The sequence below is a fragment of the Lytechinus pictus genome, chromosome 1 (genome assembly GCF_037042905.1).
Source record: "Lytechinus pictus isolate F3 Inbred chromosome 1, Lp3.0, whole genome shotgun sequence".
NCBI lineage: Eukaryota > Metazoa > Echinodermata > Echinoidea > Temnopleuroida > Toxopneustidae > Lytechinus > Lytechinus pictus.
Genome location: NC_087245.1, coordinates 32,963,262 through 33,035,350, shown reverse-complemented (window position 1 = coordinate 33,035,350; position 72,089 = coordinate 32,963,262). Strand labels below are relative to the sequence as shown.

Here is a 72,089-nt window from a genome sequence, read left to right as displayed (position 1 = left end):
CCCTCGTATATCCTGACAAACATTTTTGTAGCATTCATATCATGGTTGAAAGCGCCCTCATGTACAGATCTCCCCCAAGATTGTATTACTTTGCATTGTGGCTGCACCTGTTATGTAACCCAAGCTACATGGACAGAGTTGCCAAAAAGTAACTTTTTTATGCTCTGTATGTTCTCACTATATCATGCATTATTAAACTGGCATTGCCGGTACTACTATTTAATATTGTTATGAAATTAAATGTTTTTTTTTGTTCTCTCTCTCTCTCTCTTTGTTTGACTTTGCAGAAGATGGACGAATCAGATGTAGTGGTAGATCAGGGTAACTATCACAGTCTGAGGGAAGCTGATGAAAGTGAAATATCAGGTAAGATCTTTGTCTTTTTAAATCACCTAAACTAAAATAAACAAACTTGAAAGTTTCATCAAATTTTCTTATTTTACATAGTTAAGAATAATGGGTCCATTATTTAAATACCGTGCAGCTCCAACTGCGCTTAATACGTGGACTTGTATCATAGTATTACCTTGGTTGTAGCAGAGCCGCCGTGCAGTAGGCGCTGAAGATGAAAGATGATTTTAAGATAATAATAATAATAATAATAGCCAATTTTTATAAAGCGCTTTTCCCTGAATGGCTCAAAGCACGTTACAGCATATCATTACCCCGGTCATTGGATTCATTTCTTCTGTTCTATGCTTGTTTAATTTTTCTCTAGATTCATTCAAAGCAAATTTCTGGGTATGCTAAAGGAAAGCTAAAGATAACCCAGAAAGTGTGTCCCAGTAATAGTGCTTATTAATTATGCAAGGTTCTGACTCTCGCCTTTCAAATAGAAGGTTGTGGGTTCGAATCCTAACCATGGCATGTTTTCCTTCAGCAAGAAATTTATCTGCACTGCTGCACTCGACCCAGGTGAGGTTAATGGGTACCGGCAGGAAGTAATTCCTCAAAAAGCTGTGAGCACCAGAATCGGCAGACTAGCTTAGCCAGGGTAATATAGGAATGCCTTAAGCACCTAGCAAGGTGGATACGTGCGCTATACAAATCCTATATTATTTATTTATGTTCAACTATTTGTATGACTGTTTCATAAAGAAAGTCTAGGACCAAGGCTAGTTGGGAGGAAATTCGTTTGCCTAAAATATCCAAGCCAAGGGTTGAGGCCAATACACTCCTCAATGCTCCTATCCAATCATTGTCTTAAGGGATCTAGGGTTTGATCTACTCCTTAGTATAAATTGTCTTTGAGGTCAAAGGAATTAATGCACCTCCATGGGTTCTCACATGTGAGTTTTGTCTATCCAGACTCTACAGTCACTGCGGTATGTCCCCCCCCCCCCCCCTATCGGAATTGAATCATACACCTTGGCAAGGCATATGGAGAGCCCCCTATTCAAATCTATTTTCACCTCATTATAGCCATTGTCTTTATTTCACATGTGATAAAAAGAAACATTTTGGGAGCCTACAATGATTGATGATTCAGAAAGCTAATGATTATTCTCGAACAGAATATTTACAGAGCAGCATTTCCTGGTGATTATTATTATTAATTTTGTTTCTTCATGATAACGAATGGTGTTTTACTTGTTATCAGCTGTGGAAGAAATATTGCTTGAATCCGATTTGTATCTTTATGATGAGCAATTTAGTATTTTATTTATAAGTAACGAATGCTTTAGGAAATTAGTGTATAAAGATGCTTAACTGGAATGTAGACCTATAGAGCTAGAGGAAATGGGGGGGGGGGTAGAAAAAAGAGAAATGTATGAGTTTAGGAATGAAAGATGCTGTCTTAATGTGACATAAATAGGTTATTTCTCTTAGGAATGGGATTTATGTCCTAATTTTTGAACCAGGGAATATGTGAAAGTTGACGGCTACGCAGGAAATTAGAGATTTTACGAAGCACCAACTAGGTTAGTTAATATTTCCTGAGCTGAAGCGTAGATCTGTGAGTGTACGGAGTGTGAACAGCTGGGCTTGATGTGAACGGGCTTCCACCTTCGGACGACTCTCGTAGTGCAGACAACAATAGAAATGAGAATAAAAGGAGTTTACATATGTACCTCAAAGTTTATTAAAGAGATTCCTCACCCTGTTTGGCTATATATGCATGTTGATGACGTGACTGAAATCTGGTTCAATAACACGATGGTTAGCGATTAATCGTACGCTTGATTTCAACGAATAATTGTACATTTTAGTCGGTGCAATCAATCATAAAAAATATTTAATGGCCTCTGTTATAGAGGTTATTACAGGGGTGTGAGAGTTCAGATTTTTATCTGATTTCAGATTTTTTTGTTTTGATTTTCAGCTTAATTTCAGCTTATTTTTGGCCTTCCTCTGTACAAAAAGTATGGGAGATCTTTTTATTTCAGACTTTTTCAACACTCTTCAGCTTTTTTCAGATCTTTTTTCAGATCACCCCTGTTATTATTTGAAACGTTTTTTTAATAGAAGATAGGTGTAGTGTATCTCTTATCTGGGAACGGCGAAGGCAGACATGTAAGCGTGAATTCTCACTACTTATTACAGAAGGCAGATATTCAATCAACTTGATCATTATATGCCCCATATCGAATAGAGATTTGTTAAAGATAAGTCCGGTATGGTAGGTATCCCTCATTGACTAATAGGCCTACTGACTTCTAGAGCTCAATTCTCCAGATTTGATTGAATGCTTAAAGGTGAAGTTCACCCTGACAAAAAGTTTGTTATAAAAATATTAGAAAAAAATAATAAAAATATATTGCTGAAGGTTTGAGAAAAATCCATCAAAGAATAAAGAAGTTATCAAAATTTCAATTATTTGATTTGTGACGTCAGATTTGAGTAACTTCCCTACATATCATATGGTGAAAAATCATTGAAATGTCATTTTGTCAGAAAATTGAAAATGGTTTTTACTCTACCTTCAGTATATTATTAGAAAACTCTTTTAACACCCGTTCCTAAAAAGAAAACAAAAATAAGTCACCATGAACCATTAAAAAAATGAAATTTATGCAATTTATATTACATCACATATGGGCCAGCTGCTTGTTTCTGATATCACAATTTTATCCAAAATGTAAAATTCTAATAACTTAATCTTTAATGGATTTTCCTCAAACCTCCCCCAATATTTTTTTCTGGTATTTTCCCTTTAAGAACATATAGACTTTAAAAAAAAACTCTGCTACAGGTGTATAGCACCATACAATATGAATCAAGCTATCAGTTTAGTCTGAATACAAAATGATATTATCTGGCTTGTATTCCTGCTCTTACTTGCAGACTAATATGACAGCTCTGGCCTCATTTTGTGAAAAGGTCAGTTGATTGTTAGGAAAAGACACGTCTAATCCTTTGATAAGTGCAATGGAGGTGATAAGTAGGCTTACTTTAATATGATGACTAGGTCAATTTTTTTTTCAAGAAAGAAAGAAGGATATAGCAATGTTTATATTCAGAAAAATAACTGGAAATACATTTAGATGGGTGGGGAGGGGGGGGGGGGGGGTTGTAGAATTATTCAATGTATGAAGTATCCAAGTGCTTTTGAATATAATCTTGTTCATATACAATCAATTCTGCCTTACATCCAATGTATGCTCATTATCCACTCCCTGGGGAGCATTCCTTTCACATAATACACTTGAGAAGGAAATAGCATAGCAAGGGCCTTTGTAGGCCTATATGCCTTATATATCATTCTCTGAAAGAAATATACTCCATGCTACCTGCATGAGTTTGTTATCAAATTTGATTATTATCCTTAGCTGTGCGATGGTTGATTTGCATCAATTGCATGTACGTGTAATTTACCCAGGGATACAGAATAACGTTTGCACACAGGAGATGGAATAAACGCAGAAATGAGAAATCCCCAAGGCAGCGCGGTAATGGATATTAACAATTCTGAATGGATGAGATCAGGGCAAGGGGAGATTCAAAATATCTAACAATTTATTCAGACTGAAATTCTCATTGCATATCTGTACGTCCATATTTCAGGTATGAATGTTTCATTTTTCAATCACAATATTTGTAGTGACACAATGTCGGGGTCTGATTGGTTATAGTCTGATAATTTGTGTAAGTTCTCCATCAGTCCATCTACATGGAGCTAGGGCCCTGTATAAACATAAAGCTTAGCAATCGATTTTGTTGCTGATTTCTGTGATAAATGAATTAGCCAAAACCAGAAAATGAAATACACAAATGTGTGACGGGCAACTTCACCCTCACAACATCCAACATCCAACATTAGGAAAAGGTGTTCGGGTGACACATGTTTTATCAGTGCTTGGGAGAAAATTACATTAATTAGCCAAGGTCCAAATATAAGTTAATATTCTTAAATTCAATTTGGCTGGGTTTAAGATGAGGGTATTATTCACTGGCCATCTGTTGACCTCCTAAGTAATGGTTTCTTCTTAGTCATCATCTAATGTTTTTCATTGTCTGTGCCTTCTTTTTAGCTACAAGTACATATCTACAATTGTATCTCTCTTATAACAAGATTAATAGGTGACGTAACTCTTAAGAAATTTTTTTTTTAATGTAGAAAACCTACCTGTTCTATTTGTAGGCCTACATGAAAACGATAAGATTTTTATCTTAGGAATTATATTTTTAAAATAACTTATTTCTCCTGGATTGTAAGTTTAGTCAATGACTTCCTAAACACTTGTGTCATTTATACGTGTTCATGGGTTGTCTGTATGCTCTTTCCTTTAATGAAAATGGTATAATTATGTTACTTGAATTTTAGTGTGAATAGGGCATTTCTAGGAATTGAGATGAGGGCTGTTGACGAGATAACACGGTTTATTCATACAGATTGTGACAGAATAACCAGAGGCATCCTGGGTTTCAAGATTCATTTGCGTAATGTGTTATTTTTTCTGTTGTTTTCGTAAGAAATGTAATTCTATCCAGAAAAGAATTGAAGACCGAAGAGGACATGGAGAGAAATAAGCCTTCGCATTTGATAATTTACGAGTAGTAGGAGGTCTAATATAACGTGGCGAGTGAATCCTACCATTCCAAAATAAAAAGGAATTTGGGGCTAAGCTTTCAGGGGTAATCCTGCTCACTGAATGTATCTATATTTTGTTGTCAAGGACCCCCGTCTTACGAAGAGTTCTAACTTATCCGATAAACCACAACTGAAGAAAGCCAGCAACCCCAACGTGCAAAATACAATAAATATTGTCTGTTAAAATGATTTGGAAATGTGTATTAGGACTGATATTTATGCACAAATCATTGTTTTGACTTGCCAATTCAGTGTGCTTCTCTGTATTTTTACAAAAGTGCATTGTGCCACTTTCCTTAATGAAAAAAACGTGACATGGATGGATTTCCATAGTTGTGGAGGTTGATCAGATCAATCATAATGCCATGAGTGCAGTGCTTATGAATAGCATGACAGAGAGAGAGCAATGAACCTGTTAGAAGCGCAAAGAAAAGTGTCTAGAACCCCAAATAAATTTTCAGAAAAAAAGAACAAGTAACACAGTATCTCTTACTGCAAGACCCCATTTCTAACCTGGAAATGGAGTGCCAAAATCAAATAAATGCCTTGTCCAAATGTTGCAGTAGTCTGTACACCAGAGTAACATTAATGTATTTACTTGGAATTGAAATGACTTCCTGCCTATTAGTAAGAATATCTCTGAAGAAGGAGAGGCACATGATGTTTTTGCTATTTTTTGTTGTTATTGATATTTGCCTCTTTTGTGAAAAAATATATTTCTTACCTCATTAGTTTTGATGCCTTTTCCATGAGGCGGCACCAGAATTTTTAAAGTGGGGGGGGGGGGGGGCAAATTGCAGGCTTAAGAAAATATTGGAGGGGCAAGGGCAGACAGGTTACTCTACTTTTTTTTTTTCATATTCCAAAATTTTTGGAAGGGAATGTCTTAATGCCCCCCCCCCCTTGGTGCCACTACTAAAACTACTATAACACTATTGTTAGCTCTATTTCACTGTGTTTGAACAAACCTCAAAATTGGCAAAAATTGACATTTCCATAGCTTGCTTTCCTCAGCTTGATTTCCTTTCTGCTTTGCTGCATGTACCAGGCAAATATTTTCATCCTATGCCAAACAAGATACCCCATCCTTGGATTCTTGATTGATGAGTTCTCATCGATAAATTATGCTTCACAGGTTAAGAAATCATGCATTATTGAATGAGTAAATCCAGTTTGATGATCTTTGATCATTCATGCCTTGTGATAGATATCTTCATTCATAATTTTAGCTGGGTGCAAGAACTGGTTTGTGAGAGCATCAAGTGTATGTATGTGGTGTGTCATTAAGAGTTTTTACTCCAGAATTATGGTAAAATTAGATATCTAAACAGTAAAAATTTAATCAAAATCAGACAAAAATTGGGATTTTTTTTCATTGTTTCAGTGCAACAGCTCTTCATGTATGCATGCTGTCACGGTGATATGACCATGGTGAAAATATCATGCCCTATCAAAATGCTTGTATATTGCATAATACCCCCCCCCCCCCCCCAAAAAAAAAAGACCCCTCACAATGCAGTGTCCAGGGCATTGTCTTGTTATGCAGAAAATCCAGAAAGATCATGTGAATTAAACAATTTGACTTTGCTTCAACAGCATAGTATATTTAGATCATTATGCCCCATGGATGGATTATAGCATGCTATATGTATGTCTTTAATGTGATGATTTCCAAAGTTATTGTCATCATTTTTTTTATTGGTGGAAGTCGATGTAGTTATTATTATTGCTTTTATAATAAACTAAATTGAAAGGAAAATTATTTACCTTTTATCTGTGCATTGTATGAGGAACACCATTTCATCCATGATTATTTGAGGAATATTTTCAGCAATCTTGAAACATGAAAAACTGGGGCCCGTCTTACAAAGTGTTGTGATTGATCCGATCAATTGCAACTATGGAAAGCCAGCAAAGTCAACATATAAAATGCATGTTTGTTTAAAAAAAATTGTAGTTATGAATGTATATCCATAAATTCATTGATTTCTTGACAATTTGGTGTGTTCTCCTTTGTTTGAAAAGGACATTTTGCAAATTTCCTGTAGAAAAAATTAAGACACTGATGGATTTCCATAGAGTTACGATTGATTGGATCAATGGTAACTCTTTGTAAGACGGGGCCCTGGTTATTTATGGAATTTACCAGCGTATGATATGGCATCTGAGGCAGGTACTTGTATGAGAGATTACCTTCATTACTGTTTTCCTGATTTATTATGTATGAATTATTCATTAATTATTTCTATTATTATGAAAGCAAACTAGAAGTCCAGGTAAACTGCCCCTTTGGGATTTGAACCGCCTCATCTCTCTTCCTCTCCGATGAATCCATGGATAGTATCTTAAAGTATTATCACACACAAATCCTGACCCAGATTTTCGTATCCAGTGCATTTACTCTCTACTTCATGAAATGAAAATAGCCTTAACATGCCAGCGTAATGAATTCTAGATTAACGCGTATATTTTCCACCCAGGTATCAGCTAGCCTTTGGATAAAGGCAACTCCTTAGAGGTCTAAGGATTAAAGAAGGAGAAAAAGTTTAAGGCGTTGTGAGATAAAAGGGGGTTTGGAAAATGCTTACTATCAGCCTGCCTTTGATATATAATTGTAACTCCTTATAGAGGTTTCTGGATTTAGGAGACTGGAAGGTTGTGGAGAATATCAGGAGGGAGGGGGGGGGGTGGGCTCTTTTTTAGTTTTCCGGAGCTCCTTTGGGCATTTTTAAGGAAAATTTACCCAGAGTCCCTGTGTAGTTTTCTCCCTTGTCTTATTATCCTTTAATCTCTCTATCTCTTTTAATATCTCAAACTCAAGATGCATCTATATATCATTCTCTTTCTATGTCAGGATTTCATTTTTTTTCCAGTCTTATCCAGTGCCAGAAAGCCTAATAAAACACTGCTTGGCATCTTGCCTTCTAAAATATTGGCAAAGTTGTTTTTAGGCTTCACTCTGTTGTCTACGTTTTATGAATATTCTACTGTGGAAGGTCGATACAGTATCAGGAGGTAAACATAAAAATCACTGCGGAGCATGGGATATTTGCCGTATATTTGAAGAAGCCATCTGAAACTAAAAGTGAGATTTAACAATCAAAACCACATAAGCTACAAAGCACAAGAATGCACATATATTCATATTTTACTTGAGGAAATTTCAAATCAGTGGATTTATAAAAATGGTCTTAATTGTGCCTCACTAGCCTGATGTCATACTTTGTTAGGGAAGTTGTGATTATTTTCTTTATTTCCAGATTCAAAAATTAGTATTTTGTCAGTTTCAATTTGCCGAGGAAAATAACTCTTGAAAATTTTTAGTGCTTAATTGGAACCCCATATACAACAATTTTGTAATCTGCAAATGAAGAAAATCTTGGCCATAGTTGTTTTGGTCTGAAAAAAATTGTTCTTACACCCAATATGAATTCAAATAGAGACAGAAAGCAGCACCAAATAAGCAGCAAACAAAATATTGGAAATAGTCCTTGCCTAATCTAAAAAAAAACACAAAAATAATTCTATGTAATCACAACACTACTGAAATAGAATGATGTCACAGACTTCAGGCGGGTAAGAAGCTCAATTAAAGATTCTTTTTGAAACCTGCTTTGAGCTTTCAACGTGGAAGCAAAATACTTATCGGTTTGAATGCATGTAACTTCCTTTGTTGTACTAAGTAGCTTATCACCTTTTTGATTAGTGTATGTGTGCTGTTAAGAATTCATGTAGTTTTCATTTGTATATCATCTACTTTTCCAAATAATGTCTTTAAATAATAATTGGAGTAAGGGTAATATGCCCCCCACCCTCTAATTCTAAATTAGTGAAAAAAGGGAGGCATGATACTTTCTTGATTTTGAAATGATTTTTCCACCTTTTTCTGTCATTCTTGAAACGTGAAGTATAGCGAGCATTATTCATGGGAGGCATTGCTTTTTCTCCTTGGTTTCTCTCCATTTTCTCCCATTTCGCATTCTATTTAGAAAGAGATTGAACTGTAAAGACAACTAGCCTAAGTAGTGTGCGTCATAGAAGTGCGTGTAAGAACCGGTGTCGGCATCGGGATGGTATTGATTCTGAACACAAACCCATGTGTTTTTACAGTATGGGGCTCTCTGTAAGGCATTCTTAAAAGGACGGCCGGTGAAGAGGAAGGGATCGGTTTACAGATGTCTTCTCATTTCACATTCATTCATTCCCTCTTTCTGTCTTTGTTTTTCTCTCTCTCTTTACTGCCAACCTCTCTTCAACCAATGGTATCGATGGGATGGGGGGAGGGGGAGTGACCCCTTCCTCTTGAACTTCAATTTTACTTTTTAAGGGGGGAGCAGCCCTTGGGAGAGGGGCTCCCATCTCCCGAAAGGGACAAAAAAGAATCTCAAGAAATTGCTAGACTTGGTCTTCTCTCACTCTTTTCCTCTCTTCACTTCTCCTCTCACACTCTATCCCCTCCCTCCTTTCTCTCCAGTACTTTCTATTTCTCTGTTTTTTTCTTTCTATCTGTCTAATCTTATTCTCCCTCTTCTCTCTTGCTCATACATCATCTCATCCCTCCCTCTGTCCTTTGTCTCTTCTCTCTCTCTCCCTCCCTATATCTATTTCTTTCTCACTTCTTCATCACATCAGGGCTCCAATTCACAAAGCATAATGATTGGTCATACGCTTGATTTTTACGATTGATTGTACATTATAGTCAATGCAATCAATCATGAAAATTTGTTCTACGATCATTGCTAAACTTTGTGTTACGGGCTCCTGATGTCCCTTCTCTTGATCTCCTCTATGTCTTTTGCTCTCCCTCTTCTTCTTTTCTTTCTCTTCTCTCTCTCTCCCTCTCTCCTTCCCTTCCTATCTCTACTTATGTTTTGATGATGAGGTGCGATTGAAATCTGGTGATAAAAAGAGCAGTGCACCTGAGCAAGCCTGTGAGCATACATAACCAAGTGCTTGAGTGTGGAAAGGTCTGAATCTGATTTCTTGATACCAACGCTGGCACTAAAAGGTAGAGGTAGAGGGGCAACCAACCTGAACCTGTATAAATTTTCAAGTAGTGAGAAGAAAGGGAAGATGAGGAAGTTTATTAAAAATAGCAGGGTTTAAAAATGAGAGATTGTAATTCGTTCCTTTTCAATTGAAAATGAAAATGATGTCATCTTCATGCCGTCTTGCCTCCCTCCTACCCCTCTCCCTTCCCCTTCCCTCCCCATGTGAATGACCTGATTCCACTGCTGCTCCAGATGAAACGCCAGCTTTCAGGAATTCAGGCTGTGAATTGATGTTAATCACTCTATATAATACACCAGGCTAATACAGAACATAATACAATATTATGCTGTAGTTTTTTTTATTGTTTATTTTTATTACAGATTGTTTGGATTGATATTTGAATAACAGTAGCAAAAGATAAGTCACTTTAAAACTCTGTTGCTGATAGAGTCATAGTCAGTTATACATGTAGAAGAATTTTTTTCTCTAACATGTTATAAAAGATTATGCAAAATTAATAATGTTACATTAAACAAGATACATATTGAATTGTACAGTTTATTTTCCTCTCCTTTTTAATACTGAACTAGCTGATTTTTTTCTTTTTGTTAGCTTATCCTGCAAGCCAAGCCAGACATCACAAGAATTTCCTATTTGCTCTTTATCATATTGCCATTGCTGCATATGAAAAAAAAATCAAAATCAGTATAAAAACTATCAAATTTTAAATAGGAGTCGACACCAAAGACTGAAAAATATCTGCTGACGTTATACAATATTACATCATTTATCTTTGTTATGTCTTCGAATTTGCGAAGATTATTCATATTTCATTTTGTTGTTGCAAGAAGTACCTTAGTGAAGCAGTTGCAACCTTCTTGCAGTCTATCAAAATTAGACCACGATATTGTCAATATGGAACCACACATGTCTAGATGGAAGTATCATACATGTACCATTACCAAGTTCCCAATACACCCTTGATCTTTCTGCATATGCTATCATGCAAATTGGCAACAGTGTCGGTACCAAGGGATTCATCAATCTGAAAAAGACATTATGGCAAATGACACACATTTCGCTGTGTAAGCCATCTCAAAGGGTGCCATTAGTACGCCACCATCATCATAATAATAATAATAGGCATTTGTATGGCGCCATCTATCTAGAAATAATGTATTCCGAGGCGCATTGTTGTTATTATTACCCTGGCTTTCGCTCGAGCTGCCTTTCAGCTCTCAGTACATTCAAGGAATTAATCCTGCCGGGTACCCATTCACCTCACCTGGGTTGAGTGCAGCACAATGTGGATAAACTTGCTTAAAGAAATCACACCATGGCTGGGATTCCAACCCACGACCCTCTGTTTCAAAGTCAGAAGACTAATCCACTGGGCCACAACGCTCCCCGCTCATAGCACATCATCTTCAAATTATGTATCATCACTTGTTCATTCTTCATGGGTAATTTGTTGTTGAGGAAGTGGTAGGCAAACAGTGCATTGTGGATTGCAATCTACCTTTTTGTGTATTCACTTTCCAATTTATATCATGAACCAAAAGACTGACAAATTAATTGCTTGTGAATGTTCATGGTACGAGACTTAAAACCAAATGTGAACAGTGTTTTATTTGAGAATGTTACTGGTATACATAGCCTATTTTGTAACGCGTTTCCTGTATGTTAATATATATCTTTCATTTTTAGAAGTTAATTTTATATGAATGAACCAACAGGAAATGGCATATCCATTAATCTATACTGCATCAGGTGGAAGTTCAAATTGATAATTATTTGCAGGTATATATCTTCTCTTCTGCTAGTGTCCTCAAAAAAAAAAAAAAAAAACATTTGGTTTTTTTCCGAGAAATTTCCAAGATGTAGACAAACAATCTGTGAGCATTATTATCATTAGTATTACAGCTTATATTGTCAGTTTTGGGCAGGGGAATACACATTGATTTCAAAGAGGGGGGGGGGGTGCATAATATGTACATGTATCATTGAATAGTTGTAACCACACCTCTTGGTTTCTTAGCAATGCTCTTGGTCAATCGAATATTCCATAGATGTTTATTTATGAGGCCAAGGACATTCATGCAATTAAAAAAATATCCCTGGAATAGGCAATACATAATGCAAGAATTCCTGTTGTACAATACTTTATACAATTAAAGAATAGATACATGTATGTAGTCAATAAGATGAAACTGTTTCGGATGAATCACTATGACCGTGATATTTTGGAAACTAAGAAAGATTTATTATGATCATTTTTTTATTAGTCTGTTTACCTGCACTACAGCCAGCAGAAATGTAATTTCACATATTGATTCATCAAGAAGAAAGTACATCCGTGCAAACAATTTTTTGGCTCACATGATGGAATACTGTTGCATGTGAACATATTCCCTATTGAAGGAGATTAAATTGCTACAGGTGTGTTTAGATTTTTCTTTTTTGATTGCTTTTCACAGTTTTCTTTATTTCAAATGAATTATTTCAATTTTCTACATTGCCCTTTTACCACAAAAATAAAGTGTTCCCGTTAATTTTGGCTAACACCACAGATTTTTACTTCATGTTGGAGGAAATTATTGAAAGGAGGGGGGAAATCTGGCTTGTTTTAATAACTGCTTAGAGGCAGGGACACAGAGGGCTTTGATGCCTTCGATTGACCCCATTTTCCACTCCAGAGAATATGTAGTGCAGTAGCTCTCTTCCTCTCTTTATCTCTCTCTCATTTTCTCTCGCTATCTCTCATCGTCTGGTACGCACAATCTCTGTACCGCCTGACATTGATTTGATAATTGGTCTAAGTACTAGGAGGTCTGATACATTTATGAGTAAATGAGACGTTGCATTGGCCATGGCATTTGGGTTGAATTGGATTGTCCATAGGCCGTGTTTGAGTAGGTGAATACTGGTTATAACTTTTTATCCATATATCACCACATTCCTCTCTTAAGTATTGATGAAATAGTGACAGTGATTTTCCATTATGAAAAAAAAGTGTTTTCTGTTTCTGAAAACCTGTTCAGTTTGAAGTTCAAACTTGATCTAAAATGGAATTACATTTTGCCATAAACATAAAAACTGTACACAGCAAAAACACAAATTCTGTTTTGCAAAAGGTAAATTCGAGAACCAAAAACAGATTTTCAGTTCTGATATTGATAAACAAACATATTATCCACTGATCATAACAGAGCCTCGTAAAGTAAGCCGTAGAGATTAATCACGGATGCTGATTGTTTGCAATTAATCATGCACAATAAACCGAAGCTTTAAGTTATAGGGGTCCTGATCAGCAGTAAGACAAACAAAAACAATAAAAAATAAAACAACATTAACGATTGGAGAATCAGTGAGCATTCCTATGAAATCTTGATATCTTGATAGATTGCTGCTGTTTATTTCAACTTGTAGATTACATGAAACATTTGGTCCTTGTCATATCGACTAGTTCTACATCTACTTAAGATTTATGTACTGTATTTACGTGTATAACAGTTTTTTATTGACCCCAGAGGGAGACTTCCCTCTATCTTGCTCTTTCTGTCAAATCACTTTCTATTCAATTTGCACAGAATTCTGGTGCCTCTTCTGTTTACACAGGTCCTTTCATAATAGTTTTAATACAGCTAATTCTACATCTACTTCTGATGACACAAACAAGAAAACAAAACTTTGGAAGAAAAAAGCCTGTTTGGCGTCTATTGGGGTGTAAAGTATAGAAATTTATTTTTGTTTGAACATATCCTTGGCTCCATGTGTTATGTTATTGGTATTGCATAACAGTTCTCCAACCTCTGATAATTTTGATTTTTTAATGTTATGATGGTCTAGTTTTGAAATTTAAGATATTCATGTTTAAATTTCATAATTCCAATTTTTTTTCTTTTTCTTACTTTCTACAATCCTATAAAGATTTTACATCTTTTCTTTTCTCTCCCTCATCAATTTGTTATTGTTTCTCCATTATCCATAATCTTCTCTCATTCCGTTGTGATTTAATGTGTGACTGAGTGCTTCAACATCTACTCTAGATTGATTGATAATCTCTGATTAAAAGAATCTATTTCGGTCCTGCTTTATTAAATCTTACTTCGGTACATTTATTACAGGGTTATTTACATGTAGGCAAATTATCAGTCATCCTACTTGCTGTGTGGGTGTCTGGGTTCCCACGAGTTCCAAAGTATTGTATATCTTTCCTTATGAATATTTTGATGAATTAAATGTGTATATGTATTAGCCATGCTAATTTATTTAGTTTATCTATTTTTTGTGGTATGTCATTTCAGCAGGGAGACACAAAGCAACTGTTAAATGATATCATCTCAATTTTCCAGCTGGATTATCATGTTTAAAGCTCATTATCTGCTGAGATGATCTATGGGCAAATGGAGTCGGATGCTGAAAATAATTTAATTCCTTTGAAATGTTGTTATTTCTTTGGGCTACGTTGCCTCTCTCAGTTTTGAAATTTCTTGCAGTATTGTAGTACCAGTCACTGGCTGCACCAAAATGTATTGGTTTTACCCTGCATAGGTTGTGACTCCCCTATACCAAGAATGAGTTACAATCAAATGCAACTTACCATATATATCAATTGCAACTTGATTTTCAAACAATCAAAAGCGCATATCGGGGACAGTACGGCGTGATATTTTTCATTTGCGATCTAATGCATTTCTTTCTCCAAAGGATACCAGGTCATGTGTACACTCTTTGTGTTCACAAATGAGTAAGACACAGACATTCTTGGAAACACGCTTTCTTCATGTTCATGCACATGAGGAACATGAGCACTTACGACGAACCCTTCTTCCTTCTGCCCCATCTCGCAATCCATAATATCATTAAACCATCTGACTCGGCTCGTTGCATGGTGTTCTTGATCCTTTGACCTTTCCTCAGCATCCTGTCTGCCAAACGTCAAGCAATTTATATAAATATAAGTAAACGAGACAGAATTTCGGAAAGAAATATATCTTGATTTCTTACCTGAAGATTGTCTTTGATTTGTTAGAAGTCAAGTTACCAGCACTGTAAAGATCTTGAATTTCTTTTCTGGATACTTCATGATTTCAACATATTCAGTATACACAAGTTCATGTTTTATGATGATGATTTGTATTCATGCGGATGATTATGACTAGCTCTTTTCCGTTTGCTGGTACAAAGGTTCGGAGGAAACTATATTTCAAAGCATATTTTTTTTATATTTCCGTTTTAGACTTGTAGATGAGAAAAGTTAGACTTTGGTCTGTGATTGCATCAGATTTGTATGAGGAGCAGTTCGCTAGAGGTTCAATGGTATTTCGTGGAGAATAAAAAGAGCAAATAGGGCAAATCATTAAAATAACTAAATGAAGATAACAATGATTGAATAATAGTAACAAATGGAAACAGTTTAATAAGAACATCAGGGAGAGAGGGTGGGTGATAGAATGAATGCAAACTTGATAATCATAGACATACATTTTTCAAGATGATCTTAAAAAAAAAAAGTATTGTGTTGTCATAAGTTATGGAAAATAAAATGATTATTGACACAAAATAAATTTATTCATAAAGAGATACCGTACTGTTCTTTCTTGCTCATTCCATTAAGAAATCGATTCCTTCGCTTTACGATGTGTAAATAAATTCAATAAGTCAATCTTCTGGCTATTTAGTTATCATCTATAGATACTGTAGATGATAACTTTACAAATTTTTTTTTTTTTTGAAATCTAACAGTTGAATAGAGCTGCAGTGAACATTTCCATCCCCATTACCTCAAAGATGTCTATCTTGTATATTTTAACCCAAACGGTTTATTCTGAAGATAGTGAATTGACCAGCAACACTCTTTGTGCCCTCTGCCTTTCTTTCATGCAGGTCACCATGCCATCTATGTAGGTGTCCATGTCCCACACAGCGAAGAGCAGCCACAGAAGCACCATCATCACCACCACCACAAACACCGACACAAAAGCAAGGGTAAAAAGAACGGCTCACACAGTAGCGCCAACAACAGTAGCTCCACCTCTGATGCGTTCTCTCCAAACAGCGACCCGGATGCAAGACCAGATGCCCTTCTCCTCGATAAAAACGGTACCGGTAATGATAAGAGAAGAACATCAATATTACTTTTTAAAAAAACAAGCTCTTGCCTACATGTATATTATAAGTAATTGGAATGGATCCTTGGCGAAAGTTTAAGCCATGTTTAGTCATAGCTTAGACTGGGAATCGGCACCTTTCCTTTTTTTACATTGATGTGAACTAGAATAGAAGTTCTTTCTTACATTGTCAGAAGACAATGAGTACAGGTATCTCAGCAAAAATCTTAGTAGGAATTTTGCTATTCCTATCCAATCCTATCCAATCTAGTTTCTGTATAGACAATTCACAAAACAATTGTTGATCATGATCCCATATGGACCTGACTTCTGATAATACTACCTAAACCTAATTTTGGTAGAGTATACAATAGGGTAGTCTCTTAATGAGATTTTAGGAACTTTTATTTATTTTATTTATATCCACTTGGATGTCTTCATAGTCAGGATTCACTCTATGCATGCAGTTTGAACCCTTGAAAGACCCCTTTGATCCTTGATATCCCATGTGTTTGCAGATGCTTCACAGATCGTCAAGTTCATTCTTGGCGATGAAGGGTAGTCTAACAATGATATTACACATGGAATGACTTACAATTTGTTAATTAGTATGATGCATGACTTGAAGTCACTTTGAACCATTTGTGAAACACCACATTTAATCCTTATACCGTCTTTGCTTGCAGAAGATGCTTCTCAAAGGGTCAAGTTTATCCTTGGTGATGAAGAGTCTGGTTACAATGAGTTTATACAAGAAATGGCTTACAGTATGTTCATTGGAATGATGCATGACTTCAAGTTACCTTGAACCCTTAATAAACAACCCCTTTGGACCTTGATACCTTCTTTGCTTGCAGGAGATGCAATCTCACAAAATTAAGTTCATCCTTAGTGATGAAGGGTAGTCTAACAATGAGATTACCCATGGAATGACTTACAGTATGTTCATTGGTATGATGCATGACTTCAAGTTCATTTGATCCCTTAGTACAATACCCTTTTGGTCCTTGATACCTTCTTTGCTTGCAGGAGATGCAATCTCAGAAAGTTGAATTCATCCTTGGCGATGACGGGTAGATTACCCATGGAATACTTGTAACTTACAGTTTGTTCATTGGTATGATGCATGACTTGAAGTCACTGTGGACTATATGAAACACCTCTCTGGATCTTTAATATCCTGCGTACTTACAGGAGATGTTTCACAGGGAGTGAGGTTCATCCACGATGATGAACGGCAGTCTACGGATAAGATTACACTTGGAATGACTTGTATTTTCTTTGGTATGATGCATGACTTTGGACTCTTGTGAAACCCCCTCTGACTCTTCTTTGCTTGCAGAGGATGCTTCTCAGAGGGTCAAGTTCATCTTGGGCGATGAAGGGTAGTCAAGCAATGAGATCACACTTGGAATGACTTGCAGGTTGTTCATTGGTATGATGCATGACTTGAAGTCACATTAAACCATTTGTGAAACAACTCCTTTAATCCTTTCACAATCCTTATGCTGTCTTTGCTTGCAGGAGATGCTTCTCAGAGGGTCAAGTTCATCCTTGGTGATGAAGCCGAGGAGGGTCATGAGTCTCATGAGATCTTCACAGAGATGGAGGAGCTTTGCGTTGGGTCTGACGGGGAAGAGCTTGAGTGGAAAGAGATGGCAAGGTAGGTAACAGTTTAGCATGCTGAGGATGTAGTCTTCCGTGAAGCCCAAGGCTACAATAGATCAAGGTTAGGGATAAGTGGGAGTAGGGAATCAGAGGAGGTAACAATGTAGCCAGCAGTTAAGCATTCTGCGGATGTGGCCCTCCATTAGGCCCTATGGCTAGGATGGATCAGGGTCAGGGATAAGTGGGAGTAGGGAATCAAAAGAGACGACAATTTGGGCAATAGTTTTAGCATGCTGAGGAAGTGGTCCTCACTGTAGCCCTATGGTTAAGATGAATCAAGGGTCAGGGATGAGATGGAGTAGAACATCAATGTAGGCAACAGTTTAGCATGCTGAGGATATGATCTTCTGGTTAAGGTTACAGGTTGTTTTTGGTTAGGCTTAGTCAGATAAAATGGAATGGATAGAGTCGAGGGGGAAGACAACACTTAAGCTGGCTGGGGACTTTAGATAAGACTTCAGAGAGGATTGGTCAGACTCAGGTTAGGAGTGGTAAAATCAAATGGAGAAGAGATACAAGATGGACACCAGTTTCATATGTTCAGGATGAAGATAAGTTTAGGTGAAGTTAAGTAGGGGAAAGTGGAATCATTATAAGTCACGAGAACTGTTAATAGGTTACCCAGGATGAAGTCCTTTCTTCAAAATCTTCTTTGTAAACAGGTGGATAAAGTACGAGGAGGATGTAGATGTGGATGCAGACAGATGGAGTAAACCTCACGTAGCGACACTGCCTCTTCATAGTCTGTTTGAACTGAGGAACTGCCTGATTAACGGTACAGTGTGTCTGGACATGGAGGCAGACAACATAGTCCAGATTGCAGGTGAGCCATGTGAAATTGTCCCCATTTTGACCTGAATTGTGAGGATTGTCAATTTTAAGTTATACTTCTGATTGGAGATACCCATAATGGTATCCTCAATTATTTTCAATTTCTGTGATAAATTCATTACACAAAGATACAGCTGCGGGTCCAGGATATTTTTAAAGAGGTGCTATTGGTCCCAAAAGTTGACAAGCCTGCAAACATACTGTACATACATTTTTGCCATTATAGAGCACATTTTTGTTTAAACATGCTCAACACGCTATACAGTAAAAAAAAAAAACTGTATAGTTCTACTGTCCAAGTGCTTCCAATATGCATAAAGTGGATGCTACTGAGAAAATAAATACATGTAGGTGTCTATCTTGTGTGGGTGAAAATGAACTCCTCTTTTGTGTCCTCCTTAGATCTTGTCCTGGACAAGTTAATTATGTCAGAACAGTTGGATGAGAGCAAGAGAGAACAGGTCCGGGAGGCTCTTCTACGCAAGCATCATCATCAGAGCCACAAGAAACACCGCGACAAGAGGGGTAGCAGTCTCCTGCCCATGATCAGATCACTGACGGACATCGGACGCAGTCTCTCACAGGGTGGCGCTCACAATACAAGCATGGAACAACAAGGTTTGAACTAATTGAATTGTAGGGAGAGGGAGAGAGGGAATGGGAGGGAGGAAGAGAGAGAGAACGAAAGACAAAGTCATAGAAATAGACAGAGAAAGAGAGAGAGAGAGAGAGAGAGAGAGATGAAGGAAGGAATGAAGAGGAATTAGAAACCGGAAGGGTAAGGAAAACAATTGTAGGAAAAGAAATTTAGAAAGGGATGAAGATTTTTTTTTGTGAATATGAACAAACATTTAGTGAAAAATTCCATATCTTATTTCATTTCTTTCTTCGATTTAAGAAATGAAATAACATTTAATTCTTACTACAGATTAAAAAAAATTATTATGATGATGATTGATGATGGTGATGATAGATGATGATGATGATGATAAATGATGATGAGGATGATGATGATGGTGATGATGATGATAGATGATGATGATTGATGGTGATGATGATGGTGATGATGATGATAATTATGAAGTTATCATCATCATCATCACTTCATGATTCCATTTCATGAAAGTTGTCAGGACTGATAAGATGTCATTCTCTGACGATTACCATAGTAACAGTCAGACATTTGCTTCTCAGTCAGTCACAATCAAGGATACTTGTCAGATCTGACAACTTGTCAGGTTGATGGAATGCTCCCTGGTCCACACTTGGAAGATATTTTCAAAATCATTGTAACAATATATGGAGGGTTAAAGAAATATTTTGTGATGGTTGTTTATTTTTATGATTATTTTGTTTTACTCCACCAGCTGCTCAAGGGGCACTACATACGTCCCATGGGTCATCCCCTAACATACAGAACAGCCAAACCTCCCCTAGCTCACTCATGGTCAAGACCAGCTCCGGTGAACTAGGCAAGTCAGATACATGTGCATCCGGGAGTCTCCCCAAGGTCTCAAGTCATCACAGTCTAAAGGTACGTTACCATGGTGATTGATGAATACTAACCATAATTGATATCTCATTTTATCTCTCTCTCTTTCTGTTCTTGTACAAGGTGTTGACGGAGGTTAGAATTTCATCTTTTTCTACCAAGAATATTGTATTGCCCAAGGATCTCCACGCACCGATATTAGTGCTTGTTAGGTTGCCATGGATATAGATTTGGCTACCATGGCGATATATGTCCTTGCTCGTATATATAATGAGAGGTGATTATAAGCCACAAAGTAGAAAAGGTAATTGATGCTCTTTAAAGAGATGTATGAGGTGATTTATGCAGTCAATTTAAAGTGTGTACTTAATCGTTTTGCCACTAATATCAAGAAGTAGATAGAAAATGTCTTCAGGTTTTCGTTGACATGAAAATGAGAACCAAGGTTAAAATAAGTGTTCACATTTGTTCTCAGACATTTTTGTAAGGTGGTAGTGTGTGTCATGACCTGTACTATTGAAAAACAACAATGAATCATTGAAATGAACAATGAAACACAGCATTGCCAGTACATTGACAGGGAAAGCCTAAACATGTTATGACATTTGTGTGAATTAGAAGTGAGTCATTTAGAACTATCTCATGCTCTAGATCATATTGCGTGAAAAGACACATTAAAAGGAATGGTTGTCAGTAAAGAACTATTAAGGGTCTGTTGGTATTTAACATATATATAATTTGTTTTTGTGAAATATTGGAAATTAGTCAAAGAGTAGGGTATGAGATGAGTAAATTGGTGCAATTTTACATTACACGGCTAGAAGTTATCCATTATGTTAGTGTAGCCAATAAATTGTTTGATTTCCAAGTCAAGTTTAAATCAGACGTTAAATACACATTAAACATAAAATATCTTGATATTGTAATGATCAGTTATATTTAGGATACTGCATGACAATCAGGTGGGAAATACTCCAATGGATATTATATTCTAAGTTGTAGAACATTAAAAAATATAGTCATTTGGAAATGAGGTTGGTGAGATGTAGGTGCTTTAAAGACACTTGGTTGTGGTCCAAACCACATTTTGTTTTTTCCGACAATCGATTCGCTATCATGAGTCACCCACCTGTACCCCCAAAAGAAGCAACTGGTTTCGACTTTTATAAAAGTCCCTGATGAAAAATTGATCATGTCATTTTATGAAGAGAGAAAAAAATTGGAATCCTCTTTCACATTAATGTTTCTCGCCCTCTTTCCTGATTCTTTCATCGATGTTCGGAATAACCAGGAAGGTCTTTTATAAGTTGACTCTATGCCAACCTCGATCTAGTCCCCATTTTCTTGTTAAGGATTTAAAGTAACCTTAATTATTGACAGAGGGCAGATCACATGCTTATTATAAAGGTTTTTTTAAAAAAACAATGTTTTTTTTACAATGGTAACTTTGATTAAAAGAGGAATGAAGTTAGCATGCTTTCTATAAAGGTAACATCAATTTATTAAGAGTGCATTTGACACAATTTCTTTAATGTTACTTAAATTTGATAAAAAGAGGGAGCTTACACGCTTTCTTTAAAGACAAACACAAATCTTTAATCAGAGGACAGCTCATATACCTACATATTTCTAAAGTGCAGTATTTAAAAACATGAGAGTAATGTAATACTACATGTACATCAGTAGATAAAGGAATGGGATCGTTATAAACCTAGACATTTTTGGAAAGGAAACGTCCTGATGGGCTTATCTCTGTGAAATATGTGTGGATAAAGTAATCACTACCAGCAGTGGCAAACGATTGACAAACCACTTTGTAAGTTTGTATTGAATTGGAAGAAAATGAATACATATTTGAATGTAGCTGGTAAGAGAATCTATTTCAAGAATACCTGTACATGTATTTGTGTATTTGCACTTAATATTTAGTCATTGCAAAGGTTAAAAAATACAAATCAAAGTTTACCTTATGTAAATTGTAATATAAAATTCATCATGTGAATAGACGAATAAGGCCTGAGGGGAACACCAAATATGTTTTCCGAACAGAATCATATTGTTCCGAGTCTTTAGATGAGGGCAACAAAGTTCTTTTATATTTGATGCTCCCTGAAAGTAGAGCTAGTCAGTATAGAGCAAAATAATAAAGATGCCTGGAGATATTTTACTATTGATGTTTATACCAATATCTCATAGCTTTACCTTTGTGACGTATTTATCAATCATTGTGACGCATGTTGTTACTGCACGTAACTGTTTCAAACTGATGCGTATCCCTTTGCACACGTCTTCAGGTTCCCGGAAGCGAATCCATGGAAAATTCAAAGGTATATTTTGCATCGTCTCTGCATGCAGAGTCAGAGCGTGCAGAGTGACTAAGCAAAATACAAACCATTTAACCCATTCATTCCTAATGTTCGTAAAATACTATGGCAATACAGTTTTGTAAATTACCTGCCCAGGGACCCGTTTCATAAAACTTGTTATGATAACAAATTTGCAACACAGTAAAAAGCTACTGAAATCGTTCAATCTGATTGGTTGATAATGAATTTGTTGTCTATTTGTTGTTGCAACAAGTGTTTTATGAAACAGGACCCTGATGTCTGATACAGGTAATGATTATTTATATTGACTGTGTTATCAGACAGTTTCGATGTGAAGTATTAAAAAATTGAATTGGAAAATATAATCATAATCATAACCACCAATAATAGCCTGTGAATGGATTAGATTTTTTTTTATTGTGAGAATTAATCTTTACTTCCTATTAAGTTTTAGTATGAATAAGATATATTTAAAAAATGCCTAAAATTTATGTGGTAGTGTGGTACATGTATATTCTGTACTTTACAATACATAATAGTGTTTAAACTTCATGCATGACGAGTGTAGATATTTATGCATTGTTTATTTGACTGTTAAAATCATATTGAAGTGGCCTTTTTATTTTAGTTGCAGTAGGCTTTTATTTTGGTAGAAGCATTTACTTATGGAATAATAGTTAAGAACAATTTAATGTATACTGATTAATTGTGTCGTATATATTTAAATATTTTTGCTCATAAGAATCCAAAATTCCCTCTAATACATATTTCATTGTTGTGTGAACATTTGTGTGTTTTTACATGTAGATATGTAATTTTTATAATCGCCTTTAGTACTGGGTAGATACAGATTCATGAAGATTTGTATAGCAAAAATTGTTGTGAAATACATGCAGTCTCATGTCTTTGCACAAAAAATGTGGATATACTGCCCTCTATTGTTCATTATGTTGTAATGTCATTATCAACATATTAGTAGTAAAATATGATTTCTAGTTTGCTCCCATATTTACACCTGTTAATTTGTCAATGTCCCCATCAAATATCACTTCTTTGTAGTGTAATATCTTGTGCCCTGTACATGTAAATGTAAAATTTCCTGGTTATTGTTGGTTTTGAAATATTAGTTTGAGTCAATTCCATATGGGAAGAAATGACGTTCTCATGATTAACAAGTCTGAAATCAATTTACATGTAGATAATATGAATGGTACAATTCATGCAACTTTTGGGCAGTATTAAATGATGCATGGTCCTTCACTTACATGAAGCGGGACTGAATTACGTTTGCAAGTAAACGCTTTTTGACAACGAACCTACACCTCGTACCTTTTCCAATTGTTATTCAACAGGCTAATTTCTGTTGTTGAAATGTCACTTTTCTTGTGTGGAATTTACTTGAAAGTACACTGTCCTATGAATAAACACAGCACTTATTCATAAATCAGATTTTACATTTACAAATATTTCACGGAATAACCCAAACTAACGCAGATAATTGAGCTGGCATAGCAGCGATACTTTAACATGTATGTGCAGCAACTGAATATCAATAAATTTCTGCATTGATTTTGGAACATGTTATTTAGGAGAAGAAAAAAAATTCATGAATGTAAAACATGAATTCTTGTGACATCTTTTGTCCATTGAGCTGTGCAAGTCTGATTTGACTGTGCTTTGTATATTCATCCACACTGTTTGTTTTTTATACCAAGTGTGGTAGCACCCCTGATGTGGATAATGTGTAGTAGTGCAAACACACCTGCCCTCTATGTATCTTGGCTTTTTTTTCTTGTCTCTCTCCCCCACAGAAAAGATTCAGTGAAGCACGTCTCTCCATCCCGCACAACCTACACGGACATAGTCTCTCGGTTGGCTTCCAATTTCATTTTTTCCCCTTATCGTTTATTTTACGGTGTTTATTCTTTTTAATAAAAATCCATAAAGGTGTTGTGCCTTGCTTTCCTTTTTATTCCCCAACGTGCAACCTGCAACCATACTGGCTGTAACCATCCATTTCATGATTTTTTTATTTATTTAATTCATTTTCTTGGTCAAGATGTCATCTTGTTTTGCAGGTGTTTTGATGTTGGTTATCCTTGTTTTGATGAGTTTTTGATGATGTTTTGAAGGTGTTAGTGGTGAATTTTGCTGTTTTAAAGCAGGCTGGATTACGTTTTCTCTCTGGTCATAGCCGATTTATTTTTTCTCTCAGTGGTCATAGTCATGAAAAAGAAAAAGCACCAAGCTGCTGTTTCTGCCGAGCCTTTTCATGTCACTCTACTTTTCCTTCTGTTCTTTGTCATCTTTTGAGGATTCCATTCTGGCCCTCCTTTCATGCTCACTTCACCATGTGATCACCATGTCATCTTGTTTATGTGTTCACCCACAATTCATTTCTTCAATGTGTCACATACCTCATTGTTACAAAAAAATAAATATATATATATCTTTTCGAGGTTACTTCAACAATTTACTGCCTAAATCTGCAACTTTGGATAAGCTTAATATCATTGCAATGGATGGAGCTCCAGGGCATCCTTTTGAGTCTCCATGGCTCTTTTGACCATTTCAGGTGCGAGATTATCCCGAGCACCCGTTTCAGTTTTTCCCTGCTCATTGTCAATAGTGCCAGTTTTATTGATACTGTCATTTCAGACAAATTTGATTCTCAGACTTGATTTTTTTAAATGTGTTTAAATAGGTATGAGATGCATTGATTGATATTTATTGTTTCTTTTCTCTTATCATTCACTAGTCATCTCCATGCACTTAATAATAGTCACATTCCACTTTCCCAGCTCCTATCAGAGTTGTTAGTTGAAAATTAGTTATCCTCTATCAACTTTAACCAACTGTCTTGGTAATTAATCAACCTGCTAATTTCAAACATATCATTTTGGATTAAATTATGGTTTTCTTTGGTTTCTATAATTGAAATTCAATATGAGATGAGAAAAGGGCATAAAAACAGTATAATCTAATTATAGTCTATTGAAGTTATTCATAAGGTGATGTATTCATTGGATGAATATTACTGAGAATTGACAAAGAACTTATTTAGTTTCATTCTGCCTTTGTTAATTTCATAAACCCTCATACATGTACGTGCATGTCCTTCTCTTTCTTCTGTCAGTGGTCATGTACATTTCACCTGCATAGTTATCGTGTTAACTTATCTTTTTAATTTCATCACATTTTTGCATTCTTCTGACCATCTTCTGTGATGCAGATGAACTCATCACAGATATCACATTATTATGACATTGCACAATCTTGTGAATCTTTCAGAAATCATTGAAACAATATATAACATGAATATAACAATATGGAGTAAATTTCACAGCATTATTTTGAGCGCTGTTAGAATGATAATGACTATTCAAATCATGATTTCATTGCCACCATCACCAAGAAAATGATAGCTTTATTAACATTAACATTAACATCAACACCATCATATATGTATCATCAATCATCATCTTCATCTGATCATCATCATCATCATCTTCCTCTTCCCCACCACCATCATCATCACTTTCATCGTAATTTTAATAATCATTGTCATCATAATTATTGTCGTCATAGTCATCATCGTCATAATATTCGTCATAAACATCGTTGTTGTAGTTGTCATCATTTTCATCATCATCTTTTTCGTCATGCTCAATCATAACCACCTCTGCCACCATTTTATCATTATCATCACAATCTGCCCATTGCATCATTATTTGTAACTAACAACATTTTCATTCATGTGTATCCATTGTCATTTCATTCACTAATACATTTCGTGAAAAAGTCCTCCATCCTGCTTTGGTGAGAACTCCTAATCCAGCAATGGCACCTGAATTTTGAATTTAAAACTTTTCATGTTTATATGCACTGTTTTGATGAAGCTTTGATTTTGTTATTTGGTTTTAAATTGTTCATTAAGTTTTCATAACTCCATTTTCGTAATAATTTGGAAAATATTTAAGTCTTTGATTTAAAGTGAAACTCGTCACAATGCACTGGTCACATTGAATTGGTGATCAGCTTTTATAAATCATTGCTAAGTTGTCGATTTATTGATTTATTTTTGCAAAAATTTCATGAAGCAGCTATGAAAAGTGACATTAAATAATTAAAGCTAAATGAAATAATTTCTACAAAGCATTTTTCATCAAGGTTGTTAATAAATTTCATCCTTGTAAAAAATGCTTGCAGGTATGTCAGATTATGACCAAGAAATGTCACCATGAAAAGAATGTTTTAAAAAAGAGTGAGCTAATTTCACTGTTGCCAATTAAAAAGAAACGTTTTGTTTATAATGTATTGCTAAAAGAGTGTATGTAATAGTTAAATGCATTCAAGCATTTCACTAAAACTTTCACTGAAAAAAAGTAAGAAATTAGCTGCAAATTATCCTACAATTGAAACAGTTTTAAAAATTTAGATGCACTAATATGTTAGCTAAGCTATAATGAGTTCATCACTAAGTTTGAATTATTTTCCCATAGATTTTATCATTCCATTGAATAGAAATATCATGAATATCCTACCTTTAAGATCCTGTATTTATCATCATATTTGAATGGAGTCGATCACGGTATACTGATGCTACACTATTTAGTATATATAGGACTTCCATTCTAACATTATTTATTTGCATGGTCTTGGTGTTATATTGATGTTTGCTATATATAATTCTGTTTGATGTGACATGGTTTTTCTTTCTCCGCTGCTGCTTTTTGTGGCGTCGTTTTTCCCCCTCTCACAGAAAAGACTGAGTGAAGCTAGAATGTCTCTGCCGCAAAACCTCCAGGGTCTTAGTATGACGGTTCGACAAATTTTATTTATCTTTTTATTTATCTTTTTTTTTATTCTTAAAGATGATAACTGCTCTTGGATTTTACATGATATATGTGCTTGTTGTTCCCCCTCCTGCCTTCCTCTGTGCCTCTTCCTCATCCTGATTTCCCCCTCCATGCTCCCCCTCATTCATTCTTCGACCTCGCCCCCCCCCCCCCCAATTTCCTTGCTTCTGAGCCTCCATTGAAGCCCCTTTCACAATTGGTGGTACGACTCAGTGCAACATATATTGTGACCAAACGATTGCGAAAGCCCATTGAATTATGTTTTAATCATTAGAAATGAAAAATCAAACTGGTTATGTCTTTAAAAGCAGTAAGATTATTTATTTTTATTTAGTCTTTGTTCAAATTATACAGAATTGTGAATCAAGAATCTGAAGTTTGTGAAGATAAATTCTGCAACATTTTGATGGGACCCTCCCATTATCCCCAGGTGGTTGATTTAGAACCAGAAGTTTTACAAATTTCCCCTCCCTGGGTCTCACAGACATCTTAAGAAACTAGACATAACTTGGGAATTCCATCGAAATCTTGCAGAATTTATCTTCATATTTAGTTCAGATTCTCGATTATAATTCTACACGATTCATGCCTTTGCGAGCGAATATAAACAAAGTTCGACAAAAACAAAACAGATAATATTTCCCATCCTTGATAATTTTGGAGGCTAATTTAAAGTTTTCATTTCTACTTTTCCACCATTTGTGGTGCCATGAAAGTGGGGTACATGTACCTTTCTCTCGATAGGCTCTAATATCATAATGTAATTTACTGTGGAAGATGAATTTTGTCTGATCAAAAGTGAAAGGAATTCATTGCTGACTTTAGCAACATATTTTTTTTTTAGTGAAAGGGAAACTGCTAGCTTTTACTCCATTATACGAGATTTATTCTCTTTCTACAGATGATAGCAAAATTGAATACAAAGTAGATCAAATCTCCAGGCCCCTGTTCATGCCTACCTATGTTATAAAATTATTTCAGCTTCCTCCCTCCCCATAATGCTGAGCTCCTCATAATATTATTACGTCATCCATATGGTTTAATGAAAAAAAAAGTCATATTTTTCCCATAAAACTTCTTCTTCAAATACTTCTTTGTAATATACCCTTCCTCTCTTGTATCTACTACCAATATATTTGCATGGCACTCAATGTGCATTATGTGAATTGTTTGTGTATATATATATATATATATATATATGTGTGTGTGTTTACCTTCTGATATTGCATGCCCATCTGCATGGCTGTATGTATTGTCCCGTTACTGTTGTCTTCTGTTTTTACCGATAAAATAAGAAAAGGCATTCATTCGGCTAGCTGTAAAGGTAGTATGTCATCGTGAAACTAGCAGACAACATGGGTGTTTATAAGCACAAATATACCATTCGCTACTGTAGCACTTGTAACACTCCCCTGATTGCACATTGTAAACCCTGCGGTGTTAAAATTGACACCATTTGGTAGAGGACCATACCCTGAGGTGTTAAAATTGCACCTTAGAGATTATACATAACACCAAAGGTGTTGTAATCACACCCTGAGGTGTCAAAACTTCACCCTAGAGGTTGAACATAACACCAAAGTGTGTAAAATAACTGCCAATGGTGTTGTCATAACATGATGGGTGTTGAACTAACGCTGAATACTAAACACCAGAGTAAAATGACTGGTGATGTCCTCTATGTATACACCAATCAACACCGCAGTTTCTGCTGTGTAAGAAGTTCAGAATTGATGCAGCTTTACATAATTCTACCTCCATGTTTCACGATGACATACTAATAACTTTAAGAGATAAGTTCAACGCCCTTTTGTTGAGCTGTCAGCAGGCATTTGTGAGTGGCTTGTGCAGGTTCAGATGACTACAGATTTGCTATAAAAATGTGACTGGTATGTGCATTCACACATCTGAGATCTAACTTTCGATTGATCCACTTAATATCAACTATTGGAGTCTATCGACATATTATTAGAAACATATGTACATGTATGGTTGACCAAAATAGTGATGTACATAATCAATTAATTATATGAATGATGATCATTTCAGTGAACCTCTCTACAAACATTATGAGGATAATTATTGCAGGATTTCCATAGTTACGATAAGTCAAGGGTCCAGGGCTCTCCTGCATAAACTTGCATTTATATGCCGCTTAGGGTCCGGTTGCTGACAGAGTTGCGATCAAATGTAACTCCAAAAATCAATCACAAACTTAATTTTCAACCAATGAAATGTTGGTATGGGACAATTGCGTTTGATTTTTTTAGTTGCGTTTGAGCACAACTCTTTCTACAACATGCCCCTGAAGAAAATCAACTTCACTTGTTTCTCATCCAGTGTGAAGCAAGGACTTGTGTTCAATTTGCTTTTATTTGCATTTAAATGTGACTTCTTGTGCAACCAGTCCCAGTTGCCATTACAAACCTCTTGCATTTCTTAATGTTGCATCAGTGATCTCTTTGTATTCGCAGTTAGAGAAAATGTTTCTTTTCTCTACCATAATATATTTAGCACAACAACATTTTGAATTAAAATGTGCAGTTGAAAATGTATCATCTGAATTCTGAAATGTCTTAAATAGAAAACGAGAATCAAGTTTCAGTACTCCCCTCTTAAAAAAAATGATAAGATGAAATTAGAAATGATAGCCATGAATAATTAAAAATAAAATAAATGCAATTTTCACCTTACTAATATTTACTCATGTTTATAACAGCTTTGACAATTGTTGCATGATTATTTAACCCTTTTCTCTGCTTTAAATGGGTATCATGGTGTTTATTTTTTTGAATTCGCTGCTCTTTATATGACTTGTAAAAAAACAATATAGTGCCAGCTGCATGTCCATTTTAACGAGATGTTGTGTTTGTGCGTGTGATACATCATTCTTGCTCTACTCACTTGCAAACTGCTTACTAATCTGTGCTTATTTCTTTCTGATATTTAGTCTATTCCTTCATCTGTTAAGTATTCCATTTCTAAATAGTTTTAGATCTGCTTAATGATTTTACTGCTCAGTAGGATGTTAAATGCGTTATTCTGTGATATCTCAGTTTTCCTTTAGCCCATATCAACAACAAACCATTAATTTGCCAGGAATATTTTTTGGTCGTAATCATTGCAATGGAATCAGTAAGACACAACTTTATATATAATTATGATATTCCATGGATAGATGTGCTTTGAAGTTGGGCTTATTCATTTGTTATAAATATTTATTTAAAAAAATTGAGAAAAATGTTCATGAACTTGCATTTAGACTTACCGGGTCCCTTCCAACGCTAAACAAATACATGCAATTTTCATTTAGACATACTCTCATATCAGTTCGATTGACATTTTCATATTGCATTAAGAAATCAATTGCAATTTATTCATTTTCATAACAGAAAGTCAACCATGTAAACAATGTAGAAACAATTCACTATCCTTACTATTGATAATGATAATAGCAAGTTCTCATATAACAGATATCCAATGTCCAAATAGAGTCTAGATATTACCCTATCCAGCCAGCCTTTTTGTACAGCACACAAGCATATCCTGCTGGGTACCCATTTACCTCACTTGGGTTGAGTGCAGCACAATGTGGATCAATTATTGTGAAATGATTCCTAACCGCTGACTGAAATTATATCTTGACAAGTTGTCTTGACACAGTGTGATTGTATAATGGCTGGTGAATTCAGAAATCCCAAATTGACATTTATTTCATGAAATAAGCACATTCGCTTTAAATATTCACGTCTCACTCCTTGGAAGGCTTGCAAAGGAACAAAAAATCAATTAAAATTGCTGCATTTTCCTGTGCATTTCATTATTCTGAGAAAATTTCAATTTTCTAATCAAATTTGCAATTATTTATTGATATGGTAAAGCTCATTAGCAATACGCATCACTACATTTTCTTGATACAGAATTCATTATTGTGACTGGTGATTAAAATTGTAACTTTAGAATATACTGAATTATGCAAAATTACCCAATATTTTTTTGTTAGAGCTATACTAAATAAGCAAATGGACATTTAAATCATGCAAAAAGTTATTGCACCCAGAGATCTAATTTGTAAAGCTCTTCTTAATAACATTGGATCAAATTTCACATTCGCACCTGTGCTATGACCTCAACAGCTGCTTTTTATCAAACACTCGAAAAGCACTTGGTGCATGCACTTCACCTGTACAAACAGATCTACAATTGATTCTAGCATTAGTAAATGAGCAGAATAACCCTCAAATATCTCCCATTCTTTTAATGCATAGATAAATTCTACTTTAAAAGGAATTACTGCGGAAGTGGAGAAGGTCTCTACCCTTTTGATTGAGTTTGACTAACGTTAAACTGCTTATGTTTCATGAATGAATGATTACATAACTTTTGTGTCATTGTCTGTGTTTTGCATTGCCAGATGTTATATGGCAGGCCTATATGATGTATCTCAGCATTTACTTTGCTGAGGGCACGTTTGTATTAGCATAGCAATCCTCATAAATATAGGGTGGGGTGTCGGAAGAGTTTATTTGATTTTTTTTGTGGTGGTAGGAGGTATAAGTTGAAATTTCAGCTAGTAGGTAGATAACAGTGACTTCCATTTTATTAACTGAGAAATTTCCACTGAAAATTTATTCGTTATTTGTAGATTTTGCGCATTTTGTGCAATGAAAGTACAAGATGAATAGCCACAGCACACTATTCGTAAATAACATACTCTGTACTCCTCCGTTAATGATATAACGAAATGATGTTTGTGTTTTCCACCAGCTGTAATTAACTTGAAATATATTTTGATATGATTAATTTGGAAACCTGATATGATAAGTGGAAATAGATGCATGCAAAATAAAACTGTTCGGTCGATAAATTTCTGAAGTGAGACATTATGGAAAGGAAGTGATTAGTCATGTACACGCCTACATACATAACTGGGATTGGTCAAAATATTTTGTATTTTATATATTTTGTCCAAAATATTTTATATTTTTATAGACAAGAGGAAAGCTACATATGTCTATTCTTTTTCTTCAAGTGGATGGGAGACTTATTTCTTTGTTTCCGGCCATTTTTATTCATTCTTCTGATTCTCCCTTATTATGATTTTGTCATTGCCATAGAGTACCGAAGTGTGACGTCATTAATTTTTGTTTTGTGCATGTCAGCGTTTTTGATACCATATGTTAATAGAGCATGATGAAATACATGTACCTCTACAACCCAAATTTGGTTGAAATCGGTCCATGGGGGCCTTGGATATCTTAGATATGACGTCATGAATTAATAATTAGCCCAATTGACATCAAATGTATAATTGGCCTGGTTCTAAACGTCAGGAACCAATACATCGACTTCAGTGGGGCTAATTATGTATTCAGGAGGTCATATCTAAGGCCCCCATGGACCGATTCCCAACAAATTTTTGGTAGTGGGTGTTTTTCATCATGCCTTGCCAAGATATGGTATAAAAAATGCTGAAATGCAAAAACAATATTTTGTGAGGCATCACTTTGCTACTCTATTGATTCATTTCATTATAGTTTTCACAAATTGTCCTAAGAGACCAATATCAATGACAGAAAAAAAATTGTTTTGATATTCAAATTAGACATCTATCATAAAATTTCATACTCTTGAATGTTCTTACTCGATTCCCTAGGGAATGCACTCCCTTGCTGTCAACAAGACTTATTGAGTAACATACATGTTGGTCCTTCATGAAATGTGTTTATATCACAATTTCTTCCTGAAAAAGGTGATGATTTGAACAAGATGTCTCGCTTCTTGTTTAAGAATTGATGATGTCAATTATTCTTTTATGGTAATTGATTAGAATTGGTGGGATAAACCATTCATCTTTGCTTTTTTTTATTTCATTTTTTTTTTAGTCTCTTGAATCCTATCATAGAGGTAAACCAGAATCCATTAAACATAAGCTGGATTTTAGACATGGAAGATCTAAGGTATGTGTTGCCATGGTAACGAGTTGATTTGCTGCACAGGGTGTCTCTCTACTGACCACAATATAGATCCGTTTGGAAAACTTTCAATGACCTAATGGCACAGTCTCTTTTTATACTTTTGAAGTGCCATATATGGTACTCTGTATATAACTTGCTTTTCTTCAACACCATTACAATAGCCTTTGTGATACAGATATTAACTATAGAAACTTGCTCTCAACAGTTCCAAATAGCCCAACTGTCTCAGATTACAATGATTACTAACAATACAAGTCCGGGCTTCAATCCTCTCATAGATGCATTGTTCAAGGGTTTCTTATTTGGCACCACACTATGCTAAAACAAAGACTGGTATCACCTCAATGGTGTTTGATGTTGAGCACAATAAAATAAAACAAGTGAACTAGGAAGAGATAAAACAAAAGATAAAACAAAAGAGATAAAACAAAAGAAATTAATCTACCATCTTTAGTTCACATTTGCTTCATTTCTTGAATCCTTATCTCTCATTTCAGTGTGTTGTTATGATGTGACATGACTCTTTTATACAATATTGTTAAATGATGTCAGTGAAAAAAAATAGGCAACTTTCAAAGAAAACAATAACTAGATTTGTGCAGAGTTTGCTGTGGGGCACAAAACTAATTCAATTGACAAGTTCAGATAAATGTAATGGGTGTACGTTATCCCTTTATTATTGTCTTAATTATCAAATTAATCATGAGTGTGTTAAATATTGAATTTACAACACTGCCAAAATGTTTCTCAATGTCAGGTCAGAGTTGGATGGGATTTTTTTATAATTGTTTTTTTTTTTCAAGACATGCCTTTTAAAGAAGTATTGTGTATTTCAGTTGTACTACAGACATCTACAGTGTATAGGATTGTATTGGGAAAACTTTCATCTCATTTATTTATTTATTATCAATTCGGCAATTACAATATACAATAAAATTTCAACAAAGTATGAATAAAAGCAGAGCCGTAGATGGGTACATGTAGCTTAGCTGCCTGGGTATGGGAAAAGCTAACTTGATAACTGTGACCCGAGGGTCTCCCTCCCCGACCAAGCTACATGTACCCAGAATTGGTCTGTAATAATAATAATTGATAGAACATTAAAGGACAAATCCACCCAAATAAAAAATTGATTTGAGTAAAAAGTAAAAAATCCAACACCCATAACAATGAAAATTTCATCAAAATCGGATGTAAAATAAGAAAGTTATGACATTTTAGAGTTTCGCTTAATTTCACAAAACAGTTATATGCACATCCTGGTTGGTATGCAAATGAGGAGACTGATGACGTCATCCACTCACTATTTCTTTTGTATTTTATTACATGAAATATGAAATATCCTAAGTTTCTCCTCATTGTCAAGTGAAACAGTGATCAATTTCTCCCTGAAAATGTGGAATTAGCATTGTTTAATACTATGTGATTCAGTCAAGTCGGTCCCTATGGTCAAATCTGTAAAAAATGAAATATTGTATACCGGTAATTCAAACAATAACAAAACAAAAGAAAAAGTGAGTGATGGACATCATCGACTGACTCATTTGCATGTCACAGAGTTGTGCATATCACTGTTTTGTGAAAAATAAGTGAAACTTTAAAATGCCATAACTTTCTTTATTTTACAACCAATTTTGATGAAATTTTCAGTGTTATGCTAGTTTGATTTTTCTCTATTTATTCAAATCAATATTTCACTGGGGTGGACTTGACCTTTAAAAGGAAGATAAATACACAGATAAACAACCAATAAATTTAAGCAGAGAAAATAAATATAGACATGATTGATAATGTGGGTTGTGTAATACTTGAGAGAACATGAAACAATCATTACCGGTGACCGCAACATTTACATGTTGGCTTTAAGTGATTTTATAAGAAGAAGATAACAATAGTTGAAGCATTACTTTTTTAATTTCACAATTCATATAATGCACTAGAGTAGGATTTATAGATATCTTCCATCACACACAATACTCAGTGATTTGATAAAGACAAAATACATCAAACATTGAAATTCCCTGAACTGTCTTAAGCACCACCCACGTATAAACACAACCCTAATTGATCCGCACGGCAATCCCAGGATTATGCCGGAAGGTTCCAACATGGTCCATGATATTTTTGTTCTATCCATCGTTGATTTATGATCATTATAAAAATTGTGATCCATGTCTACTGACCTACAATTTGTTCGTTTACTTTTAGTCTTTCCACTCGGTCAAAGTGGATTCACCAAGACTTTACAGAGCGCATCTTATTGATAGGTTTGAGAGGTCCAAGGTATGTTGTCATGGCAATCGCTTTGTTTACATGGCACATATTTTTGTGATATTCTTGGTTCAGGAACACTAATTACCCATCTGCTATCACGCTCAATATTCTCAAAAGGATTGAAAAAGTGAAAGTTTGGTTTTATGAGCGAAAATGTGTGTGGCAAAATGTTAAGAATTGTATTTGTGGTTCTAAACAGTATATTTTTAGAAAGCACTTATAATGGGATGTGTTTTCTGACACAACGTTTGCAGTGATGGTGGTTGGGGTTGAAATATTCAAATTATCGCCTAATCTAATATCTTGATAATTCATGCTCCATTCATGATAATTCATACTCCATTCTTATCTACCCCCCCCCCCCGGTCAATGACTAGAGCTAAAGAAATTTCATGATACAATTTACATTGAAAACCAACATTTTTTTTTTACCTTGGCTATTTCACTCCAAAATTATTATCTAAAAAAAAACTATTGATGGGTAAAAGATATTCCTACTTTGTATAAATGAATATTATTAAGAAAAAACACACTTTTGAATATAACCTATTAATGGGTAAAAGATATTCCTACTTTGTATAAATGAATATTATTAAGAAAAAACACACTTTTGAATATAACGAAAGCAACTTTCAAAACCTACTTAATACTTAGATTTACTTTCAATGTCAGATTTCTATATTCTGCACTCCTATCTGTGATGAGTGATTATTTGAACACCTTTGAAATCTTAATGTCAATGTCTGACTGTAAATCTATAATCCTCGCTGCTTATTCCTTACTTTTACTTTTATTCTTCTCTGATGGTGTTGCTAAGAATTATCATATTGGTAGGCAGATAAATCAGTTTTGTATTTTTGTTTTTGTAAGGTGTTACTTTATCTATATTTTCAGTACCGTAATTGTTGTTTAGTTTGAAAATACATGTGCCATCAAAAAGGAGGGAAACTGTTTTAATGACCTTCACTTGCGAAAATTGATGAAGTAAAATAACTTCCAGGTTATCTAGTTATTAGTCATTAAGTTATTAAGTTGTAACTAGTTTACGGTAAGCTAATGTGACTAAGTGGTAGAAAGTTATTGGAATAGCGTCTAGTAATGTGACCTTGGTTTGAATGAATATATTCATGTAGCGAGCTAGCCAATCAAAATAAGTGTTTAATTGATACCTTTAATACACTGTACAAAACTTGGATGTTAAAACCGACACAAAGGCCCCATTGAATAAAAGTTACCATTATGGTAACTTTGCTATCCTATGGTAACTCGCATGGAATCCTTGATTTTGATTGGCTGTTGAGCCTTGTTACCATGGCAGTTACCATTGGATGGCAAAGTTACTATGCAACGGGACCCTGGTCGTGTCTCCAGAGGACCTCACCCGTAAAATTCAAAGTAATGGAAAATATGAAGCTCAATAGCGGAATTAATGTTCATATGGTGTTTTGCTTATATCTCCAGATAATGTTTTTTTTTTCATTAAGGTATTGAATGAATACAGTTAATTTGTACAATTCACGATATTTTGTGTAATCACACTGTTTGCTGTTGATTCTTCCTATTTCTCTATCAATAAACAGACTGAATCTCTTTTTATATACGGTACACACTGCACTGATGTGATTTTATATACATCTGCACTTAATAATTTCATTGATATTCAATGACTATTAATATGATTTTTGGTTTATCTATCTTCCATGTTGGAAAAGATCACTGTACATGTAAGTTGTATACTTAATTAGAATCACATTACAATATATCTAGATTTTTCATCATGAATATTGGCAGATTTAAATAAGTAAGTAATATGAAAATGTGTTTTGATAGAGGTCATATTGCATGTTATTCATGCTAAAAAATGATCAAATACACTTGTATAAAGAGCACACCATTATCTGTTTAATTGATGTAAGAAAAATTAGTAATAAACAAATAAGATTATATAGCCATGATCAAAAGAGGAAATGCAGGGACAGGCCATAATCAAGTTGCCAGAGTAAATACAGAACGGGGGGGGGGGGGCACTTAGAAATAGTTCATATTAAGAATATTAATACATTTATATGAACGTATATTATTAAAGCTGATTATAAAATTTCACATCTGGACATTTACAATGTATGAGAATACCCCCCCCCCAAAAAAAAAGGGAAGGGGAAAGATCCAGGTTTATTTTGCCAAAAAGATCTGTCTATTTCATTACTGGATTGATGTATAGTTTATTTATTGATGTTTGCCTCTTTTTTCTTCTTCATGACTTCCTTTTTTATTTTACTTTTCAAAGTCTGTCCATTCCGTCCCAAGTAAATCCGGATCCCTCCATTCTAATAAATCAGAGAACTCGTTTAAATTAAAACGATCATCAAAGGTATGGTACTACGTCAACAGCGTTACTTCCTTGCACTTGTGTGAAAGTCCCAATTGTATTAGAGTGCACCCACTCAGACCTCAAAAACAAATCAACAATTGACCTACATCTTTGTGAATCTGAAACATGTTCATTAAAAAAAAAATAGATTTGTTTGTTTGCAGTTGACGACTCTTACATTGGGTAATACATGAATTTTGAGTATATTGATGACAAGTTTTGGATTTGCTTTACAAAACTAATTGCAACAGTTCATGGAAATTTCAAAAGAAAGCTTTCGTCCATCAGGAAACATTCATGCAACCTTCACATGTACGGCTGCATTGTATTTCTTATACTTTGCAATAGTATGCAAATCTTGTTTACAAGTGCTTACCTGATGGGTGTTTCATAAAGCTGTTTGTAAGTTAAGAGCGACTTTAAGTTCGACTGGTGATCCTTTCTTGTGGTGAATGGTAGACACCAAAATGTTCACTGGCAATGGTTTAGCGCATAAGAAAGGTTTACCAGTCGTTCTTAAAACTGTTCTTAAGCTACAAGCAACTTTACGTGCGACTGGTGATTCTTTCTTGTGGTAAATGATATACTGCAAATTTTCCTGGGTGTTGATTAAGCTTCTAAGAAAGGATCACCAGTCGTTCATACAGTTGCTCGTAACTTATGAAAAGCTTTATGGAACACCAACCTGTAACATTTAGTCTTATTCAATTTGATATCTTTGTCTAATTCATATTTTCTTTCTCTTTAATATATTTTTTCCATTTCTCCTTTCCTTTTTTTATGATGATATTGATGTGATCTAACAACTGGATGGTGTGACACCTATTTGTCTTTCTTTATTTAAAGCAGTACTTCTTCAAGAGATTTTCTTTTTTGAAATGTTTCTTTTAACCAAGCTCTGTGTTTAGGTACAGTAATTAATTTTCGGAACAATAAGATGTTCAGAGAGAACTTCTTATGACCTTTACGCTCTCTGTCTCTTTTTTTTTACGGTAGGTTAATTATGTATCTTGCAATGAACATACAATCTGACCTGGATTATGTAACCACGAGGCCCCCGATTAATAAAGAGCTATGATTATGGGTATGGTAACTACCATGGAAACCTTGGTGTCAAATGGCTGCTGTGTCCTGTCACTATGGTAGTTACCATAGTGATAGAGTTAACCATTATTGTGAAATGAGAAATCGATGGGTGTTTCATAGAGCTGTTCGTAAGTTACGAGCGAATTTACAAACGACCGGTGATCCTTTCCGAAGAGCTGATTTTAACACCTATGAAAATTGGGTGCGCAAAATTTACCACAAGAGGGGATCACTAGCCGTTTGTAAAGTTGCTCCGAACTTACGAACAGCTTTATAAAACACCCACCAGGGTCTATAACATGAAGCTTAGCGATTGATTGTCCATGAGGAGATGGTTTGAGTGTTTGATCGTATTGATAATTTGCAATCAATCATAAACATCAACTCTATGACTAATTACTTTGCTTAAATGTGTAGTCATGACTGTTGTGCCTATATCTGGTTTGGTGTTTATTTCCTTTCTTTGATGTACACTGTACTGCCTTCTCATAGTGATTTCAGTATTGTCATGGTTCTGGGGAAGAATATACAATGTTTCACATCGTATGTCTCTCTGCATGTACCAATGCCTCCTCCAACTCGCAGGATTTCTTGGTCATCTACAAAAGAACCTATTCAACTGAATACCTAACCATATTCATGCTCATTTCTTCCTTTTGACTAGGTGATTTTACCACATATATCGCTTTAATTCTGTGTAATTAGTTGTTAATGTGTGACTTTCTTCCTTTTCATATCCATTTTAATATTCATATTGGTGATTGGGTATTTCTAACAAATCTTTTTTTGCTGTCATTAATACTAACAATCATGCACTTGGTTATCATTACATACTAGCACTGAATTATGTATTTAATCATCATGTACATATTAAGCTCTTTCATGTGGTATAACCCGCCATGGAGTGGGAAAGGGTTTACTAATGATCTTTGCATTGCTACATTTGTGTCTTGTGTTGGAATATGGCAATACTAACATGTTATGTGCTCTTTGTTAACATTGAGGCCTTGCTTACACACAGTGCAATAATGATGATGATAATAATAAGAACAACAACAATAACAGTAATAATAATACTAATAACTGTAGTAGTAGTAGTAATACTGATGTTTTGGAGAGTATATCGACTGGATAAGGTACTCATTGACTGTTCTATTAAAATACCGTTTATAAGCAAGGCCAAATAATGCTTTACATATTCTAATCTTGAGATGATAGCTTTATTTAACTCAAATGATGAAGTGAAATGATCATTAACAAAATCATTGGGATATGAAAAAGAGATAACATCACTTTAAATAATAGTTGCAAAATTCAGAACATTGCTTGCTTGCTTGCCCCCATTGCAGTTGTTTGATAAACTTATAGGGTCCCCAAAACAGGGGGAGCTTAGGGGACTTCAGACACCCCCCAAACTTTCAAAACAGTTCAGTGGCCCCTGATTAAAGAAAGAACATTGTGTTTTAATTTCTTTCTTCATCTGAGAAGCATTTCAGTAAACACATAGTGATTTTCATTGGCACTCGTGCTTCGAGCCAATCAAATGCAAGGAGATTAGTACATATACCGTACAATGAAAAATCACTGATACTTGGTTTCATCAAATGCTATCCAGTTTGCTAACACCCTTGAAAGAAGGGTCAAATCACCGGCACATCCTTTAGCTTTGTTCATTTTTCTTCCTATCCCCTCTCGTCACATCCAGGCCAGGCACAGTTTCATGCGGAAGATCCCCCAGGGTGCGGAGGCCTCCAACGTCTTGATCGGCGAGGTGGATTTCCTGTCACGTCCGATCATTGCTTTCGTTCGCCTCCAGACGGCGGTGTCCCTCGGTGACCTGACGGAAGTCCCCATCCCGACCAGGTTCCTTTTCATCCTCCTCGGCCCGCAGTCCGGGGGAACCAAGCGATACCATGAGATCGGGAGATGCGTTGCAACTCTCATGTCAGATAAGGTATGGATCCTAACAACAAATTGAATTGCAATTTCTTGAAGAAAAGTCATGAATTGCAAACTTATATTCTAGCATCAGGCGAAACAGTATAACCTGCTCTTATAAAATGTTAATAACCAGACAATGTTTGTTAAATCTCAAGGTTTCTTCTCTGTGTGTGCACATTTTAGTTAAGTCATATATATTTATTTTCTTTCAAGAAGCTTGAGAATAAATAGAGCAAATTAAGCTATAGATGATTAAATCCCAAATATCCAATGTTTTCTACTGTATCTCTAGATTTTCCATGATGTTGCTTACAAAGCCAAGAACGTCAAGGACCTTCTTGCAGGCATCGATGAATTCATTGACTCTGTTACAGTTCTTCCACCTGGTAAGTTACATATGGATGTTGTTGCATTATCACCCTGGTACATTGTATATACCTTCATGTAAAATTTATATGGCATGGTTCTCCAGTGTGTCCTTGTAACATTCTCCTTTTCTACTCAGAGATTACAAAATTACTCTTACGGTTTTGCTTTTTTTATATTTATGTAAAAGAAGTTATTATACATGTGATGTACACATAGCATCTTCTTTTACATATTAACAATTAAGTGCCTATCCAATAAAAAAAAAAGTTAAGGTTATTTGCGATGAGTTGCCCAAGAGCTAATTAAAAAATACTTTTCTGTCTGTAGGTGCATGGGATCCGAACATCAGAATTGAGCCGCCCAAGACGGTACCGTCGCAGGCCAAGAGATTGTCCCACTTCCAAACTCCCAATGGACACGCAGAAGGGATAGATGAAGAAGATGGAGGAGGAGGAGGAGGAGGGGGTGGAGGACATAACGGAGAGCACGAAGGGCTGGAGAGAACAGGAAAGTAAGTTAACAAGGATCAGAATGGTCAGGGGCCCGTTGCAGAAAGAGTTGCAATCAATCGCAACTCTAAAAATCATGTGTAACTTGATTTTCAACCAATCAACAGCGCGCATTTTGGACTTGCGATTTATTTTTTTACTTACGTTTTTTACTCTTTCTGCAACGGGCCCCAGAAGAGATAGATGAAGAAGATAAAGAAGGTTTGGGATTTTAACAGTTTTGTAAAAAAAAAACAAGTAAAGTTTTCTTTCCAGAGATTGATTCTTCTTTATCTGAGGATATTGATTTTTAAACTCTCTCTTAATGGGATACTCCATGCTGAAAATAATATTTTTTGAACAGATAAAGAAAAATCACACAAACAAAACACTGAAAATTTGATCAAAATCGGACAAGAATTAACATACAGTAGCTATAAAATTTTAAAGATTTGCATTATTCTTGCATGTTTTCATGAATATTCAATGAGCAAATTGATGATGTCACATCCCCACTTGTTCTTTTATATTTTGTTATATGATGAAATTGTGTTTATTCAAATGTTGTTTTCCAAGAATAAAAAAAAGTAGGATTGACAAATGAACAATCATTGCTGTAACTGATATCATTATAAGGGAGATATATCATACACAGGTTACAAGAATATGAAATGATTATGAGTTCATGTAATTATATAAAAAAAGAAAAGTGGGGACGTGACATCATTAGCCGAACTAATGAATATTCACGACGACGTGCATTTAACTATCTTCTCAAAATATTGCTTAACTTTAAAATTTGATAACTTTGTTATTTATTATCAGATTTTGATGGGATTTTCAGCAAATTTGCTCTGTGAATTTTACTCTATTTAATTAGATATAAATATTTTCAGTCTGGAGTACCCCTTTAATGTCATTGTTTGCTACAACTGCATATACATGTACTAAGCTTCAAATTCACTCCTCTTGCCTTGTTTCCTAGGATATTTGGTGGTCTGGTTCAGGACTGTAAGCGTCGCTTCCCTTTCTTTCTGAGTGACTTCAAAGATGCGTTCCACCTGCAGTGTCTGGCTTCGTTCATCTTTATGTACTTTGCTTGTATAACTCCTGTCATTACGTTTGGTGGACTACTAGGCGAGGCTACAGACAACAAAATGGTATGCCACATGGGTTGAGATTTAATGGGGTCACATCATACATGTGGTCACTTTTTGTAGAATGTAGATGTTTAATGTTGTAAAAAGCTGGTCGAAATGATCATGAATATTTAGAGAAGCCATCAGAGTTTGTGGGAATTTCTGAAATCAATGTTATTGAAAGATTTTATGTGTTGATTAACATATTTTGTAATGTTTTGTTTGCCTTGTATTAAGACCTCAATATATGCTTCCAACCTTTGACGGGTGGTGGCATAAACATTCTTTGGCATTATATATTTTTCAATAGCAAATAAATTGACTTAGAATTAAATTATTGAAACAAACTTTATTCTCTCATTTATGTACTGTTATATTAACCCCCTCATTGTCAGGGTGAACTTTCCCATATAAGTTATACTAAACCTTGTCAGAATTCATAGCTTTATCTTCCTGCAGGAATCTGGAGAGTGGCATTTCATTACCAAACCTCACATAACATCATAGACTATATAATGGGGAATGCAGGATTGTCACTATGAAAAGATGTATAATGACTCTATTGGAGGATTCCTGATAGAAGATGGGGCACAGACCTTTGACAAGTTTCCTAACTTCCATTCCCCAACCCTATATGTTTTCTTTATGAGCGGAATTGAATTATTGAATCAAACATTTATATTATATTGACTGGCCTTGAGGGGAACATAAAATATGTTGCCCGCAACAGAATCATATTGGCCCGAGTCTTTAGACGAGGGCTATATAGTTCTTCCAAGGGCCAGTCAATTTTTAATATTATTACCTACAGCTGTATAATGTGTAATTCAAGCTATTATTTAGAACAATACACATGCCTCTTTGCTTATCACTACTTCTGATATCAGGTTATTCACAAACTTGGCGAAGTGATCCTTGCTAAGCAATTGTGACGTAATTGTTACCCCGTAGTCGCGCATCATGCTTGGCGCGCACATACATACGCGTACAAATGTTGCACTGGTTGATTAGCTGGGAATGCATATGCACTGGCCACACCGTGCATTATCTACAATGCGTTGGTTCACAAACTGGTTCCAACCAGATATCGCAAATACTGAAATTAGTGATCAAAATAGGCTCCTACTGCATAAGCGCACTAGCAGAAATATGGCCAATGTTGCCCTTTTTGTGTACAGTATTCTTATGGGCAAAGCTCGGAGAGGGCAAAATGGCAAATGTTTATCCCGTTGGTCTCAGATCAAAAGTAGCGAGAGAAATATGAAATTCATCTGCTAAGATACCTTGTATAGGTAATAATCTCTTTATGTTTCTGCTTTTATTTACCGGTGAACCACCTTGGTGTTGGGTTGAAATTTGCCTTTTTAAGATCCAAACTTTCTCTCGGTCCTAACCTCCATCCTCCATCCCTATTTGTTTCCTTATGAACAGAGTGCGTTAGAGAGTCTACTTGGGGCTTCCATATGTGGTGTAGCATTTCATCTCTTTGCGGGTCAACCTCTTACCATCTTGGGATCAACGGGTCCTATTCTAGTCTATGAGAAGATATTGGTCGGCTTCTGCGAGTGAGTTATTCTCTCTCTCTTTCCGTTTCCCTTGTAATGATGCCCTTTTTGCCCAAATAGAGGTTTAAGGCTTGGTCCAACTGCACTTACGGATGCAGAGAGGATGTAAAACGGAAAAGAACCTTGCCATCCGTTGGAAATCATTATGTATCCGTTGTGTACTTTTTGCGTACATGTTTCTTACGCTCTATTTCCATAGAGCATCCGTCCACTGTGATTTCATTGTTAGCCCGTTTTGTCCATTGTCTTGATTGGATGAAAACAGATGAAGCCACCCGAAATTTCGCTTGTCCGCTATATCCGTTATGAATACGTTTGTGTCTGTCTGCCAGTGGGACCAGGCCTTTACTTATTTGATATTAACTCCAACCCAATGTAGTATTACTATGATAAAAAAAAAGAAAAAAGAACATTATTTATTAAAACTGTTTTTACTTCTTTTTTAAATATTTATGTTTTTATAACAAAATATTGAGAATCACAATACTTTATATTCTGCTTGTTATTTCTTTTTATGTTTTTGCATTGTCTTATTCTTCATTACCATTCTAAAGTAACCTGGGGGTGGTTACATAAACCTGTTCGTAAGGTAAGAGCGACTTTAAGAACGACTGGTGAACTTTTCATACGCTCTAAATAATCACCAATGAACATTTAATGGTCAGTATCATTTACCACAAGAAAGGATCACCAGTCGGTCTTAAATTTGCTCTTAACTTATGATCAGCTTCATGAAACGGCCCCCTGTTCCCATATACACTAACCATCCAGTAATCGTAGGTAGTAGAGATTTGTGTCGCCTGGGGCCTATCGTAGGGGTGATTTCTATGATTGATTGCATTGATAATTATGTATGATCAATTGTGAAAAACCATACCCACAATCAAACACTAGACTTTGTGTTACGGCGCCCAGGGGCCCGTTTCTCAACACCTGGACAAGTTAGTCATATCTTTATCCACCAACCACGGAGTTAGTTCCAATCTTACTAAACCTGTTTCTCGAAAGGCTTCCTAACTAGAATACCTTGATATCGATACTATCGGTAGAAAGAGCAGACGAGACGTAGCCTTAGTCACAAAATAGCATCATTTTTGAAAAGCAAAAATGTGATAAAACTGCAATTATTGTGATTAATTTGGAAATACATCTAATAAAAATAATAGCAGAGGCAAAATATGAACCATGCATACTTAAACCATGAAGACTTGAGCATCTAATTGCTGAGAAAATCAAATTATGAATATATCATTTCATGACTAAAAAATCACATGGGGACAATGAGATGGGTATCCCCGGGATAGTAAATTTTGATAGTTTACGAAAGTAAACCACAATTGTTATCTTTGTAAAATAATGATAATTATACGTTTATTTATGGTTCCAAACATCATCAAAATATAGTTTAAATTATTATTTTTTTATTTTTTTACATACCGAAACACACGATTTGACAAATTCTTTGCATAAATTAGAGATAGAATTTATCAAAAATGTTGATAAGTGTTTGAAAACGACGAATACGAGTCCAGTTATGGATGACCTGCCGTGGTAGAATCTTTATCGATTCAATTACTTTACTATTTTAAAATGAGTGGTTTTGTTGCGTTTTACCAACAGTTTTGATAGTTTCTGTGCATAACAATTATTATTGAATGATCTATCACACCTGTTTTGCAATGTAATTTCAACTTCTATGAATGATTACGTAAGATTACAATTTTCAAATTTCGAGGCACTTTTGCATGTCATAGTCTACCCACGTGATGCCTCTACGTCATTAAGAAAGAAGTTATGACAGGTTCGGAGGTGTCATAAATATTTAGTGAGGTTGTTGTACCCGATCTTGGTAAAGAGGGCTTCGTGAAACGGTTAGCGGACAAGTAGCTCACTATCTCCGATTTAGTCAAGAAGTTAGACTTATGACGGTGTTGAGAAACGGGCCCCAGGGGGTTTAACACAACGGTTAGCAATTGATCCTGGAACAAATTGTACGATTGATTGGAATGACTACAATGTGTACATTTAATCATGAAAATCAGTTAGGGTCAATGATTTTCATTTCAAAAGATATTTTTTGCTTTTCTGAAAACCGGTCAGTGGCAGACCGTGACCCGGAGGAGACAAAGCATTGGAGGGGCACTGTATTGTTTATGAACAATGCTGTGCCCCTCCAATGCTTTGTCTCCTCCGGGTCACGGTCCGCCACTGAAACCGGTGGTACCATTTCGAACTTGATCGAAAATGAAAATTCAGTTTTGTCATAGAAAATGTACACAGCAAAACGTGAATTCCATTTTGCATAGATAGATTTAATGAATTTTCACATAAATGGATTTACTGCTAAACAGAATATCACTGTCCCTATACAATCAGTCCCTATTAAAAGTTTTGTGTATTTGGGCCCTGATTTTGTCTCTTTCAGAACCGCTGGTCTAGATTACCTATCATTTCGTTTCTGGATCGGCCTTTGGACGATGTTACTCTGTATCATCTTAGTTGCTACGGATGCTAGTTCTCTCGTCAAGTACTTCACCCGTTTTATCGAGGAGAGCTTCTCCAGCCTCATTTCCTTTATCTTCATCTACGAGTCTGTTCACAAACTTATCAAGATCTACAAGCAAAACCCTGTGGAAGGGTGAGTCTTTTGAAACATATCAAGAAATTTGCAACCAATCTAAATCTTGAAATCAATAATTATTAATTATTTTCTAAAATAATTGATAAATTGTACTTGATTGTTGGTCTTTTGTATTACATGTGTTTTACCTTGTATTTTTATATTAATTGTTTGATGTTTGGCTGGACATGTGAAATCTTATAACAAAGACTTCATTTTAATGTTTCCCTGTTGGAGGCAATATTGAAATACATAAATTAAGAATCTGAACTTAACATCTGACCACCTATTATAGGCCCATGCAAAACATGGGTCCAGGGAGTTCTCGCACCCTTCCCCCTTAGGACAGTAAATACCAAAAACTATCCTAATCTCAACAATTTTCATCCTTCAAACTTTTTTGGGTGGTTTAATTTCAATGAGGCAAATGTCAACCACAACCGTTTAGGAATTTATTAAACATTACATGTGTAATTCTTGCTGAAGCAAATGGTCAACAGTTTATGTCAACAGGATTCAAATATTTTCATTAAGTGACCCCCCCCCCCTTTCAAACAAATTCTCGTACAGGCTTGTATTATTGTGTCCATTGTGAATGTTTTGTCCTAGATATACGAATGAAAACACAACGTACGAATGCATGTGTCAGACAGCATCCAGCTTGTACGAGTATCACGAAGAAGATTTCTATGAGGAAGCAGCGAAAGATTGTGAACGCATGAACGGGACGCTCGTGGGTAACTATTGTGGGAAGCATGTTCCGCAGTCGGATATCTTCCTAATGTCTCTTCTCTTGATGATCGGAACGTTCACCATCGCTTACAGTCTCAAGGAATTCAAAACAACAGGGTACTTCCCGACCATTGTGAGTATCTGTTAAAAGCCTATTTTTTAGTTTTGGTAAATCCTTCCCCCCCAAAAAAAAAAAAATTGGGATGTCGCTATTTCAATTTGTCACTAGACTACATGTATATGAATGAGTTCGCCCTTGAACTGACATGACTTGATCAAAGTAAAATAAAAATTGCGAAATTAAGAGCTAGTGATTTTGCATGAAAATTTAATTGAGTGGGGATTTTGGATTCCCTTTACAAAGGTTTGATTCCCGATTGGTGCGCTATCGGTCCTCTGGTTGCTTGCTTTTAAGCAATTGTGCTTGTAGCAGTTATGTCAAAATCATCTGCAACACTACCATCATGTGACAATTTAATTGATAACATTGATAAGGTTTTGATTGTGGATGCTGCTTCTATTCTCAATTGTATGTTACTTTGATCCAAATTCGCCTAAGTCTTCATTGGAGGTTCCCATTTTAACCTTTAAAGGGAGAGATTTGTTTCAGTTGAAATAGGGAAAAGAGAGATTAATTTTGGAAGATCCAACATTATGTGTGTTTAGAAATATTATTTACATCAAATAATTGTTAGCTAAACACCTGATGAGGGATTTGTTCTTGGCCTGTTTTATTTGAATTAAGGTGCCAAACACCTACACCAGAATAGGTCAACACCAAAAGGTCAACACACTACTTTAAATCAACTTGGTGTAAGTTCGAGCCATCCACTGGGAAACCCACAATTTTCATTTAAACAAGCAGATTCCTTTCTCCTTATTGATGGAGGTCCCGCCATCATGCACCTTGCGTTTACATTCTTTGATCTCATTCTCTCTTTCTCATATTAGGTAAGGCAAACACTGAGTGACTTTGCCGTTCTTATCGCTGTTCTGGTTATGGTAGGAGTGGACAAACTGTTTGGCATTGATACACCTAAGCTACTTGTACCGTCAGAATTTAAGGTATGTTGATGCTTGTCAACCTCACTAGATCTTGAACTTATGTGTTGCAGAAAGGTTTGCTTTTTATTATCCTTGGGGGGGGGGGCATTAGTGCCTTGATCACTCTTCAAAGTGGATACACAAGCTTTTTAACCCTAAAAAGACTGGGCTATTAGAGATGTATTGAGGATGGGGGGGCATGATGGCCCCCCTTCTGATCTCGGCCGCCATTTGCGTGATTGCGCCGAAATTTGGCATGCACATTCCTTAGCACATAAACTAATAGTATTTTTAAAAATTCTTAAAATAAATATTTTTTATTTATTATGATTAAAATATGCAGATTTATTCATGAAAAACATTATTTGCATATTTAACACCCAATATCACTTCAAATTTTCTTCTTTTTTTTGCAGATTTCATCTTTGTAATCTAATTTAAAGGTTTCCACAAAGAAAAATTGCGAAAGCCAATTTTTCCTTATGTATTTCTTTGTTTTTAGAATTTCTTATGCATTTCTTTGTTTTTTATCTTTTGTTTTTCATTGGTTTTTTTTCAACGGAAATTATTACAGACCATTTAACAACTAAATTAAACTCTAAATTAATCAAGCAGACCAATTAGAACAAAAAAATAATCATCCTTTTATGAATTTCATCTCCCGTAGACTTTGTACACAAAGTATAAAAATGAGCCATTTTCGGCATGACATTGTCTCGTAAAAAGTCACGTGACGTCGCGATGCTATATCGGTATGTCGCGAATTTGGTCTCAAAAGTTGGGCGAGGCTTCAAAGAAAAAAGTTATAAAATTTTGCGTCGCTATCTTTTTGCGTTTCGGAAATATCGCGCGTAGCATCGAGGGGGGGGGGCCACAGCCCAGTCCTTTTAGGGTTAAGTTGCATATTTATGATTATATTAGACATATGATAAATTCTAAAATATTGGGACAGGAATTCATGCAATGTTTGTATTTTGTCCCAACTCCCATATACTTCTTTCCCTGTGCAGTGTAAAAACGTGTACCTTCAGGATGGACAAGTGAATTGTTATGATTATCCTGAAGCACATAATTATTATTACTAATATTCACTTGGTCTATTTGTTCTTTCGTCTCCACTAAACCTGGTCTGTTATCCACCAAGTCTCATTGTCATTTAGCCTAATGTCCAGATGTTCTGACTTCCACTTCGTCTGTTTATTTTGCACATTGCCAAATAAAAATTATGTTTGTACGCAGTTTAACTTATCCTAAAATATAAGTGGTATTAGACCAAGTGGACAAAAATAGGTATGCATAGCCTCAATTGGACAAATTTGTAAATTATCTTAATGGCAATTAGTCTGAATGATTAGTTGGTGATGTGGTTGTAGAGTATACAAAGAGTGAATAGGCATGAGTGCGATGGTGCGAGATTGAGCATGAGGTGAAAGAAAGATGCTCTATTCAACGAGGCGTTAGCCGAGTTGCGAGATCTCCCACTATTGCACTGATTTAGTTGATGATGTGGTTGTAGAGTATACAAAGAGTGAATAGGCATGAGTGCGATGGTGCGAGATTGTGCATGAGGTGAAAGAAAGATGCTCTATTCAACGAGGCGTTAGCCGAGTTGAATAGAGCGTTTCTTTCTTTCACCGAATGTGAAATTTCGCACCATTGCATGAATAAGAATATTCGCTATTTGTGTTGTACAACTCCTCAGAATTTAGCGAAAATAAAAAAAAACAAGAGTTTATCCTGTAGTAATCTATGAAAACCTTGTGCAGCATTGCGTATTTAACCAGCAGGCTTATACGCGTATTTCACCTTCATTTTTACTGAGCGCAATGAATTAAATCGTATTGTGATGTCGCCTCCTTAAGCCGTGCAAAGGTACATTTTGGATGGTATGTCTTGTGTGCAACGGTAAGAATGTTTGACATTCAGCCTCCCATTTGCTCGCGTACAACAAGTGAAGTAGGCGTTGTACAATAACTAGGACTAGTCCATGTGAGATGAGACCAAGCAGAAAGTGGACAAAGGGGGTGTAGACCATGCGGCAATTAACCCTTACTATTTGACTTAAATAGCAACTTTTCTGTTACTTTGGAACGCTCCAGAATCTCTTACTTTTTTACGGTCTTACGTGGATAAATATGAATAATGTAGAAATCTCTTCTTTCCAGCCCACGTCTGATGAGCGCAAGAGCTGGTTCATCGATCCGTTCAACGGCAACCCCTGGTGGACGGCGATAGCTGGTGTCTTACCGGCCCTCCTTGCAACCATCCTCATCTTCATGGACCAGCAGATCACGGCCGTCATCGTCAACAGGAAAGAAAATAAATTCAAGGTCAGTCATAGCACTTGCTCCATCCAATCCTTTAGAGCATTTCACGAAACAGATACATGTAGTAGGCAGTTGTCACTGACAACTGTTATAAGCGACTGAAATCCATGCATCTGATTGGCTCAGAACAGATAGTTCTGTGCAAATCACTACAATATGCATCATGAATTGAATTGAATTTATTAGAACGTCACTGGCATTCGCCAATATTTTGTTCAAAACAAGAAGTACAAAATAATACAAAACAAATATATACAATTCAAGGAATATAGGCAGATAAACAAAATCAAAATAGTGTTTCGTCAAAAAGAGAAACAACTTATAAATAGTAAATGCCTCATGACATAAATAATAGAAGGGAGTGATAAGCATGCAGGTGACATATATACACATACACACATGCATACTTACTCATAATTATACATACATCCACATATACATACACATTTATATATTTCCTTAATATACATATATAAACTCATATACAAATATACACAATCAACATAGGAATCATTCGGATAGATATTTTGACGATGATAATATAAAGACTGATGTCCAAGAAAAGATAACGAAAAGATAAAGAAAGTGAGGGAGGAAAGGGAAAAAAGAGGAAAGATGTTTGAGAATGGAGAGAGCGGGAAAGAGAGGAAGAATGAGAAGAATGGCATTACATGTAAACACAATGTGTCAAAATATTACAAATATATTACTACAGAATGTTTGCAGGTTGATATCTTTAGTACTCTTGCTGATGTTTGTATCTTCAGAAATCACCCCTAATAGCAATTATGTATTGGATAAAAGAACAAAACAATTTAATCAAAGCTTCGGTTTCCAATTTCATGATGTAGATAAATTTTTCCTGGCACTCCATTTCAATAAACCTAATATCGAAGGAATTTATCATGAAACACTTCCTGAACTATTCAAACTACCTGAATTCAGACAAAGATTTAATCCTAAAATTTTCAGCCTATTCTATGGTTAGGACTAGGCGAAAAAAAAACACCACAGATATTTTGTTTTGATTGGGCACCCGATCTAAATAGATTTTTGTTCAAAATTGTGCAAATTATACTGTAAAACACATTTTCACTTGATATGTTCTACATCATTACATTTCTTGGGGCATGCACATTCATATAAATTGAATAGTTACAGATGATAACATAAATTAAATAGTGAAAGATGCATTTGGGGGATCTACTGAGGCTAAAGATTGCCGTTACATTGATATTACAGATAGATATCAAAGAACAAAGGAAACTCAGTACACATCCAAACATTTTTTTTTCAGCATATGTCACCTCTTCTGTATTGTCTAATTGCAAACAATTGCAAGTCTATTTTGGGTCCCAAAATCAATCATATATATCTTGCAATTAGTTGCCAATTTGCACTTGATTTGCTCCTCTGCTTCTTTCAATCAATCGATTGTAAAATTCAACAGAAATTTGCAATTGATTGCAAATATTTTCTTGCAACCAGACATGATATTCTCCCGACTAAAGTCGGAATTCCTATTTTTTTCAATAATTTTTTTCAGATTTTTTTTTTTTTTTATTATTTGTATTTTTTTATTTTATTTCAATTTTTTGTACGTGAAATCCTTTGCCCAAGAACATTCTCATACTTTTTTTATTGCTTTTTAAAGTCAAATGATAAAACTATCATGCAGACTCACCTTGAAAAATCACTTCGACTTCGATTTCTTTACTATGCAAGAGCTTGTAACCCCGACCGGGGCGCCTCGGATTTCGTCGATGACTTAGCGACCCTTGGCTATTTTTCAGATTTTTTTTTTCAGAGGGGAATGTCATGCCTGTGCAACATGCCCCTAAGAGTTGTCTCCATTCTTTGATCATTCCATTGCAGAAAGGGCTAGGCTACCATCTTGATCTGTTGATAGTTGCCGTTATGTTGGGTATCTGTTCTATCATGGGGTTGCCATGGTTTGTTGCTGCCACTGTGTTGTCTATCAACCATGTCAACAGCTTGAGGGTGGAGTCTGATTGCAAGGCGCCGGGAGAGAGACCAAAGATTGTCGGTTGCAGGTTAGTTGTTAAAGACAATATTCTTGGAGGATTCTCTGGAAAAAAAAGTAATCATGGGGAGATTATGTTGATGATGATGATGGTGGTGGTGATGATTATGATCATGATGGTGATCATGATGGTGATAATGATGGTGATGGTGATGGTAATTGTGATGATGGTGATGATGGTGGTAGTGGTGGTAGTGATGATCATCATGAGAATGATAGTGGTAGGGATGATTGTAATGGTGATTTTGATGGTGATGATATTTATGATGATGATGATGTTGATGATGATATTTATGATGACGACGATGATGATGGTGATGATTATGATGGTGATGATATTGATGACGATGATGACAATGATGTTGGTGGTAAAGATCATGACAGTGATATTAACGTAGATGGTGCTGATTGTGATTATGATTATGATGATAATGATGATGATGGTGATGATTATGATGGTGATGATTATGATGATGATGATGATGATTTACCATGAAAAATGTTGAGGGGCCCTTATACCCCCACAACCGCAAGTGTTTCATTTTAATCCAATATGTTTCCCATGCATTATTTGTTTTATAGGGAACAGAGATTAACAGGTGTGATGGTCTTCATTATGATTGGATTGGCTACTCTCATGACCAAGATCTTATCTGTAAGTAATCATATAATGATAAATTGAAGACAAAAATAAAGAATAGGACATAACATTTTAATAAACGGAACACGTTTCGAGGTGTCGCACCTCATTATCAGTGAGAAAATTATAAACAGAGTCATTGGTATTTATACAGTTAGGATGTCAAGTAAAATTTCAAGAATGTAGTTACATAAGATTACAAGGAATGAATTCAATTGTTAAATGGAGTGAAGTAAAAATTTACAGTGTCTATGGATTTATCAGATAGGGGTGGGTTAATTAAATGGATAACATTATTTGGTAATTGTACACCTGTTGGTTTAGTTGAGGTTGTATCCATATGATGAAAAGCCCTTCTTTTATTTACTTCACTCCATTTAACAATTGAATTCATTCCTTGTAATCTTATGTAACTACATTCTTGAAATTTTACTTGACATCCTAACTGTATAAATACCAATGACTCTGTTTATAATTTTCAGGCTGATAATGAGGTGCGACACCTCGAAACATGTTCCGTTTATTAAAATGTTATGTTCTATTCTTTATTTTTGTCTTCAATTTAGTATCGTGTCGTTCTTTTGGAAATATAATAATAAATTTTACATTTGAAGAAAAACCAAATAATGATATTGAATTCATAATCCTCTTCAATATGTTCTTTTGGAAAAGAATCATGATTGATTCATATTTAAAGAAAACCAAATGATGAAGTAGAATTCATAATCATCTTCAAAAAGTATCATTAAACTAGTATAATTATTTTACTCATCAGATGTAATTGCTATCATTTAACACCATTATATTCTCTCTTTTTTGTTCAGTTTGTACCAATGCCTGTCTTGTACGGAGTGTTTCTCTTCATGGGTATTGCATCACTAAAAGGTGTTCAGGTAAGACATCTTCTCTCATTTTGCCGCTCTCCATCCATGTGAGGATAGTAACTGGATAGAAATTATATCTTGATAAATTGATCAACCAGCCTGTAAATCTCTAGCCATGTGTGTCTGACCTATAGGATTGTAATTAGGATTGGATTATGATTTGAATTAAAAGCCGAATCTTTGATATTGAATTTTGATCCTGGACAAAATAACTAGTTGTGTTTGAATCCCGACATAGCACAGCATCCTTTGGCAAGGTATCAATCCGCCCTTTTCACCCAGGTGCAAAATGGGTACCCAGTAGGATGCAAATGTCACTTTGGCTCGTCAAGTATTGTGTGCGGCGTGCACCTAAATGGTGTCTGGCTGGAATATTGTGTGTGGTAATGACTGATTGAATCCGATGACAGTTGCAATGATCTGCAAGAGCCTACATGTAGATACGTACGTCTTAATTGCTCTATGAATAACCAGCTGAATGGTATTGATTATATCATTATTATTTTTCTAGTGGAAGGGGAAGGAGCAGCTTCTTTTCTATACTGAACTGCTACAATTGCAATGGTTTCATTGCCATGGTTCATATGTATCTCCTTCCTTTCACACCTTTCCTATATTCCTCTTGTTCAGTTTGTGGACCGTCTAGCACTGTTCTTCATGCCCCTGAAGTACCAGCCAGACTACATCTATCTACGCCATGTCGGTATCAAGAGGGTTTATCTATTCACATTTATTCAGCTCATGTGTCTTGTCGTCCTGTGGGTTATTAAGTCAACGGATGCCGCCCTCGTCTTCCCCATCATGGTAAGTCCTTCAGGGGCCTGTTTCGTGAAGACTTTTAATCATAACAAATGCATGATTTCTGTTAAAGTTGATCAACAGCCAATCAGGTTGAAGGATTTCAGTAGCTTTTAACTGTTATTTCAAATTTGTAACTTTAACAAGATTTATGAAATGGGCCCTAGAACTGAGATGTTTGAAAACATAGGGTTTTAAGATTGTAATGACTCTCCTTTATAAGGGCAAGTCGTCCATCTGAGCAAAACCGGCAAAAAGTGGATTTGAATAAATGATGCTGAAAATTTGCTCAAAATGGTTTGAAAATGGAAAGAAATAGGGAGTGCTTGATATCAATGGTCCCCTCACTTGCATACAAACCACAATGAGGATATGTACTGGGTATTTTTTTCGAATTTAAGAAAAAAACTTTGAATCATAACTTTTTCTCTTTTTTTTTGCTGATGATGTGATGCCTCATAGGAAATTGAATAATACATAAATTACATTGTATTTCTATGACAACTTGACTTTGACCTATGTTAGGTACTGGGTATGGTATTGGTGAGGAAGCTGATGGACAAGGTTTTCACCCAGCAAGAGCTGATGATGTTGGATGATGTGATGCCGGAGATGACCAAGAGAGCCAAGCATGATCGCAAGAAGAAGGAAGAGGAAGAGGTCGCAGCCTGTGAACAGGTGAGAGAGAAAACAAGAAAAGTGATCTTGGTGGTGGTGGTGATGCAATTGTGCCAGCTTTACTCTGTTCTGGGAGTTTTCCCTTACAACAAATAATCACAGGGATATAATCATTCTTATGACAAGGATGGTGGTTGGAGTGATGATAATGATGATGATGATAGTGATGATGGTGATGATGGTGATGATGATGATGATGATGATGATGAAAGTGATGGTGATGATGATGATGATGATGAGGGATGATGATGATGATGATGATGATGATAGTGATGATGATGATGGTGGTGATGATGATGATGATGATGATGATGATGGTGGTTGGAGTGATGATGATAGTGATGATGATGATGATGGTGATGATGATGATGATGGTGATGATGATGATGATGATGATGATGATGATGATGATGATGATGATGATGATGATGATGATGATGATGATGATGATGGTGATGGTGATGATGGTGATGATGATAATGATGGTGATGATGATGATGATGATGATGATGATGACAATCATGATGCTGATGATTATGTCATTACTCATGTTAATGAGAACACTAAGTTGTGTAAGCTCAGACCAATAGAGGGAGCTATTGTAGAAAGATCATTTTCGCTTCTTGACTTTGTAGATTGTTACATGATATAAAAATACATATATATGGTGAGGAGCTTATCATGTTGTTTCTTACAGCTTCATTTATTACAATGAATTTCATCCAGTCTGATATTACGTGTCTCTTGTATTTTAATCTCTCTACTCTGGCATTGGGGTGTTTCATAAAGCTGTTTGTAACGTTACATATGACTTAACAAATAACTTCATGAATCACTAAAATATGAAGAGCTAACACAGTGTTTTTCGATACTAAATGATAGAATAACAATTTATCATTAGTGTCAACTAATTTGTGGTTAATACTCTGGTTTACTCTAAAAATTGATGGTTGGGTCTTGTTCATCAAAACTTATGTTTAATGTGAAAGTGATTCATTATAATTGAGGAACCCCACAGAGCTTTCTATGCTCCAATTGGTCGTAAAGTTGTAAGAAGCTTTCATAAACAGCCCTGTGAAAAGCGCCCCTGTATTGAAATTTTGTGTGCATCCCAGAACACTTTTTTAATACTTTAAAGGTCAAGTCCACGCCAGACAAATGTTGATGTGAATAAATAGAGAAAAATCAAACAAGCATTATGCTGAAAATTTCATCAAAATCGGATGTAAAATAAAGTTATGACCATTTAAAGTTTCGTTTATTCTTCACAAAACAGTGATATGCACAACTCAGTGACATGCAAATGAGACAGTCGATGATGTCCCTCACTCACTATTTGTTTTGTTTTTTATTGTTTGTATTATACAATTTATCATTTATTACAGATTTGACAATAAGGACCAACATGATTGAACCTTATAGTATTAAACAATGCTAATTGCACATGTTCAGGGAGGAATTAATCGTTGTATCACTTGACAACAGGGAGAAAATTTGAATATTTCATATTTCACATAATAAAATACAAAAGAAATAGTGAGTGAGTGATGTCATCAGTCTCCTCATTTGCATACCTACAAGGATGTGAATATAACTGTTTTGTGAAATTAAGCGAAACTTTAAAATGTCATAACTTTCTTACTTTACATCCGATTTTGATGAAATTTTCAGTGTTATGCTTGTTGGATTTTTGCCTTTTTATTTGAATCAACTTTTTGTTGGGGTGGACTTGTCCTTTAAATAACATGTACACATGTATGTTGTGTTTTGATCTTGTATTTGGTTTTGTTTCAGCTAAACAAAAGCAATCAATGCAAAAGTAGATTAGTACTGATCTGTAATGATAACACTACTTCACTGCTTATGCATAAATGCTAATCATTGTGCTTTTATACATATATGCTTGGAGTTACCAGATATGAGTATGAAAGAATGAACTATTTCTTTTTTCTTATGTGACAGTTTCAATTCCTCGCCAAATTAAAAAGATTGGGTTGCGGTATAAAGTGGAAGTATAAAAAGGTGACAGTATAGTGCATGCACCCTGCCTGACATTATAGTGAATCCCCTGAATAAAAAAAAAAGATAATAAATACCCTGTACAACAAAACCAGCAATAAATACAAGTGACTGCAGGGTCTGTGAACAAAATCGAGTGCATTTGATTTTTTTTTTCATTCTGAGAAGGAAAGTCATACCATTCTGATAATAGCATCTGAAGAAATTGCTAAACAACGATTTATGGTGATTGTATTCAACGCTGCATGAGAGGATTGTATTAAGTGTAAGGCTGACATGTTCTGTATTCCACACATTGATCACATATATGTTCAGCAGCTGGAATGTTTCTATTTAGTATATGGATTACAGCAATGTGGTATTTCATATTCTGCACACTAAAGCTTTTGAAAATAGAGATTTTTCATGGGAATATAATCATCCATTGGGAAAGTGAGGAGTTATTCTCTAGTAGTATATTTTCCTCAGATAAAATGATTTTATCGATAATGGGTTTAAAAAAAGAAAGAAAGTAGTGGGTGATGTTATTTGCATCTGGAGTTTCAAGAAAAGAGGAAGACACATATCCTCTGAGCTTCAGAAATTGAGACCTTTAAAAAAAAAAGGACAATATAATGCATGTAAACTGTGCATGCACGGCATGAGGAAGGTCTAACCACCTTTGTGTATGGTCTGCGTGAGAGTCAGAATGGCATTTACGTCTTTCTGGCGCTCAACTGACAATGTCACCACTCTAACCCCTCGGGTTTGCACCAAAAGACTGAACTTTCAAATTCACTTTTAAAGAGACTGACTCATTGTATGTCGTTTATCCATCTATTAACCATGCACTGATTAACATTAGAGGCCAAATTACACAAAAATGCATATTCAGGTTAAGAACTCGATTCCAAAAGATCGAAATTTGAATCATGAATGAATGATAATGTTAGTAAGAGAAATAGATTTACCTGATATTTGGGAGAAATTTTTAAAAAGCAAACATCCCAAGGAATTTGAAAAAATAAATAAATCTTTGTTTAAAATCTGCAGACCAGGAGGGTTAGTCATGGGTGAAAGACCTTCATTTTCTAAAAAATGGTTTTATTCCGGGTTTAAAGCTCAAGTAATTTTTCTAATTAACAGGGAAGAAAACGGTCGGATACATTTCAGCTTTTACAGCGTGCTTCGGCCATGGCATCCCAAGAGCAACCTAAAGTGGTATTTGATATTTTAATCCTAGAATAACTGATTATTAAACAAAGAATATGTTCCTTATCCTACATTACAATCCCACTCACCCAGATATGTATTAATGAATGTTTTAAAATGACCAAAAGTAAAACAAAAACACAGAAAAATGAAAAGAGTAATAGAAGGCTTTTCCAATCCTACTGTTTATAAAACAATCTCTTCTAATTTGAACATGTAGATAATTAACATGAATGATATTACTCATATATTTTTGTATTTTCTTTTTTTCATATGAAGTCCTTAGAAACTACCGAATTTTCACTATTTCTGAGCTCATGAGCATGCCCAAGATAAAAACAAAATCGGAAAGAAAATGGTGCATTATTTTCTGTTATTTATGGGTGGTATACGTAACAAAAGTAGTATTTTTGCCATCATGTTTAACTGAATGGGTAACCAAATTTATTGAAACACCAGCCCAATTCTTATGAGTGAAAGTAAAGGATATAAGTAGAGATGTGCAGTGCAAATTGAACTGTACATAATTCCCCACAAGAGGGAGCTAGATAGGATAGGCATGAATGAATGGGATTAGTCACAGGCACCAATATGGCCTTCCTTGCAGAGGATAGTCATCTGACTATAGGCTAGCCACCACAAGAGGGGGCTCTATAATCGTTTGCATGCATAAACTTTTGTTAATTAGTTGTCTGCCCCAGAACTCTTCTCATTTTCTTGCATGCAACTTTACAGATCATAAGATGAAAATTCTACAAGAGTCACAGAATATATTCCTAAGTTTTTGTTGTCATTTTTTTTGTAAACTTCGTAAAACAGGCAACAAATGGTTCTGCGGTTAAAGAGAAAGTGATAAAAGATGAAGAAGAAGAAATGGCCCCTTCACCCCCTCCATCACCTAAAACTACACCTACAGAAAACCACAAAGAAGAGAATGGATCGGTACTGATTGGAATGTATGCATGGGGAAGGGTCAGTAGGGGATAAGTCCAGCATGAATCATGTAAAACTAGGTACTCATTCAGAACCACAAAGAAAATGGATTCATACTTATTGTGAAGGGAAGTAAAGGTTCTCGATGCATGGGAAGGGAAGGGTCTATAGTGCATGAATCGGCTACACAGGGTATGTGTCACCTGAACTTAAACTTCCAGGACCAAAGAATATTGATCCATACAAATGTGAAGGGCAGTAGATATGCATGGGGAAGGGTCGATAGGGCACGAGTGTAAGCCAGGGCCCCACTGCACAACAATTACGGTAACATTGCTATCCAATGGTAACTTCCATGGTAATGCTGATCAACAACCAATTGGAATCAAGGATTCCATGCAAGTTACCATTGCGTGGAAAGTTACCATAATGGTAACTTTTATGTAATGGCGCCCCCTGGCATGCTTCACCAAAAATTGAAGTTACAGGACCACAAACAAGAATGGATCCATCCTGAAGGGAATGTGTGCATTGGGAATAGACAGTAAGGGTGGAATGTAGGCTTGGCATGCATCACCTAAAACTACACCAACAGATCCACAAAAATAAATAAATAGATAAAGACAAAATTATTCATACTGATGTAAAGGGAGGTAGTCTGCATGGGGAACATGCTTGAATGTAGGCCTGGCATGCATCACCTGCAACAAAATGTACAGAACCACACACACAAAAATTTGTTCTCATTTGAATGCATGTATTGGGACGGGTTGGGAGTTATGAATGTAGGTCCAGCATGACACTTGAAACTACACATAGAGGACAGCAAAGGAAATCAAAGTTATGAACTAACCATTGTTTTTCAGTCACTCAGGATCATTCTGGATGATACCCAAGGGCCTCTCTGAAGCTCATCCATAAACTATGCATTAGGCACCGACAGTGTCTCTACAATCCCTACTCCCCTGTACTTTATTACAACACTAGATCACCTCTTTCGATGATTCTTATGTTCTTATTGAAGAACTGAAGCCAGACTGATTACCTTCTCTGTTAAATCATCACCACTTGAAAGATGCATGGGAACACCATCGTCATTCGGATATCAATATCCTGCAGAAATCACCTCCTTGAAGGCCACACTGAGTTGTTCTCTTCGTACTTTCCATCAAGAACATTCTTCATTTTGATTTTGCATCATTCGTTCTGTCTTTTTTTTAGAACAGAAAATACCACACAGTGGTCACCACCTTGACGACCCCTCTGGGTTGTTCTCTTTGTGGTTTCCATCGAGATTCATTCTCCATTCAAACTTTTTTGGTTATTCTCTTTGATTTTTTCATCAGATCAAGAACATCCCTGGTCGTGTCCAGGTACCTCTGTCAGATGGTAACATGTTGAGCATCCCTGTGGACAAGGTGGAGTTTCATCCCGAGGTCGCATGCATCAACATTCCCGAGGACATGGCCAAGACCGGTGTCTGGAAAGCCTTGGCCAAGAACTCAGAAGCTGGTCAGGTCGTCCACAGAAAACCACACGGAAAAGAGTAAGTGGGACTGATTTTGCTTTGAATTTTATGAGAAAGAAAAATGCTAAGGGGGGGGGGGGTCAAATCATCAACAGAAAGCTTTGTCTGCTTAAAATTGCAATAGCTTAGTTAGCAAAAGCCATCCAAGTTTTTTTCTGGTAACCTCTTGGTTTTGTGGTATAGTATTTTAGAAACTGGTATGTAATACAAACTACAATTTATATTATTACACATCATGTGTCCAATAAATGATCCCCCAGCATGCTTTCATGAGGACAGGATCATCTTTTGTTAGGTAACATGTGAAAAAATATGAATAGATTGCAAAAAAATGTTATTGAAATATGTTTTATGGAATTGTTTGAATGCCACACCAGTGAGCCTTACATTGTATTACCCACTCATACTGTATAAAATAATAACCAGAGATTCTGGCCCGCAGTCTGAACGAACTTCTGTTTAACATACACCAAGGTTTAAGTCTGGGCTGAAATTATGAAAAGCTCTACGTATCGAATGTTGTTTAGTTTATAATTTTTGCTTTGAGTGAGTTTGCTGGGATCTTACCCATGATGTAATGGTGAAGAAAACTATTGTATTTATCATTTCAAGATGGTTTGTAATGCTTTGAGTATAAAATGTGATAATAGTTTGATCATCACATTGCAGATTTGCATCACATGTGGCTACTCATATTTAAATCACAATTTTAAACCATGGTCTAAAGGTAACCTTTTTTCAGAATACAGGCCAAAGTGTTAACAAAACTGTGTTTGGCAAAATATCTTATTCTATTTACATCTATAGAACATGCAATATATTCTATTATCATCTATTTAGAGTGTTCTAGCGATGCATTAAAAATGCGTATTTTAGTCTGTATCAATTGCACGTGCATTATCAGAGCGTATCCCTAAAAAGGACAAAAATTTGACGAATATCCCATAGGCTCCTGTACAAAATTTGCTATTGAATATGAGAGCATATTTAACAGTTTAATGCGCATGTGCGAATGCATGAAATGTACAACGTGCACAACAATGAAAGCAATGCGATGCGCAGCATAGAGCAGAATAACGCTTGTTGACGTCATAATGAGCTACATGCAAATCACATGTCAATGACCAAAATTGATCCTATGAAGTGATGATGATATAATGTGATAAGTGATCTATGACTTGTTCAATCAAATTGCTCCCTCTTTTATGAGGGGGGGGGGGGGTGGGATAGATGATAATAATTATATTGGATGGCTTTATTTCATGAAATACCAGAAATATTCCACTTGTTAGGGCCAATATTCATGATCTCTTGGAATATTTCTGGTATTCCATTCTGAGCCATGCAATATGGAGCATTGTGGCCCAGTGGATTAGTCTTCTGACTTTGAAACAGAGGGTCGTGGGTTCGAATCCCAGCCATGGCGTAATTTCCTTCGGCAAGAAACTGATCCACAATGTGCTGCACTCAACCCAGGTGAGGTAAATGGGTACCGGTAGGAAGTAATTCCTTAAAAAGCTGTGTGCGCTATGAACGCCTAGCTTAGCCGGGTAATATAGGAGTGCCTCGAGCACCTAACAAGGTGGATATGTGCGCAATATAAATACCCTATATTATTATTATAATTACCTGAAAATGTTATCTCCTTCAAACTGAATTACCAGCTAATCTTATGTCCCTCCCCCTTTCCTATCGATCCAGGAAAACAAATAGTGGTGGTGCCCGTCCAACTCTCGACCTTCCCACAATCCCCGGCAGTCCTCGGGAATCGTCGTACCTAGAGACCCAACGGGGGAGCATCCAGGAGGTCCGTATCGAGGTCCCTGAGCAGTTCCGACGCACCCCGTCTCCTCCCCCAACTTACAACGGTACTGATAACGAAACCTCTGTTTAAAAGCTACAAGGTCTCAACTCCATCGCTCTGTGGATGCTATGAGTCAAGCAGAAGGAGTTAACTCCAGTTTCCGCGTATGACTGACTAATACAAATACAGATGTACTTTATTTTCTCTGTGATGACGTGTGTAGTCAAAAAGTATATATGTTAAGGCATGAAGACTGTATAATGGCAGGGAAGATGTTTCAACAGATGTGTGACCATATCAGAGTTTTAAAAGAATTTACTTTGTCAGTCAGTTTGTTTTTATTTGTTTGAGAGGTGTGTTCATAGGAAATGTATATTTTTATTGATTAAAAAATGGAAGATATAGCTTTTGTTTGGTTGGCAGCCTAGTTGTATGCTGTCAGAAAGCTGTAGGATCGTCAAAAATTAAGAACCCAACACGAACCGAAAGGGAAATGTTGTTATAACTCATACACCATCATTGGTGATTTTTTTTTTTAAAGCCAATTATGTAAGAATGTGTGTGCAAAGCTGCTGCATGATATTTATTATGTGCGTGTGTTTGTCAAATGAGAGAATATAATATTGAAGAGAGAGATTGTATGGATATTGTGGGGTTGCGCCTGTCAGAGATCTTCTGTTTTACATCATATCCAAAGGGCATGTAGAAGCAGAGTGTTAAGGCAATTCACAATGAAAACAGAGAAAATGAAATCTAGATTGTTGTTGCGACCTTTTGAAAATATACTTATAATCTGCATTGCGTGTGTTTACAGTTAATGGGTGATACTAGGCTTTATATCAACTCCCTCCATTCCAAAAACTTGTATATACATTGCTGTCATACATCTTAAAATGGTAGTACTATACTATCTGAATCCGAATTTAAAACTATTTTATCAGGCAGCAAGGATTATATTAAGAAAAAATATTAAGTCAATTTGCGACTACTAGGCAGTTCTATTTATTTTGTCTTATGCAGAAAGATTATTGGCAGATATGAGCTCTCTTTGTATAGACAAAATAAAATCATGGCTCTATGATTTATATGAATAACAAGTATCTGATTTCAATAATTAATGATTCATGCACATGTATACATGTACCTCTATCATACTTAATTGTCCTTTGTCATTTTGTGGGGGGGGGGGGGGTGTCAAAAACTGTATCTCAAAATGTTTAAGAAAAGCCGTAGTTTTTAATCATGACAATAGTTGCAACCTCATATTGTCTGAAAACAGTCTCCTAATTCCTGGAGAGAATTTTTTCTATGCGGAAAAGGTTGCTACATATGTCATAATTTGAAGAAAAAAATTATAATAAAAACAACCTATTCAGAGCTTTTAATTTTGGGATACAAGGGTTATACTTTTGAACTAGGATATACTCTAATCTCAGTTTTTTAGAGGATTAGTATAGCTTTTCTAAACTTGCACAGGCATGCCTACCGACACCTGTATGGGAACAAAAATAACCGACCTGAAGGAGAATTGGTCAGAAGCCATCTGTATTTATTCTTGTTGAATTGAAAAATAGTTTCCTGTGTTCTGGTGTGATGATTTAGAGCACAACTCAGTTCATGTCATGTATCTCAACAAATTGTAGAGTTTTATGATAGTGATGAAAATGCCCACAAGTTGAAACAGTGCATTGGCGAGTTCACACCAGACTGTATGAAACAATCATTACTGTAGATATTCATCAAGTTACAGATATAGATGCAGAATATTATTACAGGGTTAAAAGCTATAAACAATTCTTGTTAGTTAAAAAAAAAAGAATGATTAATTCTATTCTTGCCAGTATCATATCACCAACACCTTTAAAAAGATATCTGTAGTTATGTCCAGCCGAAGTAGTGTTAAATGGTCAGGGTTAGGAAGAAGAAAAAGAATTGTGTATAAAACTAAAATATGTAAATAGGCTAAAACAAATATAACATGATAGGATTTCTATTTTAGACTGGCAATAATACATTTATTACTTTCGTAACAATCATAATTTTTTTGTATAAAACTTTAGTCCCCTTTTGACAAAATATTTTCAAAGCTAAAAGGGTAATTAATGATCTTGCTTTTAAAGTCTAGTAGTGTAGATTTTTCTTTCTTTGTGTAAATGTATATTTCTTGAGATTTCAAATGTTTGTAAATTAATGATATTGTAAGGACATTGAAGGAAAAAAATGGAGGAAAAATGTTAAATTATTGTAAACTACATGTTTTTAAGAGCACTTCCAAAACTAAGTGATGATTGTAAAGAGATATATTTTGTTCACCTTATATTATGCAACTTTCTACCACTTTGAATGTGCTTGTCTTTGTTTTATTGATGTTCGGTAGTTCTTTTAGTGTCAATTGATTGCTGTTTTTGTTGAACATACTAACCAGAATTTCTATTAAAAACAAGAAAAATAGCGATTTGGGCATATGAAAAGAGTGATAAAGGATTATTGATAGAAATTTTAAGAACGGCAACCAGCCAAAAAATAATTGACATTTTAAGCATGATTATCGTGGTATTCTCAAAGGCCTGTATCCTGATGTTCGATTTGACTTTACAGGTCTTGGTCCATTTCTGCTAAAATTATGGCAAGCCCAAAATACCAAATTTCATTAACGATGTATGGTTCTTATGTTCATTGTCCTTTTCATCATGCTGTATGGCGAAGAAATAAATCCAGTTATTATTCCTAGACAGTCATGGATGATGTGAGTGAGAGATGGGTTGATAAATCAAACCTAAACATTTACAGAGTTGTGTCACAATTGGCTTTCCATAGTTGAAATACAGCTTTAGGCTAGATTTTAAGTCAAACATGAGTTCAGGATATGGGCCAAAGAGTCATTACGGCAATTTTCTTTTTTTAATTATTTTTTATTAATCTTGATTTCAAATTTCTCCAACTTTTGATTAATATCTATGACGACACCAGAGAAGGGTTTGTCGATTCACGGAAATTGAAAATATACATTCTTTGTGTAAATCATGCTAAAAAGAGATTTTCATTAGACAACATAAAAAAAAGATGTACAGGTTATAAATATGTTTGAGTGTGTATTTGCTGACTAATATGCATGTATACTGCTAAACATTTGATGAAATATGCTTAACATGCCATTCTTGAAATAGACTCTCAGTTTTCTTTTCCTCTAGCAATCTGTGCACAAATCCCTGATACATACAACTCATAGTTGATAATTTCCGTAGTGGTATTCAGAAGTAAAGAGTAGATTACGCGCGCATGTGTGTGTGTGTGTTTTTGTTCATGAAAAAATTGTATGGGTGAGAATAACGTGATCTTATGAATACACCTTGCTAGAAGATTATATCAATACATTTGATGTAAAGTAGTCGTTTGCTCCAGATGTTGTAAATAAAATGGATTTTAAAACTAACAAGTAATAATATATGATCAGGAATATGTGGATAAATTTATCTGGTTTGTGTCCAAGCTGGATAGGGGTATATTTTGTTGAAAATTCATTAATTTTTTCAGAGATATAATTGTATGGATTTTAATATCAAGAAATACTGAATGGTTCGTAGGAGGGACCAGTCTGTATAGCCAATAATTGGTTAATTCAGTGAACATGAGATTGATGTACAAAAGGTAGGAGAGGGATAAAAACCATCATCTAATCCATACATGAGTAGCATCTATTCATGATATCAATTATGTGCTACATGTAAATACGGCACGTAATCAAAGAGAGGGACTCCATGCTAGCGCTTTTCATCGTTCAGAAAATTGTATTAATTTTGTGTCTCATAGCTCATCATTAAGTATATCATCATATTTGCAGCATTTTTATGTACAAATATCATGCACACTATTGTACAAATAAGAGATATCATGCATTTTACTTCTATTTACAGTTATCATGGCATAGTGTGAACTGACCCTCTAGCTACCTCCAGTCCTTGTAATAAACTAATGTGAACAACCTTTGTTTAATACTGGTGTTATCGGTATACATAGTGTCTAGTGTGAATGGATTGAAATCGCTTCACTTGTTATTATACCCCTGCCAAACGAAGTTTGAAGGGGGTGATATAGGAGTCAGCTTATGGTTGGGCGGTCGGTCCATTGCAAATCTTGCACATCGAACTACTTCCTCAGTTTCTAACCGCCTCTCATGAAACTTGGAACACATATTGGTGTTGGGGTGAAGATGTGCAAGACACATTTTTTGCATGTGTCGGAAAATGCGTTGCCATGGAAACGGTATTTTTTGGCAAAAATGAGGTAAAAACCTTGTGTATCAAACTACTTCATCAGTTTTTAACCAATTCTCATGATATTTTGTTCACACGTAGGTCTTGGGTAAAGATGGGCAAGATATTTTTTTCCCCATTTGTTGGAAACTGTTGCCATGGTTACAGCATAGGGCGGGGGTATTAATCACCTTCAGTGATAGTTCTACTTAATTCTACCTCCATGCAGCCTAATACAAAGCCAATGATAAAGAAAGTCCACTGTACATACTTCATATTTCACCTGAATCCGTCAATACTGAATTTCTTGTCTACCTTCAGTAGTTGCTATATACAGGTCCAATTCTTTAATTACAGCCCTGTTACCCAAAGCTTAATTGATCAATGCATGTTTTTTTTAAATGATTGATTGCATTGGTGGTTGTTTGGCAATCAATTGTAAAACTGGTAATATGAAGAACTGAGCTTTGTGGTACGCAGCCCTGGGCCCTGTGACAAATTGCTTGGCAATTGGTGGTACATTTGATTTATATTCTTGGAAAGATAAGCTTTGAAACATTGGAATACTTTAACAAGTTCTGATGACCATTGTATACAGGTTACCTGGATGAGTGGCCATTCTGTAAAGATTGAGTCAGACTATATATCATGCATCAACAATCGCCTTTACTGCACCATATATATACTTAAATGATATATACATGTACTCGGTATTGTTACATTATTGAACTCGGTGGTTGTAGTGTCATTTCAAAATACAACATTGCATAAGTTTGAGTTACCCGTGGTTATTTTGTTACAAGATACAAGTGTATGTCCATTAGTAACAGGTCCTTTTGTACATAGCGACCAATGCATCTTTATCCTGCTATGAAACTCTCCAATCGAATGAACTGCCCTTCTAATAACTAAGAATACATATTTACTATGCTCGCAAAGTGGATGTTAAATCTTGAAGCCTGTTTGACAATCATTGCAATGATTTCCCTTCATGCTTTATCTCTTTTGGGTTTCTTTCATTGTCAAAAACACTGGGTGATTTCAAGTCCGGTGTTGGACTTGGTGTTGGAATTTGGATTGCTTCCCCTAGCTCCAAAACTTATTCAGAGTTTGCAAAACTGATCCAGATCACACTATTGACATATCAAGAACTCGTGACTCTTCAGGACCATCTTCATTTTATGTTTGGTGTTATAATCGGGGGTAAAAATTGACCTAACACCAACACTTTAATGGTCAACACTGAACTTGAAATCACCCATCAAGGTAATAATTATATATGTAATTACAGATGAAGTGTGTGGTTTAAAGTACAAAAAATATGAATTTCAAACAAGGTAGAGGATAGATAGAGGTACAGAATTAGAAAGCTGATTTAAAAACAGTTTTTAAAAGTCAGTGTAATCTTTAGCTATGGGGCCTGTTAACAAAGCACAATGATTGGTTATAGAGTGGATTTGTACATTTGGCAACACATATAGATCAATGCAATCAATTATAAGCATCAGTTGTACTGCCTTGTGTCACAGAACTCAGAATCTTACCATAATAATTTAAGTTGGGATTTGGAACAATTATTTGTACTACGGTGTTTGAACTTCTTGAGAAGGAATTCTGACTATGTATAGGTGTTGAACTAAATCACATTGTGAGGTGAAGTCATGTTGGGCATGATATAGTGCATTTGAAAATTACAGTATTATATAACAGAGGCAACAGGCTCCATATTTTGTTGGCATTTTATTTTATCATATACCTCACACAATTATGATCATAATATTAGTTTCCCCATAAGAATTTCATTTTTTTCTTTAACACAACCTTCTTTTGAAAACGATCAACTACAGGATTGTTTGTGAATGTGCAGAGGTTTTGAAAATCAGAAGTTGTTATGGAATCTTGATTTATTTCCGACAAATGTTGATGAAATCTCATTTGTATTTTTAACTTGAAGAATTAGAAAACTTCATGTGAACTTCTTTTTACAGGATATATTTTCATTCATACATTATATTTAAGTTGATGATTTATGTTTGTACTTGGACCTACTGAAAAGATTACCAGTAGGTATTAGTGGAGTGGTTGTAAAATAATCTATTGATAATATTGAGAATGATTAGCAATATTTGTATCATAAAGACATTAAGTGTGTTATCCTTTTATCATCTCTCTCTCCCACTCTATCTCTCTCTTCCACTCTATCTCTCAATGGCCCTATCTCTCTCTTCCACTCTATCTCTCAATGGCCCTGTCTGTCTCTCTTTCTTTCTCCCTCTTCTTTTTCTCCATTATCTCACTTCCTCTCCCATTCTCCATCTCTCCATACTTCCTTCAATTATCATCATTATTTGTCATGATGGTTTATTCTATGCACCAGCTTATGTTATGTTTGATGATGGTCCATGGAAGAATTGGATCCTTGATTTTTTACTGCCATGCCCCCTCCTTTCTTTTGTTTTAGTCTGTCCGGCTCTTTTTCGGTGTGTATTAAGTAATTGATTGTGGTGTCACATTATTCTTTTCTCTCTGCTCCTTTGCCCAACCGTTCTCTCTCTCTCCCTCTCTCTTCTTATTGTACATTTCTTAATGTTTTCTCTTATAACTTTCATGATAATTTTTTTCATTTTTTCTTCTCTCATTTTCTCCTTGCCACCCTTATCTGTATCCTCAATATTTCCCCTCCTTTTTGACATCTCTGTCTCCCTCTCTCAACAAATCATCTTTTATTGCATTTTTTTGTTGTTTACTCTTACGTCATTATTGCATACAGTTCGTAATTTAAAGTCCCAAGTATTATTTCATAATTGTCTGCATGTACCTTTGTGTCCAAAGGAATAATGCCTTTGTCTATGTACTTTTTCGTTTCAATGTTGTGTGTTTAATTTTGCTCTTGTTAAGAAAAAGGGTTGTTGAAATTTTGAGTCCTATCTTCATTTAAAAAAAAGAAAGATTCTTATTTCTTTGTTGTATGTCTGTATTGAACCTGCCTTGTCGATGATGAAAGCCTCCCCCCTTCCCCGTTACCTGAATATGGTCCGGGACAAGGATTGGCCCATTCTTGTACACAGTGGTAAAAGGTACACAGTGATTAAAAAAAAAAAAATTCTGGACCACTGAAGTCGGAGGAAAGAATCTGAAATTTTAAACCATTCAGTTTTGTGTGACAAGGGTTTTCTCCTTTTTCAGCTTTGGTATAAAGTTAGTTTTATTTTCTTCTTTTTACATTATTTCATGTAGAGATGCTTATAATACTTTATACTTAATGAGCCTGGTGTCATTTTATGTATAACCAACAAAGGAATACATTGTTTCTGTTTTCCTATCTTACTTTCCTGATCTAACAAATATTTGAATTCTTATTTATTGATTGGATAGATAATTATATTTTCCCCTTATCCCCTTTATAAAAGCATGGGAAAAATAATGAGAATGTCATAATATGTTTTGTTTTGAACCACATGTATTTCAGGGTAATTCTTTCTTTTTAAACCTGTTTCATCTCTTTTTAGGTATATCATTTCTCTACTTGTAAGCAAGTGTTTTTTTTTATCCTGTAAAGTCATTTTTTAAAGCAAAATGATAGTTTTAACCTCATTTTTTTATAAGTATTTCCATTCAGTGTGATACAATCTGGTAAGTCTCTATTGGTTCTTAATTTGGATTCCCATTTGATTATTTTTAGGTGCTATAGAACTTAGAGTTTACATTCATTATTTTTAAATAATTTTTCATTTTACTTTTATTTTGTCTATATTAGATTTTACGTTGTGCTGTTAAAGGCAAAGCTTATTACAAAGACCAAAGAAATGTTCTACGTTTGGATATGTCATGATGAAAGAAGATATTGACAATTACATCACCTATTTCTCTTTCTCCTATTTATTTTGTCCATATATGCTAAAATAGAATTGTACAATGGAAAAAGACTCCATTATTAGCAACACTGAAGATGTAACGGCTTCTGTTGCGAGAATTTCAACTTCTTTGAAGTATATTTGCTAGTGAATTAGGGGATTTATGTTTGAAATTTGAAATTGCATTTTATTTTTCTTGATACCAATGCTGAAGA

General features: G+C 35.3%; 1 protein-coding gene across 15 annotated transcripts; it reads left to right on the top strand.

Annotated features, from left to right (window-relative positions):
- Window positions 1-15,915: 15,915 nt before the first annotated feature.
- Window positions 15,916-66,842, top strand: LOC129266028 (electroneutral sodium bicarbonate exchanger 1-like). 15 transcript variants are annotated; one of them, XM_064100749.1, is made up of 27 exons: window positions 15,916-16,129; window positions 16,824-16,904; window positions 17,662-17,800; window positions 18,468-18,628; window positions 19,039-19,254; window positions 20,004-20,170; window positions 24,267-24,326; window positions 27,218-27,277; window positions 33,200-33,274; window positions 35,501-35,575; window positions 37,854-37,937; window positions 40,729-40,977; window positions 41,257-41,350; window positions 41,661-41,844; window positions 42,807-42,981; window positions 44,392-44,525; window positions 46,951-47,163; window positions 47,755-48,010; window positions 48,829-48,942; window positions 51,087-51,251; window positions 53,124-53,302; window positions 53,875-53,947; window positions 54,757-54,825; window positions 55,447-55,620; window positions 56,140-56,292; window positions 61,782-61,981; window positions 63,665-66,842. In XM_064100749.1, the coding sequence occupies exons 2-27, from the start codon at window positions 16,895-16,897 to the stop codon at window positions 63,855-63,857; spliced, it is 3,672 nt and encodes a 1,223-aa protein (XP_063956819.1). In that variant the 5' UTR covers window positions 15,916-16,129; window positions 16,824-16,894; the 3' UTR covers window positions 63,858-66,842. The 15 variants fall into 15 exon arrangements, with proteins under 15 accessions (XP_063956819.1, XP_063956813.1, XP_063956771.1 ...); XM_064100743.1 differs by having other exon boundaries at window positions 15,916-16,135; XM_064100708.1 differs by lacking the exons at window positions 15,916-16,129; window positions 61,782-61,981; window positions 63,665-66,842 and adding exons at window positions 58,255-58,314; window positions 59,437-59,511; window positions 60,322-60,504 and having other exon boundaries at window positions 16,837-16,904.
- Window positions 66,843-72,089: the final 5,247 nt, after the last annotated feature.

Coding starts and splice junctions, on each gene's coding strand:
- LOC129266028 (XM_064100749.1), top strand. Junction 35,576..37,853: donor ATAGGTTTGAGAGGTCCAAG/GTATGTTGTCAT, acceptor TACTTTTCAAAG/TCTGTCCATTCCGTCCCAAG. Junction 37,938..40,728: donor AATTAAAACGATCATCAAAG/GTATGGTACTAC, acceptor CGTCACATCCAG/GCCAGGCACAGTTTCATGCG.